This window comes from Schistocerca cancellata, chromosome 1 (assembly GCF_023864275.1).
Source record: "Schistocerca cancellata isolate TAMUIC-IGC-003103 chromosome 1, iqSchCanc2.1, whole genome shotgun sequence".
Lineage (NCBI taxonomy): Eukaryota > Metazoa > Arthropoda > Insecta > Orthoptera > Acrididae > Schistocerca > Schistocerca cancellata.
The window spans coordinates 882,511,101-882,583,189 of record NC_064626.1 but is presented as its reverse complement, the minus strand read 5'-3'; positions in this window follow the sequence as shown (position 1 = coordinate 882,583,189).

The window sequence follows — 72,089 nt, the reverse complement described above, 5'->3', positions numbered from 1 at the left end:
TTATTTAACTTTCAGATAAAATGGATACGAAAATAGCTACCTGTAGTGTCATCAAAATTCATGTACATGTAATTCGATATGCAACGGTGCGTTGTTGTAATCAAGAAAGTGGAGTATGATAAATAAACAAAAAGGCAAATAAATATCTGTCATTCCACACAATTAGTAGGGCACTAGTAGCAAGCGGACTAGAGAATTACCGTCCTATTAGTAGGCTGACGTTAACATCACAACACAAACGGCTGCGTTTGGAGTGTTGATGTGATCGGGAAGCATGGATTGTTGATTAATGACGTCGCACTATGATCAGCGATGAATGACGGTTCTGCAGTATCCTGAAAGAACATCGTCGGTGATTACGGCGGGGAACTGGGGAGAGATACCATTCCTTAAATATCTTGGAGAGGCACAGCGGGGCTACGTCTGGGGCCATGGTGTGCGGGGGGACTGGGTAAGACTCCAGGCAGCACCTGTTTCAGGTCACAATTGGCAGTGATTTCTGAAACTCTGAGGGCACAACCTTATGTCACAGATGTCCTACATCCTCAGGTGCTGCCTCTCATGCCACAGTATCGTTGTGCCAGTTTTCAACAGGACAATGCCCGTCCTCAAAAAGGTCATATCTCTTTGAACGGTCTGCGTGATGCCGAGGTACTCCCGTGGCCAGAAGAAACTTGTCCGGGACCAGATCATACGTAAACTCCCTGTACTAGTATCCAATATTAGTATCCAGTGTATCAAGGACCAGTTACCAAAACTGTGGGTCAGTTCGCCTCAGTAGCGGATGCATCAGCTTTATGACCTCCTTGCCATGCATCCACGCGAGAAGTGTACAACGTCATACTGATAAGTGGGCTCATACTGACAGTGGTTTTGTAAAATTAATTAGATGTTGTAATCTTTGAAATAACAGCACATACTCTCTCAATCCATGACTCTTCTGGGTCTTTCACTTTTCTGTCAGGTGTATGTTTTACTACAAGGGAACACAGCAAGTAGGAAATTCTGATTTAGATGTCATTCTTAACAAGAAAAATAAAAGCAATGTTTCAGATGTGCATTTTCAACTCCTCGCACCGTAATGAATAATCCACCAAATTTCGAGCGTGCAGCCGCGCAAATAAAATTTCTTCCACTGATATTTCGGCCGCGTATAGCCAGAGTGAGTCGCAACACTGACGACAAGGTGCCAAACGTGGGCTTATGTGCTCCACGGTGGCGGTACTGCGCATGTGTGTCACAGACACTTGTCGGGGAGAAAGATACACACCTACACACGCGCTGCCTGTGGCGGAGGCGTACAGACATTCGATTCGCTTATCGATGTATGTTTGGCAGCAGTGACACCATGAAGACTTCTCTGCAGTTTTATTACCCCAAGAGCCGGATTCCACGCTTTGTCCAAAGTAAAACCATTATCTCTATTTACTAAATTATTAGCTAATCTACTCTCTATAGTTTCCTTGAAGACAACCCCAAAAGGAAGAGGTGGATATTAAAATCTTCACATCACTGTAGTTCATTGAATTCCCGGTACCAATACAATGTTCGGCCAAAGCTGACTTGTCTGGCTGTGTTAAACGAGTGTCTCTTCGATGTTCCGCCGCGAGGGATTAGCCGAGCGGTCTGGGGCGCTGCAGTCATGGACTGTGCGGCTGGTTCCGGCGGAGGTTCGAGTCCTCCCTCGGGCATGGTTGTGTGTGTTTGTCGTTAGGATAATTTAGGTTAAGTAGTGTGTAAGCTTAGGGACTGATGACCTTAGCAGTTAAGTCCCGTAAGATTTCACACACAGATTTCTTCGATGTTCCACACATCTCTCACGAACGGTGCGTGTTGTTTGACCTATTTGTGACTTCTCACAATTTACGCAAGGCATCTGATACACACCCGCATTACGAACCAATAAATCGTCCTTCAGAGAGTCGAGTAAAGCTGCAATCTTCGTGGGAGGCCGGAAGATCACCTTAACACTTTTCTCGAGAATACCGCCTATCTTCGAGGAAAGAGTAGCCACTTAGGGCAAAACCGCACTTGATACGAAGGGGTTATTATTTTCTTCCCCATCACATACCTCCATTCCAGGTTTTACATTGAATGCTCTACGGATTTGTTAGGAAGAAAATCCATTCGCTTTAAAAATGCTCTTGAGGTATGTGGGCTCTTCTTGCAAATTATATTTGTCAGATGTACAGTGCGCCGTATGCACTATGGTCTGTGAAGGGTGATGGAAGCTACTGGCATGTAAGTATAGATTTGTATGTGTAGGTTTACGATATACGGCATGTCCTAATCTGCCATCAACGTTACGAAAATAGTGGTTTTAATTTGGACAAAGCATGGGATCAGGCTCTTGAGGTAATTTAACTGCAGAGAATCCGTCATCGTGTCACCACCGCTGAACATACATCGATATGTTGTTGTTGTTGTGGTCTTCAGTCCAGAGACTGGTTTGATGCAGCTCTGCACGCTACTCTATCCTGTGTAAGCTTCTTCATCTCCCAGTACCTAATGCAACCTACATCCTTCAGAATCTGCTTAGTGTATTCATCTCTTGGTCTCCCTCTACGATTTTTACCCTCCACGCTGCCCTCCAATATTAAATTGGTGATCCCTCGATGTCGCAGAACATGTCCTACCAACCGATCCCTTCTTCTAGTCAAGTTGTGCGACAAGCTCCTCTTCTCCCCAATTCTATTCAATACCTCCTCATTAGTTATGTGATCTACCCACCTAATCTTCAGCATTCTTCTGTAGCATCACATTTCGAAAGCTTCTATTCTCTTCTTGTCTAAACTACACTCCTGGAAATTGAAATAAGAACACCGTGAATTCATTGTCCCAGGAAGGGGAAACTTTATTGACACATTCCTGGGGTCAAATACATCACATGATCACACTGACAGAACCACAGGCACATAGACACAGGCAACAGAGCATGCACAATGTCGGCACTAGTACAGTGTATATCCACCTTTCGCAGCAATGCAGGCTGCTATTCTCCCATGGAGACGATCGTAGAGATGCTGGATGTAGTCCTGTGGAACGGCTTGCCATGCCATTTACACCTGGCGCCTCAGTTGGACCAGCGTTCGTGCTGGACGTGCAGACCGCGTGAGACGACGCTTCATCCAGTCCCAAACATGCTCAATGGGGGACAGATCCGGAGATCTTGCTGGCCAGGGTAGTTGACTTACACCTTCTAGAGCACGTTGGGTGGCACGGGATACATGCGGACGTGCATTGTCCTGTTGGAACAGCAAGTTCCCTTGCCGGTCTAGGAATGGTAGAACGATGGGTTCGATAACGGTTTGGATGTGGCCGTGCACTATTCAGTGTCCCCTCGACGATCACCAGTGGTGTACGGCCAGTGTAGGAGATCGCTCCCCACACCATGATGCCGGGTGTTGGCCCTGTGTGCCTCGGTCGTATGCAGTCCTGATTGTGGCGCTCACCTGCACGGCGCCAAACACGCATACGACCATCATTGGCACCAAGGCAGAAGCGACTCTCATCGCTGAAGACGACACGTCTCCATTCGTCCCTCCATTCACGCCTGTCGCGACACCACTGGAGGCGGGCTGCACGATGTTGGGGCGTGAGCGGAAGACGGCCTAACGGTGTGCGGGACCGTAGCCCAGCATCATGGAGACGGTTGCGAATGGTCCTCGCCGATACCCCAGGAGCAACAGTGTCCCTAATTTGCTGGGAAGTGGCGGTGCGGTCCCCTACGGCACTGCGTGGGATCCTACGGTCTTGGCGTGCATCCGTGCGTCGCTGCGGTCCGGTCCCAGGTCGACGGGCACGTGCACCTTCCGCCGACCACTGGCGACAACATCGATGTACTGTGGAGACCTCACGCCCCACGTGTTGAGCAATTCGGCGGTACGTCCACCCGGCCTCCCGCATGCCCACTATACGCCCTCGCTCAAAGTCCGTCAACTGCACATACGGTTCACGTCCACGATGTCGCGGCATGCTACCAGTGTTAAAGACTGCGATGGAGCTCCGTATGCCACGGCAAACTGGCTGACACTGACGGCGGCGGTGCACAAATGCTGCGCAGCTAGCGCCATTCGACGGCCAACACCGCGGTTCCTGGTGTGTCCGCTGTGCCGTGCGTGTGATCATTGCTTGTACAGCCCTCTCGCAGTGTCCGGAGCAAGTATGGTGGGTCTGACACACCGGTGTCAATGTGTTCTTTTTTCCCTTTCCAGGAGTGCATTTATCGTCCACGTTTCACTTCCATACATGGCTACACTCCATACAAAAACTTTCAGAAACGGCTTCCTGGCACTTAAATCTATACTCGATGTTAACAAATTTCTCTTCTTCAGAAACACTTTCCTTGCAATTGCCAGTCTACATTTTATATCCTCTCTACTTCGACCATCATCAGTTATTTTGCTCCTCAAACAGCAAAACTCCTTTACTACTTTAAGTGTCTCATTACCTAACCTAATACCCTCAGCATCATCCGATTTAATTCGACTACATTCCATTATCCTTGTTTTGCTTTTGTTGATGTCCATCTTATATCCTCCTATCAAGACACTGTCCATTCTGTTCAGGTGCTCTTCCAGGTCCTTTGCTGACTCTGACGGAATTACAATATCATCGGCTAACCTCAAAGTTTTTATTTCTTCTCCATGAATTTTAATTCCTACTCCCAATTTTACATCTACAAGCGAACCGAATGTCTATATGCTTCCACCACGGGCGGCGCTTATGTAAGATTATCTCTTTGCCGCCAAGCAGCATCTGTGAGCCGCATGTGCAGTGGAGTATAAAAGGCAGCATTTGGCACCTTGTAGTGTCTTGCGACTCATTCTGAGGATGGCCGGACGATACGCGGCCGAAATATCAGTGGAAGAAATTTTATTTGCGCGGCTGCATACCCGTAATTTGTTCGACTAATGTTTCAGATATTGATGAAAAATGGCTCTGAGCACTATGGGACTTAATATCTGTGGTCATCAGTCCCCTAGAACTTAGAACTAATTAAACCTAACTAACCTAAGGACATCACACACATCCATGCCCGAGATAGGATTTGAACCTGCGACCGTAGCAGTCCCGCGGTTCCGGACTGAGCGCCTAGAACCGCTATTGATGAAATCTCACATATTATCTCAGAAAGTGTTTTTAAATCATGCATTCTGATGAGGACCCAGAAACAAACTACGAAGAACTGCAGAAACTGGTAAATCAAACCAGGCCCCACAACAAGATGATAATGGGAGATTTTAAAGAAACAGTACGGCTAAAACTAACAACCAAGCTTTACAGGAAAACTTGGGTATGATAGCAGAAATGATCGACGTCGTAGTCGACGGAAACTTGAAACGTGTTCCTCCAGAAGAGAGCCAGAAGGAACTAAAATGAAACTGGCTGTATTTTATCAAACGACGAAGAATTTTAGCAGAAATTCCTAAATGTAAATTACAAGGGTTTGTTAAAGAACGGGGTGACGTACAGGATTAAATGAAGCAGCAAGTTGAACATCTTCGGATATCGGTGTTATGTAGTCATATAAAAAGCGGTGAAGTATTTCAACAAATACAAACAGCAAAAGATGTTTCCGTTATGAAGAAGCCCAGAAAAAGAATTTATGCAATGGAGTAAGGCAGCTGTTGAAGAGAAGGAGAGAGTGTAAAGCAAACTTTGTTAGGAGCATGATACATTATAATAAATTAAACTAAGTCGTTAGGAAATGCTTTCGACAGGGTGTGACTAGATACAATGATACTTTGATAAGAGAAGCTATGAAAAAAGTAAGAATATGAAGAATACAAAACAGAACCTAGAGATGACATCACAGTGTATCAGTTGCACTGGCAGGCAGTTGACACAGAAACCAACAAAAAGAGAACATCTACTCGCAGTCTTCAAATACTTCAACAGTTCAAGAAATGAATATCAAAAGCAAGTAGAGAACATTGCAAAAAAAGATAAGCCATTCTGGATACGAAGAAGGGGAAGGTGTTACAGTAAAAGTAGCCAGAGTCAGAGGAAAAGTAATACATAACAATTAATAAAATGAATAGTCTTCCTAGAAAAAGAAACACTCAGATATTGTTTCACTGGCAAGATTGTAAGGTGTCAGACAAATCCAACACCTTCCATGAAAACCCTGACATGATAAGCAAATCCAGTAGTATGTGACATAGCTCCGAATAAATCGTGACATTAAATTAACCAAAGTAATACGAGTAACGAGTGAGCAAATGGAATACCACAGACTAACACGAGAATGCTAAATGCATGTCATACCTTCCCACTGTGAGACAGACGCAGTTCCGAGGGGAGAAACGAGAACAGAAGCCGAGAGCAGAACCGTGTTAAGCTGGAAGGCCCTACGATAAGGGACGGACACCCACGTCGCCAGCTAACCGCTAGGACCACACCACCCGCAAGTTTTAGCGTGAGACTTTTTCGCGTCTCTGTTACGTCAGGACCACCCCCCAGCCCATGTTAAAAGCTAGAGCCCTCCAGAAGAAAAGTATAGATCTTACGATAACACAAAAAAGGGCCACACCACCCGCATGTTTTAGCGTGAGACTTTTTCGCGTCTCTGTTACGTCAGGACCACCCCCCCAACCCATGTTAAAAGATAGGGCCCTCCAGAAGAACAGTATCGATCTTACGATAACGCTAAAAGGACCACACCAGCTGCAAGGTTTGGCGTGAGACTTTTTCGGGTCTCTGTTACGTTGCAAACTTTAAAAACATTGCCCCACCACGAAAAGTATAACGTTTCTCATTGGATAGACAGAATTCTTGTAGGTGGAACTTAAGGTTAACATTGAGACCCTGATTGGTCAGATGAAAACACAGCCAGATAGTTTTTTTAAACCAACTTCGGTACATTGTAGTAAGGATAAGTTAGGAGAGAGTTGCTTCCGAGACGGCGAGGTGAGCGGAGCTGTGCTGCCCGTCGCCCCCTGACGAACACCGACAAGGTAATGAACGCACGCGATGCTGCATAATAGTACATAAAGCTTCACTCAGAACTGCAGAAGTCTCATCTGTTACACCCCCTTTTTGCGTAATACTAGTGTTGATCGTCAATTAAAGCTCATGGTGTTCACATTTGCCACTTGAAGTAAAAATCTGAAACGCGATGATTTTTCTGTTATATAGTTATTGAGAAGCCACATCAGCCACTATAATTTACGACAAGTTAGATAAGTAATTAAAGATAATTGAGGGTCACTGTAGACCATTTTGATAGTTTTCTCTCTTGTGAAACTTAATTTAAACCTAGATTATAGATGTGATATGGCATAGCTCATCCTTCGATCCATTGTAGAAATTGGAAACCCACTCAGGGAATATTCATTCAAATTTTTGTTGAACGCAGTTGGTTTTTATCATCCTGTATTAAAACATTTCCTTTTATCAATAGTGCAATTTATAAACAATGTTTTGTGAGTAGAATAAATTTCCAATGGTAAACTTAACTGCTTTTTCGACGTTATTTTACCAGCTATCTAAAAATAGGAAAGCCTTGAACCCCTTCCGCTAAATTTAGTTAGTATTAAGATTCTTTTACAGGGAGTGCAGTGGATCTGACGCTGAAATCATTAAGTATTTGGTTATATCATCGCTAGTCTCACTGAACTCTTCTGAATTCTACATGTCATGTGTGGTCTGGCGCCTCCTTACCAGCAACAGGTCCCAGGTTCAAACTAGTCAATTCCCTAAAAAACACGCTCAGAGCGTCGTTGCGCGAAAGTGGTAGGGAGACACGATATAGAACAAACAGACACCACGTAGAATGTTAGAAGATTAGGGTCTAACGTATCATCAAGGGGCGAAGTCGTTAGAGACAACGCTCAGTATTGAAAGGTATGAACGAGTAAGAAATTCGGCTATGTTATTTCCAAACGAACAGTTCTTTTGGAGAATTCACAGAAGGCACAGATCTGGTTGGGCAGACTGGGATTTAAATCCTCTTGTACCCTAATGCGAGTGCGGCGTCTGGACCTTACTTACTAGAAAGCTACTAGAACGTTCCAGTGCTGCGTGCTGATAGCAAGCAGGAAGCGACGTTTGACGTAAGTTTCTGATCCTCGCAACTACACGATGTGTTCGATCCAGAGGGCACATCGAGGAAGTGTTGAAATGGGTGAGCTGAGTGTTTTGACGTTTGGCGTCTGTCGAAATCGACAATAACATCCGCCGCCAAGTGATAGCGAGACAGCGCTCTTTATCTTAGAGTTGGCAGAATCGATGTCCCACCGGGGGCAACTGGGTGGGGGGGGGGGGGGCTTGGAGAAAGAGGTCGAAAGCCGCGGTTCCGACCAGCGCCGAGGCGGTTCATGACCGCGCTGGCTCCTAATTTGTTGCGCTCGTCCGCTGGGCGCAGATAAGGCGCCATGGGTGACATCCATCACCGCTAGCTGGTCTGACTTATTTTCAGAGATTCGCTAATGACGATGAACGATTGCCGCAACCACTCTGCCGTAAAGCTGAAGTATTCTGTTTCCTGTAAATATTACAATGTTGACTGTGGCGCGAATTTTAGAACATGAAAGTTACAAGTTACAGGTCATTTCTGATTATAAGACTTCAAAAGCAAAAGGCATCAATACAGATAAGGAAAAAAATCACATTTCTCTACTCTTTTTATCCCATAGAGTGTGATTCAGGTGTCCCTATCGCTGTAGTTTTACACAACCTGCAATATTATAACTGGCCTTCTTAAACAGCGCGCAAGGTTTTCATATTCTCTCGCTCGCTACACGCAAACTATTACCTCTACAGACAAAAAATGAACTGGACACTTTTAATGTCCTTAAATTTTGTACTGCTATACCCTTTCGCAAGAGGGCGTACTTTCGGAGTTATTCAAGCGAAATGTACAAGATTGACCCTAAAACGCAACCCCACTCCCGCACTCGGCCCCCATGGGTCAAGGTTCGTACTAAGTTGTTCATGGCACTCCCTCCTATCACTGACAACAATTTGCGACTGAACAAATCGTTTGCCACATTCGGTCTTTTCGGTCTTCATTGACTCACCTTATTGGGCCACCGGCTTAGTCGAGCACTTACAAATTGTAAAATTTACGTTTGTGTAAATTTTATCTAACAGTGTTATGAATTTTAATAAACGAACAACTGCATCGTTTTATTTGTCAGTCCTTCTGACTACTGTGCTTATATGGGCTGAAACGTCCCCTTAGAAAAATTATTGAATTACTGTGCTGATAAATCTCTTACATTATTTGATGTTCAAACAGCTGAGCAAAACTGAACGTACTCAGACATTTCGCTCTTTACCTATTCTGATCAACACTAAATTGACACACAATATTTTTTAGCGCAACGCAATCTGACTTTCAATAATCCCTACAAAAGAATGGCCCTGACTAACATTAACCTATACCTTTCACAAATCACTTACCTCTCAAACATCTTCGTTACTCGAACTACTGCAATACAGCGAGCGCGAGCGCCACTACTGCCAGCTAAATAAAGATTCAAACTACTGAAGGCACTAACTACTGATAGGCATAGTTAGCAAATGAAAGATTTTGATAGAGAACAAACAATGTATTTACCTTAATAGTGTTCAAAAGTCATAATATATATAGCAGTTCATGACATCCATTCTTACAAATGTACTATTTCTGATGGACACACGTCCAGATCATCCGCTCTCAAAAATCCGCCATCTCACTTCCCCACATCCATCACTGCTGGCGGCTGACCTCCAACTGCGCAACGCTACGCGCTGTTAACATCCAGCTGCCCAACACTACAACAGCCAATAACAATGCAAACACAGCACAGCAAGTGATTTTTATACAGCGCGCTACGTGGCGTTACCAATAAAAAAACCGTACAGCCTACTTACAGGGTTAAGTTTGAATGGAATCGTCAACGTAATTACATTTTGCACAACGTTTAGAAAAGTCATTTTCCCTTCATTAGCCTCACGGGCGCGTTTAATTTATTTACCTTAACGAAGTATCCGACTATACTGCTGGTGTAATAGCTCAATCGATAGAGACCAAAAAACGTTGAATATCGGCACAGTTCGTGTACAGGGAAATTTTTGTACAGTGGCACGAGGAAATGCAACGAACAACAACCCTGAGTGACAGAGGATGAGTGTGGGATGACGTTGCGTTTGATGGTCATTTTCGTGCATTTTTCACGAAAAAATCGAAAACCGTTGCGTCAAGCGAAGACGCATCCCACTGCAAAATTTAACTACATTAAATTTCCCAGAAAAATCTCCTACTCATTTTTTCTGCGGGACTAATAGCTTGCATGTAACAAGAGAGAGAATATGAAACTCTAGCGCGTGGCCAATAAAGGCCAACTGTAGTTTTGCGGGTTGCGAGATTCGACAGAGGTGTAAGGAGTTGAATAACGCTGTATAGTGTCTCCGATTTTGGTACTCATATCAAAAGATCAGAGGGTTCTAAGCGTTGTTGAGTTATCTATGCTTGATAAAGTCCTTCACAATGTAAACTGCAATAATACGTACAGAAATAGTGAGGACGAGGTACAGAAGATCGAGTAAGTCTGAGAATTTTGATAGCTATCCCACACTTGTAATGACAAGAATAATACTGAAATAATGAAAAAATCGTGGAATTTTTCTTTGTTTCGGAACATGCAAAAATAACAAAAAGAAAATCTGACGTTTTTCATAGTAATGGAATGAAGAATAAAGTACAACCAGTTTCTTTCACAGTATCTGAAACCTACATTTATTTATTTTTTTTTTTTTTTGAGAAACTATGAAACGTATAAATCTGGACGACGAGACGAGGATGTGAATCCTACTCCTTAGGATTGTAACATCGTTCCGTATAAAGGCAAAAACAACAGTGAGAACTTTGCAATAACTGTAGAAACCAAATGGAAATAATATTAGTGGAAAATCAAGAGAGAAAAGTTGGCGTTAAGAAATGCGAGGTGTATTTCTCGCTCTGCGCCTCGTTTTAAATATTTGAAAAATATATGCAAGTGTATTGGGAATTGATACTGTCGTAAGTTAAAGGCAAAACTAGTGAATAAAATAGCAGTGTATTTAGAACACAATTTGGGTTTAAGGATAAACTAAGCGCAGGCTAAAGTTATGAAAATTAAAGGAACGCATAGTGACTTCCGAAAATTCAGTACTGAGAAAGGCGCAACATAAGGCAATGAAAGAAGAAAATTGAGATACTATTGGCAATATGAAAACGTGAACTCCGTCCACACGCCCTGGTGGGCCAATCGATACCGACCGACCACCGTGTGGTCTGCCGATGTCGCCATTGAATGCCGTACGAACGGCTGTAGGGTCAAATGTTGTCCATTTTCGTAACTTGGAGTCCCTTCTACTCGGTCAAGTATCTCCTCAGTTGACGTCCTGAGTCTAATTGTATTCTCTTCCAGTCCTCCCACTAAGGAAAAATCCCTGACAGTACCGGGAATCAAACCCGGATTCCCTACATGGTGGTCTGTTGCACTGACCACTCAGCGACGGAGGCGAATCTGATGGCAATAGGATACCAGAAATATGGCGTTCTGAACCGTTACCTAATCAACAATCACTGTACATGCCAACATGCCGCTTGTACTCACATGGCACAAAAACGGAGAAAATATAGTAATTCATTAAAGTACAGTGTGATATAAACATGAAGTACTTTTATGAGGTATTACATTTGAATCCATAAAGGGACACATTTGCAATTTTGGGAAAAGATAATATACAATTGAGAGATTACATAAACACCTAAAAAGTCCTCACAGCAGATGTTGGATGTACCCTCCATCAGCAACGACACACAACTCTACTCGTTTCGGCATATTCCGCGACCTTCTGTGAAGTATATCCTCGCCAGTGTTGCTTATTTCGTCTGCGGTGGGCTCTCGGAGTGCCGTAGTTGTCTGTGGTTTATTCTTGTACACTCGATTTTTAAGATACTTCCACAACAACCAAATCCGGGGAGTTGAGGGAGGAAGCGGCACGAATTTTTTGAGATTTTTTGGTCACCAAAGAAACTGGTTGCAATTTGGTAAGAAGCGTTAGATGTGTGATACGTTGTTCTATCTTGTTGGAAATAACCTCTGCAAGTCCAGTGTCATCCAGCTGCTCCAAAAATGTATGGAGATGCCCGTATAAACTGTACTGTCTACGAACTTGACACCGCGCACCACACTCCAACCTTTCCATCAAGCAGTTGTCTTTCGTGGATGATATGGGAGTTCACAATAGCCGAGTGTCTGCTGTTTTGTGTGCCATGGCCCTTACAGATGGAACCATACCTCATCTGTAAGCCAAGTTACGGAAATAATGTCTGTAAGTTGAATAAGACCCCTGAAACCATCGGCAGTAAAGCATTCTTTTCTTTTGATCTGTTTCTTGGAATGCCACACTCAGTCTGGTCGTTACGCATATTTCTTCGCAGCTCTCTGACCTATGTCATATTAAAAGCTTGTCTCCTGGTCCAGTTGACGCAACGACTTCCTTGGGGAATTCTCCAAGCGTCTTCGAACATTCAGTAACCTCTGCATTCATTGATGGTCTGTATTTAACATGTACCACTGTCACTGTTGAGCACACCAATTGTCTCCAGCTTCCTTACAGTCTACATGATGAAACTGTTTCCTTTGTTATAAAACCGCGAACGTTGAATTCTCCCCGGAATGTGTTGTGACCAATAAGCCTGTTTTCAAATACGGTTTCATAATAAAAATACGCCCACCAAGTCCGTACTGCATGTTTCTGGCAGCTAAAGACTGCGAACGAATCAGTAATATGCTCGTTTCTGTCACGCGGACCGAACTACACACTCAACAGACTTCACAATTCGCGACAGACGAGGTCACGAACGAACTAACACGAGCGGAGCAAGAGCGACGTTATACAGGGCAAGGACCGCGCGCTCAGAAACGAATATCAACTTGCCAACAGGGGGTGGTACTTCTGATTCTCCCCGAGCTTCTGAGGTCATAAAAACAACTTTCCCGTTTCTACGAGCTTTCGGAGAGCAATTATGACCTATTGAAGTACTTCAGGTTTATATTGATCGCCTTTTATATATGAAACACTAAAAGAGAGTGAAATTTGTGGATGTAATGGCAGTTATGGAGCAGTACGAAGTGGAAGACAGAAGAGGAAGATGGCAGATAAAGTAGAGTAAAAGTCGCAGCTGACCAGGAGAAAGTTCTCTTACTGTCTGAAAAACTGTGTAGAGAGAAACAGATTCTTGTAAAAAAGAAGGAATCTGCAATAAAATACTGATTGGTGTTCACGAAGTCGAGCTGAGATTTACTTAAGACATGGGAGGAAGCCTTTCAGAAACGAAGCCATTATTAGGAAGTAGAAACATGAAGTTAAACAGAACGTTGACCGCAGGCTAGTATATCAGGCCTAATTAATAGTATCAGAAAACTGAGTTAGTAACAACATCGTCAGTAGTTCAGCAGAAAGGAAAAAATGTGAAGCAGAGAAAAAAAACGATCAAGGTTGGAGGACATATCCTTTGAATGCTACGGCGAACCTTTAGCCATTCCAATATACTTTGTCTATAGAACTTACGCTGTAACTAAATGTTTGATGAAATTTCATTACTGTAAATATACAGAAAGAAGAGTGCAGATTTTTACAATGAAAACGGCACTTCTCTGTGTAATTTACTTTTTTTATTTAATCGTATGGCTAAGGCCCCCCCTCGGACAGGCCGTACGCCGGGTGCGGTCCTTCAATTTGACACCACTTCGGCGACCTGCAGTCGATGAGGATGATAATGAAGACCGCACAGCACCCAGTCCTTGGGCGGAGAAAATTCCCCTACCCTGACGGGAGTCGAACCCGGACCCAGAGGACTGACAATCCGTCACGCTGACCATTCAGCTACCGGGGGCGGACTATAATCTAGTTTGCTCTCTGTGATAAGAATTAAAGGCCTGAATGAATCTTACACGCAGTCTTAGAAGCAGGTATTGTCAAGTTCCCGCAAAGTTCTGTCTATCACCATTCCAAGAAAAATTATGGGTTGATAAATGTGAATGAGCATTATTGTTACGATAAATTTTCGGTGCAGGCAGACTAGTACCCAAACTTCTCAGCCTCAAAGCAGTACATAGGTTTCAGTCCGAAAGAAGGGTTCCTTCATACACATGCTCCAACGCAACGTTAATCATTTCATTCATGAAAGCAGGCGAACGACTGTAGTTCGATAGCTAAAGCAGAAATTGGTACTGAGTATTGTAAAAATAAATCTTTTGTTGTTGTGAAGACTAGTTTGAAGCAGCTCTCCAACGTTAGTTTATCACGTACAAGACACTTCATTTCCGCATAACTACTGCAACCTACATCCGTTTACCGTATTAAGTCCTTGACCTTCCTCTGCGATTTTTACACCCTCCCACCCACAATTCCCACCCCCCCCCTCCAAAATCATAAAACTGACGGTTCACTGACGCCACAGAATGTGTGCTATTAACCGATTCCTTGTTTTAATCAAGTTCTGCCATAAAATATATTCTCCCCGTGTCACTTTAGAACCTCCTCATTAGTTACCGATCCACTTACCTAATTTTCAGCATTCTCCTATAGCATCAAATTTCTAAAGCTTCTTCTGTCTTTTTGTCCGAACTGTTTATCGTCCACGTTTCACTTCCATACAAGGCTACAACCCAAACTGTTACCTTCAGAGAAGTGTTCCTGACATTTAAATTTACATTTGATGTCAAAATAGTTATCTATTTTCAGAAATTCTTTTCTTGCTGTTGTCAGTCTGCATTTTATATCGTACCTAAATAACAAAACTCATCTAATGCTATTAGTTTCTCATTTCCTAATATAATTACCTCAGCGTCGCTTGACTGGATTCACCCATATTCCATTACCCTTGTTTTACTTTTCCTGATGTTCGTCTTATAGAAAAGAAAATTTTAAAGAATTTCATAGAACCAAATTTCAATATATTCAGATAGTATACATAAAAAATGAAACTCTCTATAAGGAAATCGAAAAACTTTCAGATACAATGAGAAAAAGAAGGATATACTTTTATGGCTATCTTCTCAGAATGAAGTCTAACAGATTAACCAAACAAATCTTTGTTTTTTGTAACAGCAAAGAAAACCCAACTGGTTTAAAGAAACTGAGAAAGACCTAGGAGCACTAAAGTTTTCATAAAAATCACTAATCGATCGAACAGGTAAATCAATTACTAAAGACGAATATACAAGACTCCAAGACAAATATACACAAAATCCAAACACGTCATCTCGGAAGAAAGGAAAATAAGTTCATAAAGAATAAAGTAATACTGGGCACTGAGAAAAGAACAACACACAAAAAAGTGATTGCTCCAACGTACCCCAAAGAGGGTGAAACGAAAGAAGACGAAAGACACTTATCAATACTCTATCCGTTCCGCTCAACTGCTACAAGTCCTCTGCATCCCTAATGGAATTACAGTGTGATCAACACATCATTAGCCCCACAATCTTTACCGTTAAAGAGCGGCCTGCGTTACTTTTTAAGTGCCGATGGCGACGCACTTTGCACGGCACATCATTTCTGTCCCTGTCAGCAAGATTACTAGAACCATTATTACCTATTGTGATTGCTGTGCATAAATGCATAGTGACGGAAAGTCACCTAATTGTTCCTTGTGCATTTATTCGGAAATAACTCTGTACCGTTGAATTACGATGCTGTGTAGAATAAAAATTCAGATAGGCTCGCACATAAAATATAAGGGGCATTGAAATGAAAATGAGACTCATGGAAAAAGTAAGTAAACTGTTTATTGTTTCAGAAGTAATCGCTGTAACTGTTAATACATTTATCCCACTCTTGGACAAGACGGTCAATACCTTCGTGGAAAAATGTGTAAGGGCTTCCGAGCGAAACTCTTGCAATATAGTCGCAACTACCTTGACCACATGTGGGCGGGCCCACACCCATCCACCATACAGTTTCGATCTGTCCTCCACGAGATTTCAAGATCCTTTGAGCCCCGAAGAAAGACATTCGTGGTCGGACGAAGATGTGTATTCCTGGATACAATCAAAGTTCCATAGGCAACCGTAAACAGTTTTCCGTGAAGGTATTAACTGACCTGCCTCACAGTGGAATAAATTTATTAAAAGTTATGTCAATTACTTTTTTCCATCTGTTTCGTTTTCATTTGACTGCCCCTTAGATGGAAAGTCAGTGAAACTGAGAGTCTTATTAATTTCCGATTGCACACATTTGGTTGTCTGTGCCAAAATAAACTGATCATAATTTCCAGATACTGTATACTGCCATTACGAAATTGTGTAGAGATCTAGATAATCGGGTAGAACGAGTTTCTGACTATTTCCGATTTTTCCGCGAGTAGTGAATCACGACTACTATTCAGCGTTGGAAGCTTTTTTCGCAGTGAAGTGGCACTCGTTTAGTTTTTCAAGTGAGCAAAACATCTAAGCCTAGTATCTGAACGAAAGTGACTGTGTTTCTTTACAGAACTCACAACTATCCAGAGTTATATGAAAAAGTGACAAGTGAAAAGAATGATTCACGCAATACATCATGGCTACGTCTGACATAATTGTAACAAGTTTGGCAGTTGCTTAGTAACGGCCTTATTAATGAAGTCGCTATTCAGTTTCGCTGCTCGGCTGGGTGTTGTGTGCTGTCCTTAGGTTAGTTAGGTTTAAGTAGTTCTAAGTTCTAGGGGACTGATGACCGTAGCAGTTAAGTCCCATAGTGCTCAGAGCCATTTGAACCATTTTTTTTTTTTTCGCTGCTCGGAGAGTTCTGATTTGTTTGACGTTTGGACACGCGTTCGAGTGTGCGTCGCCGCTCCGAGCCGGAAAAAGTGTGTGGCCTTATGTTAATAGGAGGCCCGAATTTCTCATACCCACGTTTTAGTGATACCACGTTTTTAAATTATAGTTCGCTGCCCATCACCATCCCATCATGCTTCGTAGGGTCTATAGGACTATGGAAAATTTTGTTACAATTTGCAAAACGGCCTACTCTACTGCGACAGTCAAGGACAAGAACTCTCATACATGCACGAGCAGAAGAATTTGGGGTCAAGAGGAATTTGTGACACTAACCACCGGCTTAACGGTGGTGGCTGTTGTGGCGTCACGAGGTGCGTATTTTAGGTTACTTTTTCTAGCGGCGTTTGTTTCATGCTTTCATTGGTTTCGAAATAAGATACTTGTTTAAAACTCTGCTGTGTGTGAGAAGCTAAATCTGTCTCTTATGTTTTGATGAGAGATATTACTTTCTATTTCTTTAAGCAAGTATTTCTTTTCAGTTTGTAATGTGAATTTTTTTATCCTTACAGTATTAGTTTTGTTCTGACAAATTTTGTTCTTATTCACCTATGACTGAGCATCATAGTTGTAACTCGAGTTATTCTTTTAACAATGAGCTACATTCTTGTAATCAACGCCACCTACTTTATTTATATTTCATAATATGCCCTAGGGTATGACATCACGTCGCTACACCAGCTATGTAGTCTGACGGATGTACACTACGTCCCAAGTCCAAGAAATCACGTAATATCGCAATCTCCACTATGTATACTTAGAGAAGTGTAGCTCATGTACCGTATAAAGGAGACCGTGTATAGAACAATGATGCGACCCACTCTTGCAACTTCTCGACTCTTTGGAATGTCCACCAGGTCGGATTAAACGAATACATCGAAGCAATTCAGACGCGTGCTGGTGGATTTGTTATCGGTGAGTCATATCAACACGGAGTATTACGGAAATTCTACGTGAACTCAGATGGAAATTCTTGGCAGGAAGGCGATATTGATTTCGGAAAATACTGTTGAGTACGGCATATGCGGTGACTGCTGAATGATCTTACTGCAGCCAATCTACCTTTCCATTAGGACCGCGAAGACAAGGTGAAAGAAATTAGGGTTCGTACGGAAGCACCTAGACAATTGTTTACCCTTGCTCCATTTCCGACTGGAACAGGAAAAGAAACGACCAGTAATGATACAAGATACTTCCGCTATGCAACGTGTGATGGCTTTCGGAGTATGTACGTAATTGTACATGTACCAGGTGTAGAAGCATGAAACCGGAATTTTCCTATAGATGGTGCCAGCCGTCAGTGTAGGGCCCGTGAGACCGCGTCTGCAGCGCCGTCTGCTTCCTGTAACGGCTGACGACGAATGTCAACACACAGTAACCCAAGTTCCATACAGAGGTATCTGTTTCAAACCCGTAAACATGTCGAGTTTTGTGCCTACGAACTACTATTTGCGGAGAGCATCGGATTTCTGTCATCATTTGAAGAAATCTGCTACAGAATCGCATCGAATGCTTGTCCAAGCTTTCGGTGAACATGCTCTTGGGAAAACATTGTGTTTCGAATGGTTCAAAAAATTCAAAAGTGCTGATTTTGATGTGAGAAACGACGAGCGCGGGAGACCATCGAAAAAGTTCGAAGACAACGAATTTCAGGACTTATTGGATGAAGATGATACTCAAACTCAGCAGGGACTCGCGGAACAACTGAATGTGACGCAGAAAGCCGTTTCTCTTCGGTTGAAAGCTATGGACCGGCTGATGTGGCCGTGCGGTTATAGGCGCTTCAGTCTGGAACTGCGTGATCGCTACGGTCGCAGGTTCGAATCCTGCCTCGGGCATGGATGTGTGTGATGTCTTTAGGTTAGTTAGGTTTAAGTAGTCCTAAGTTCTAGGGGACCGATGACCACAGTGTTAAGTCCCATAGTGTTCAGAGCCATTTGAACCATTTTGAAAGCTATGGGGAAAGTGCAGACAGTGGGAAAATGAGTTCCGCATGAACTGAATAAAAGACAGCAAGCAAAACGGAAGACCACTTGTGAAATGCTGCTCGCCAGATACAAAAGAAAGTCGTTTCTCCATCGAATAGTGTCAGGTGATGAAACATGGATATATTTTGAGAATCCTAAGTGTCGTAAATCATGGGTGAATCCAGGCAAACCACCGACATCCACTGCAAGACCAAATCGATTTGGAAAGGAGACAATGCTCTGTGTTTGGTGGGATCAGAAGGGTTTCATGTATTATGAACTGCTAAAACCTGGTGAACTCATTAACACTGATCACAATCAACATCAAATGATAAATTGAATAGAGCATTACGTGAAAAACGTCTGCAACGCCTTGCGGCTTATTCTCCAGACTTGGCTTCGACCGATTACCATCTGTTTGCATCACTAGGACACGTTCTCGCTGAACAACTCTTCAATTCGTATGAAAGTGTACGAAAATGGCTCGCTGAGTGATCGCAAAAAAAAAAAAACTTTTTCTTGGTGTGGCATTCATAGCCTGCCGGAGAGGTGGGAGAAATGTATACATAACAATGGAGATTATTTTGAATGAAATATTGTTTATCAGTGTCAAACAACAGACGTGTAATTATTGCAACCAAATTCTGGTTTCATACTTCTAAACCTGGTAGTTCCTAATTATACTAAACCATATATTGGGTTTCGCCGGATAAACCAGTATCATGCCGTTTTACGCCATGGATGTCGGGATGACCATCCCAACACAAGAAGACCAGCACCGAAAAAGACAGAGCGAGCATGTTGTCAACGTAGATGACCCACGAACTGTTTCCAGCAACACTTTACTCAATAAGCGGGACGTGATGACAAACAGCGCGCCTAGTCTCTTAGCAAGTGTTGATTCCGTGGTAGTGTTTCAGAAGCAATGCACCGAATCAAGGGCGCGGGTGATTTCCGATTTTTCTTTAAAGTGCAACTTCTTAGGGAAACTGCCCTTATATTACCGATAAAATACGTGTTGAAAATGCCATTCATAGACTGTATCATTAGTATCAAGGCAAAAAGTACAGTTAAGTGGAGAAAACGACGATAACTGAATTGTATACATGTCCGTTACCAGTCTAATGCCACGCATTTCACAACGAGAACGTGTTTCGTTTAATTACAGAATACCTTAAGACTGATTAAAAGTTAAGTGAATGCCAAATGTTAATGTAGCTATTGTTTCAGTAAATATACACTATAAAATAAAGCAGTGTATAGGGTACGACAACAGTTTCATACGAGCCAGTCAGTTTCATGAGCTGAATATATACACAGAACAGATATACACAATAAAATGGTATGGTTTACAAACGAGTGGAGGAACATACTCTACGAAGAAATTAGAAGGTGTCATCTACTATCTAACGTCCATCAGGATTCCAAAGTCGTTATGTCTAAAACATAACAGGTATTGAGATAAAATTACAAGACAAGAGAATTTTGCACTATTTCAGTCTGCATGTTGAGCGTGCTTCCTAATTCTGATATTACTCCAGTGAGTGTCTTTTCCATGGCAGTGTATTAGGCACTGACGCTGTTACACTTCACGACTAACGGACATGTTTATGTTGTTCACAGTCCAAATTTTGAGCTCCTACTTGTTAAGAATTTAACAAGACTTCGGAGGATTTTTGAAATTAATCATTGTTTTTGTTTTGGAAAACAATGCACACTTCACAATACTAACGGCCATTCAACATGACCAATCGCTAATACCCACTTCGTACTACATCAACCTACTTCCCAAACGTCAAGCATTAGACATTAACAACACATTTACGGCAACCGTGCAAATGGAGTAACAGATGCGACTAAGATCTTCCCTGATATGTCAAAAATAGCTGATGAACCGTGTGTGGTTAGCACAAGTAAGAGACAGCAACCATCATGCAAGTTCTACAGTAGTCTGACCGCTTCAGATGAGGCATATGTTGTTTGTATCCAACACGTGGAGCGTACAATCGGGTATCAACATGCCAGCAATAAGGAGGACAGCAGCATTGTCCTAATGTAGAGAATGCAAAAGATGGATGAACTACAGCAGTGCTTGACAAGTGTGACTTTCTGTCGATACGCTCACACTGAGGCATCCTACTAGACAAGTACGTAGACAGCATTGCAAAGGACAAAACGAACAAAAGTCACTTAGTCTGTCCCATTTTAATGCGTTTGACTCAAATCCCTGAACTGAAATCGAAAGCATAAAACGAGATGGAAAGCAGACTTAGTACAGATACAGCAACAGAAAATCATGATTTTCGGATTTGACATATGATAGTTATATACACAATTGCGAATTTCCTACCTCATGAAAGCCATTGTATGACCAGAAAAGAAAGTTATAATTTCATTTAAGAGAAAATTAATTTCTTGGTACTAGTTTTTCTCTCTCAATAACATAAAGAATTGTATTGTTGTTAGTTACCATGATGTGCTTACAAGTTTTTGATCATCAAATATACGATTTATGTAGAGAGTTGCTGGTTGCATGTCATGTACACCAAAGCAAAAAAAAAAAAAAAAATTAAATGTTGTAAACAGAGCTCTCACTGATATTAGTAATATGAGAAATGATTTATGGACATTGATTTAACATTGTTTTTATTTACAAGTTGTTTTGAACATCGTTCCCTGTACGCAATCACTGTCAACTACTACTACTTAATTGAAAAATGTCGTCCAATGTGGTTAAATCAAGCAAGTTCAACCTATGTACAAAACCACTAATCTAGTGCAAGGTTACAGTAATAACAACTTAAATTGATCGTTCTTTTGTATGTGCTGGATTAGTATTAATTAACAATATTCAAAGCATCATCATCGACAAATATTGATACTGTTCAAGGTAAGGAACAGGGTCGACGATGTGGAAAAAATGGTTCAAATGGCTTTGAGCACTATGGGACTTAACATCTGTGGTCATCAGTCCCCTAGAACTTAGAACTACTTAAACCTAACTAACCTAAGGACATCACACACATCCATGCCCGAGGCAGGATTCGAACCTGCGACCGGAGCGGTCACGCGGTTCCAGACTGAAGCGCCCAGACCGCACGGCCACACCGGCCGGCGACGATGTGGACACACATTAGTAAAGTTCATGTCAATCTATTAGTAATTCAAATGTGGGTGTAAGTTAAACGTTGAAACCAATACAGTTTCATGGACTAGGCGTATAACTTCAGTGACAACAATGTTGTATTCTTCCTTAGTACCTAATATGCGCAACGATGCCAGGTCTCTGAATTTGTACAAAGTAAATACGCCCTTCCCATCTTAACGCTACTGATACAACCTGACAGGCCGTTTACCATTATCCAGTGGTTAATAGACTCAGTGAAATGAAACAACAGCAGCTTTCATGTATCAGCCCAACGAGAACCACAAGTCAGTCACTTTGGCTGCAGATTTCTATCGACTCCAGCTATGTGCGAGAGTAAACATTGATTTCGTGTAATTCACGACAATTCCTGCTCCCACTGATATTTTTACATGAATATAGAACAAATTTAACATAAAAATAGTTTAAAGGTATTATTTTCATTATATAAAACTATTTATGTGAGAATGAAGGCTTTCACGACAGATGTTGTCATCACTTAACACTTCCGGGCTGAGATGCCGTGGTCCATACATAAAACTCTGTCCTGACGTTTCGCCTTCGTCTGCGGAAGGCATCCTCCCAGGACAAGCGGCGAACTGCAACGACAGCGCGAGTGAGCGCCGTATATATAAGCCATCCAGAGGGCGCCGCTGTCAATCACGTGACGTCGGCTGTGCTATAATCTCTGATATTGTCAACTTTCTCACTTGAAATTAATCGATTGTCACACTGTTGCTGCAATGTTGACATCCATATCTTATCCAGCTTAATGCCTTCATCTTTTCTATTAAAATTATTGCAGTGTGTGGTAATCTCAATTGCATCTCTGTACATTCGCGCATAATAATGCGACTTCTATGCTATGACGGTCGTCTCATTAAACTTTATTTCGTGATCACCTTCCTGAAACACATGTTCCGCTACAGCCGATTTATCAGTATATCCCAGGCGGCAGTTCCTTTTATGTTCATCCAGACGGGTGTTGACGCTTCTTTTTGTTTTACCTATATAAACCTTTCCACAACTGCACGGAATTGGGTCATAAGGTTTTCAGAAAAGACACACACACTGATCGTTATCTGCAGAAAGATTCTAACCACCACTCAAGACATAAAAGAGGGGCGATTAAAACATTAATAGACAGGGCGCACAAAATATGTTAACCAGCTCACTTAGATGATGAGACTGAACACCTTAGAGCGACCTTCAAGAAGAATGGATATTCCAACAGAGAGACAGATCGTGCACTACGCCCTAGACTGACAACCAGGACGGACGAGGTTCGACACCAACCCAAATGGAGCCGCGCGGGATTAGCCGAGCGGTCTCGTGCGCTGCAGTCATGGACTGTGCGGGTGTTCCCGGCGGAGGTTCGAGTCCTCCCTCGGGCACGGGTGTGTGTGTTTGTCCATAGGATAGTTTAGATTAAGTAGTGTGTAAGCTTAGGGGCTGATGACCTTAGCAGTTAAGTCCCGTAAGATTTCACACACATTTTTTGAACAACCCAAGGGGAAAGTGTTCTTACCATTTATCAGTAAGGTCACTGATCGCATTGGAAAAATTTTAAGCAAGTACGATGTGGAAACTGTTTTCATACCCACAACGAAAATAAAAGAACGTTTAAGATCCGATAAACGACATCCTCTAGCTACACCAGGTGTCTATAAAATTCCGTGCAGTTGTGGAAAGGTCTATATAGTTGCAACAAATAGAAGCGTCAACACCCGTCTGGGTGAACACAAAAGGAACTGCCGCCTCGGACATATTGATAAATCGGCTATAGCGGATCATGTGTCTGAGGAAGGTGATCATGAAATAAAGTTTAGTGAGATGACCGTCATAGTAGCAAAGACGTCGCATTGTTATGCGCGAATGTACAGAGAGGCTATTGAGATTGCCAAACACTGCAATAATTTTAATAGAGGAGATGAAGGCATTAAGCTGGGTAAGATATGGTTATCAACATTGCAGGAACAGCGTGACAATCGATTAATTTCAATTGAGAAAGTTGGAAATATCAGAGATTATAGCACAGCCGACGTCACGTGATTGACAGCGGCGCCCTCTGGATGGCTATATATATATATATATATATATATATATATATATATATATATATATACACTCCTGGAAATTGAAATAAGAACACCGTGAATTCATTGTCCCAGGAAGGGGAAACTTTATTGACACATTCCTGGGGTCAGATACATCACATGATCACACTGACAGAACCACAGGCACATAGACACAGGCAACAGAGCATGCACAATGTCGGCACTAGTACAGTGTATATCCACCTTTCGCAGCAATGCAGGCTGCTATTCTCCCATGGAGACGATCGTAGAGATGCTGGATGTAGTCCTGTGGAACGGCTTGCCATGCCATTTCCACCTGGCGCCTCAGTTGGACCAGCGTTCGTGCTGGACGTGCAGACCGCGTGAGACGACGCTTCATCCAGTCCCAAAGATGCTCAATGGGGGACAGATCCGGAGATCTTGCTGGCCAGGGTAGTTGACTTACACCTTCTAGAGCACGTTGGGTGGCACGGGATACATGCGGACGTGCATTGTCCTGTTGGAACAGCAAGTTCCCTTGCCGGTCTAGGAATGGTAGAACGATGGGTTCGATGACGGTTTGGATGTACCGTGCACTATTCAGTGTCCCCTCGACGATCACCAGTGGTGTACGGCCAGTGTAGGAGATCGCTCCCCACACCATGATGCCGGGTGTTGGCCCTGTGTGCCTCGGTCGTATGCAGTCCTGATTGTGGCGCTCACCTGCACGGCGCCAAACACGCATACGACCATCATTGGCACCAAGGCAGAAGCGACTCTCATCGCTGAAGACGACACGTCTCCATTCGTCCCTCCATTCACGCCTGTCGCGACACCACTGGAGGCGGGCTGCACGATGTTGGGGCGTGAGCGGAAGACGGCCTAACGGTGTGCGGGACCGTAGCCCAGCTTCATGGAGACGGTTGCGAATGGTCCTCGCCGATACCCCAGGAGCAACAGTGTCCCTAATTTGCTGGGAAGTGGCGGTGCGGTCCCCTACGGCACTGCGTGGGATCCTACGGTCTTGGCGTGCATCCGTGCGTCGCTGCGGTCCGGTCCCAGGTCGACGGGCACGTGCACCTTCCGCCGACCACTGGCGACAACATCGATGTACTGTGGAGACCTCACGCCCCACGTGTTGAGCAATTCGGCGGTACGTCCACCCGGCCTCCCGCATACCCACTATTCGCCCTCGCTCAAAGTCCGTCAACTGCACATAAGGTTCACGTCCACGCTGTCGCGGCATGCTACCAATGTTAAAGACTGCGATGGAGCTCCGTATGCCACGGCAAACTGGCTGACACTGACGGCGGCGGTGCACAAATGCTGCGCAGCTAGCGCCATTCGACGGCCAACACCGCGGTTCCTGGTGTGTCCGCTGTGCCGTGCGTGTGATCATTGCTTGTACAGCCCTCTCGCAGTGTCCGGAGCAAGTATGGTGGGTCTGACACACCGGTGTCAATGTGTTCTTTCTTCCATTTCCAGGAGTATATATATATATATATATATATATATATATATATATATATATATATATATATATATATATATATATATATATATACGACGCTCACTTGCGCTGTCGTTGCAGTTCACCGCTTGTCCTGGGAGGATGCCTTCCGCAGTTGAAGGCGAAACGTCAGGGGAGAGTTTTATGTATGGACCACGGCATCTCGGCCCGGAAGTGTTAAGTGATGATATTTATGTGAGGTTATTTTCATTAAGTAAAGCTATTTATGTATTACGGATTTCATCATTGCACAATATATAATTGCTCTCTTGTTTCATAAGTGCTTACCATTTTACATAAATTCTGCGCTATAAAATGGCGCTAAACGGCACTGGATTTTGAACTGCTTCCAACCAGAAGATTACTGCAAGCTGCCAATGAAATAAAAAGAAGAAAGAAATGAAAAGCACCAGTTTGCTTTTGTTCTACAGTATCATTTTTTATGTTAACCGGTTTTCGGCTTACAAGGCCATCTTCAGACATTTACTGAGTATTGTCACCAAAGAAGTTATAATGTTTGTAAACTACATTGGAAGGGAAGTTACACATCTGGATTGAAGCAGAGACATACAGTAAGTAACACAGTGGTGTAGTAACAGAGTGGCTCTAATGCATTGAAAAAGTAAAAAATTGAACAGAAAATAAAATGGAGTAGACAGGAAAAAGTTTAACACAAAATAGGAACAGCATGCCTACATTACAATTTCTATTAATGAACAGAATTAATAAAATGAAATAAAATTAGTGCTTGACATGGCTACTTCAGGAGGTATAAAACATGGAGAGTGATACACACACCAATTAAAAGAAGAAACAATTATCAGTGCAGCTACAGAATACATAAGGAGCTTAAGCAATATCAATAAGTTAAACAGAAATAAATAAATAAATGCAGAAAGCTGGAGGAATTTGGGGGGATATATAGTAAATGCAATCTTTGAGGGTTTGGTGGTACTGCACTTTTAAAAGGTAAAAAGGCTGAACAATACACACATACAAAAGGAGCAAACAGGAAAAACATTAACATTATAGTCAAAACTGTGGCTATGTAACACTTTGCATTAAATAAGTAAAATATAAGCAGTATTTGATGAGACAATTACAAGAGGTATTAAACATGGACAGTAATACATGCATCAGTTAAAAGAAAGCCTTAATAATTGAAACTACAGTTTATATGGAATATATAGACAAAGATTGCATTTACTGTATGTTCCCTCAAACTCCTCCATTTTCCTGCATTTATTTATTTATTTCTGTTTAATTTATTGATATTGCTTAAGTTCCTTGTGTGTTCTGTAGTTACATTGATAATTATTTCTTCTTTTAATTGGTTTGTGTATCACTCTCCATGTTTTATCCCTCCTGAAGTAGCCTTGTCGAGCACTAATTTTATTTTATTTTATTAATTCTGTTTATTAATAGAAACAGTTATGTAGGCATGCTGTTCCTATTTTATTTTAAAGTTTTTCCTGTCTACTCCATTTTTGTTTTCTGTTCAATTTTTTACTTTTTCAATGCATTACCACCACTATTTCAAAGATGTTACTTACTGTATGTCTCTGCTTCAATCTAGATATGTAACTTCTCTTCCAATGTAGTTTACAAACATTGTAACTTCTCTGGTGACAATACTCAGTAAATGTCTGAAGATGACTTCGTAGGCCGAAACTCGGTTAAAATTAAAATAAATAATACTGTAGAACAAAATCAAACTGGTGCTTTTCATTTATCATAATGTTGTTCTACCAAGAACCACCGGAAGATTCAGTTAACATAAAAGAAAGTTTGTCGTACAGCTACATCATATATAACCGCTGTGGAAAAATAGTGTTAGATGGTGTTCGGAGTCTTGTCGACGTGGAAGTCAGAGATACAGATTTAGCTGAGCTGATATGAATGGGGATGTTGAGAGGGATCAGTCGGGTCTTTTTATAAGCATAATCCAAGAATTAACATGAAGCTGAAGTCCAAATCGAGAAGTGATGAACTGCGAGTGGACCAAGCTCATGTAGACTATGAGTCCAAACGACGGTGTCAACTCGCTGGCTGCGTAATTCGTTACTGCCACACACACTATATGAGTTTGGAGCGCTACGGCGCGGCCCATTTTTCTAGTTCCACCTGTTGCAACATGCATGAATGAAGATATTCCTGCGCAAATCAATTACAGTAGCAGATTTATGGAAAAACTCTATTAACAAACATGTATTTGCGAATGTACCTCTTGGATGAAGTTATATGCTTGAAAACGATGCAGCAAAAAAACTTATGCCGTTACTAAAACGTTAAAAACACTTTTCTTGGATTATTTGGTAAGTTTACGCTGTTCATCTTTTCCACTATTTCGCACATATTTTCCGCATCTGATTTATGAAATTCGTAACCTAACATCAAACCTCTTCGCGACAGGAATATGCATTTCATCTTATTCAAGAGAACAAATAAAGCATGTATTAAGACGAATTACACCTGAAGATGGACCCACAGGGTACGAAATGCATCATGAACTGAATAAAACACGAAAAATTGTGACTGAAGGCGTTTTTTAATTCATATCTCGCGTGTATTGAGTACTGTCACGTTTGAAGCTGCAAAATATGGATAAAATTAAACTCTGTCCGACTACGCTGTCCGGACTCGAAGGTACGAGAGTGTGCTGAAAAGTAATGTAAGCGAATTTTTTCCTGTTCTCAGTATCGATTGAGGTGTTACACGTAAAGCATATTAGTCACTCGACTTTCCCGCTACGCTGACTGACGTCGCAAGGCTCTTCCGGTAGAGGGCTCCGAATTGTGGAGTACATCGTTTCGGTGTGTAACGTAACTATGTCGATGCTTGAGAAACAGCATGCTATAATTGAATTTCTAACCGCGGAAAACGTGCCTCCAACTGAAATCCATAGAAGAGTGAAGTTGTTTACGGGCCGTGTACGGTGATCATTATATCGACTTCAGTAATGAACAAGTTTGGGTAGTTCATGTTTGTAATGAAGGAAACGGTGGTGCTAACTTCATCGTGTGTGACAGAGGATCACCGACGCCAAAAAAGTTCTGGGATAATCAAGGTGTGGTGCATTCAGAATCCATACCTAAAGGCGCCACCATAAAGTTTGTAAAGTACTGTGAGACGCTCAGAAACTGTAAGAAAGAACTCGAAGAATTCGTCCGCAAATGGAGCACCCTCTCCTTCAGCATGACAACGCCAGACTACACGCAAGTGCTGTGACATCTGCAACAATCCGACGCCTTGGGTTCACACTCATGATCACCTCCCACACCTTCCCGACTTGGCCCCATCCTATTTGTATCTGTTTCCGAAGCTTAAAGATCATCTTCGAGGATTTCACTTTGGTACTGTTGAAGTAGTGCAATCAGAGATGAGGTTGTGGCTGCGTCAACAAATTCAAACATTCTATAGTGGCGATATCAACAATTGGTCTCTCGTTTGGAGAAATTTATTCGTAGCCAAGGTGAGTAAATGGGAGACATAAATGTGTAGAAATGAAGAATAAAAGTATAGAACTTTAATAAAGTTTGTTTTATTTAAAAAGATTTAAGAGTTTTCACGTAAAAATTTCAGAGAAATTACTTTCCAGCACGCCTTCGAAACGATCCATACGCACAATGTCAGGCGCTGTAAACTGTTTGCGGTTAATGCAAAGCCTGTCGACAACGCTGAAGGGAATACTCTCTTCGATCACCTGTAGGTATAAGGGATAAAATACAGGGAGCGAATTGTTATTTACAGAAAGCAGAGTGCAGTTGTAAGAGTCGAATGAGGTACTGTACAGGGTAACTTCTTCCACTGTGTACAAACTCTAGGGTTTGATCTATGAGAGGATACGGAACAAAAAAGGACTGGAGATCCATGGTTTCCATATTAGAGACCATTTATTCAATCATACATTGTTACAGAAACTGCGGTTCTAGTACGTGCTGCACCATGCAGTTATAGTATGTGTCGAAAGTAGTTTCCAGGTGCCTCAACGCATGCATGTACGTGCCGTAGCATGTTCTGCCTCACATGTGAACATCGGCCAGGCTGCATCCGAACAATGTCAAAGGCAGCATGAATGCGCTGCTCCTATGTCTCCACATCTGGAATGGGCTCAGCATGCACGATACTTTTGAGATGGCCCCATTACCGGAAATCGAAGGGGTGAGATCCGGTGAACGAACAGGCCATGCAACTGGATCTCCTCATCCGATCCATCGATCAGGGAAGAAACCATTGAGATGCTTCCGGACGTTAATGGAGACGTGGGCTGGAGCATCATCTTTTAGCAGCCACGTAACCCTTCGAATAGTCAATGGCACTTCTTCCAGCAGGGTAGGCAAAATCACCCTCAAGAAAACGCCAATAGTTCCGGCCTGTTACGTGACGTGGAAGGAAGACTGGTCCCAAAATACGGTCGCCAATTATCCCGGTCCACACATTCAGGCTGTTGGTGATTCGCTGTCTCCATACCATGGGGATTCTGCGTACTATCCCACAGATGACTGTTATGGAAGTTGAAGATACCACTCCGCGCAAAGGTGGCCTCATCGGTGAATAACACGGAAGACACAACCCCGGATTCGTGGTTGTCTGGTTAAGAAACCCGTCACAAAACTGCTCCCGATGTGGAAAGTGTCGCTAGTAAGCCCTGCACACGCTGTAAGTGATAAGGGTAGTAACAGTTGTCATGGAGACTGTTCCACACGGACGTCTGGCTTACTCTGTACTGGCGGGCCAACTGCCTGGTACGGACGTGGCGGTCGCCTTCCACAATGTTCATCACATTTTCCTTCACGTCAGGTTTCCGAACATTTCGGGCACGTCCTCCATGATTTTCTGCTCCCTAAAGCGACCCTGTCTCAGACAAACTGAGAAACACTGTTGCAAACATTGAATGCTGTGGTTCTTGTTGGTGGGGATAGGTCTCCTGATACAACCTTGCTGCTCGCTGCCCATTGCTATTTGCCGTACCGTAGGTAGACGCCATGTCGGAAAGTTGTCGATTCGAATACGGAACCATTGTGTAGAACGTTGTATTACATCCACTAGAAGGTGAGTCAGCAAGATAAGTAAATCTCACACGACGTCAAGATCGCAGTCTCTGTAACAAAGTATGGTTGAATAAATGGTCTCTAGCATGGAAACCATGCATTTCCGGATATAAATTCATTAGACCTTTTTTGTTCCGTATCCTCTCATCGATCAAACCGTTGAATTTGAATACGGTGGAAAAAAATCACCCCATAGATTGGGTTGTAGCCTATTCCCCTTGTCATTCAACCTCTACATAAAGCAATCAGTAAAGGAAACGATGAAGGAAACTGGAAATAAAGAAAACATGGAGAAGAAATACAAACCACTAAATTAGTCGTGATATTGTAAGTCTGTCAAAGACGGGAAAGGACATGGGAAATCAGTTGAACGAAGTGGATAATGCCTTCAAAAGGGGTCATATGGTATTGATGGAACTAGATTAGGAAATGAGACGCAACAGTCAATAGACGAATTTTGGTGTCTGGGCAGAGAAGTTACCGGTGATAGCAGATGTAAAAAGGACGTATTATCGATACAGGGAATCTGTTAACATCGATATAAATTTTATAATCCCACAGTCATTTTTAAAAGTATTTGTCTCAAGTGTAGCTTTATATCGAAATTAATAGTAATACAAGAAGAAAAGTAGCTTTCTAAATATGGTGCTACGGGCGAATAGTGAAGATTATGTTGGTGGACTGAATAACAAATGAAGAGGCTCCGAATCGAATATAGAGAAACGAAATTTGTGGTATAAGTTGACTAAAAGAAGCAAGTCGTTGATGAATCAAACCTTGAATCACCAAGGAATAGCCTACGTTAATTAATGAAGGAAGTGTGGGTGGTAAAATATTTAAGACTGAATTTTGCATCTAATAGCACGGAAACACTAGTATGATAAAAACAGAAGCTTCATTAACATGAGAACAGTCCAAGCGTATGTGCTCTACTAAATATTCAGAGTGGCCTGTGCCATGGAAATACGACGAGTAATACACATTGTTACAGGAGTATGCTTAAATGAAATTCGTTGCATCGATGTTGGTTACTAGATGGTATTGCATCTTTACTAGCATATGACACGTTTGTATGTCGGCATCTGTTGCGTGCAAGGATAAACTACCTTTATTTTGCAAAAGGTGACATTCTGTAATCATCGTCTCACAGTCTGGAGAATATACATTTCACTATAACTGTAAGGAGTTATCGATAAGAAGAGATGGGGCCCGGATGCAGAATGTTGCTGTGAAGCTATAAGTTATCTATGAACATCAATGTGGAACCTCAAAATGAATTACATATTCATCAACAATGTATTAGTTAGGTGGAAAACGACACAACCGTTTCCGGATGACCTATTACTCTGCTGACGGTTTACATTTCAACACTTCACATAATGCACTATACTCTTTGGAAACCGCACAGCATAAAAGAAGAGCTATGATTTTTCAACCAAAAACTGATCAGATTCGACAAATTGAAGCAGGAAAGCTAAAGTTTGCTGTAATCGACGTATAACATAAAATTAAAAGCTGTATGTAGAAAATAGTTTGCCGGTATCAGGTTGCGCTTGCTTGCTAACAGGAGAGTATTTTATAGACTTGCTTTCTAATAGCAGGGTACCTTACCAGCTTACCGGGTGCTGTGTGTAGTAATTGGGTCATTGTTTACCGCTAGTGGGCGCCGTGGAGTGGGCTTAGTAGGTCGACTGCAGCGACAAATGCCTCGGATTTTCTGAGCTCGCAGCTTCGTCCCAGAGAAGGTCGAGTGAAAGCACTTTCTCACTTTGGAAGGTGCTTGGGACAAAACTCAAACTGGCGGTAGCTAGCGTTAACATGAGACTATTTTATAAGGTTTCCGTGTGGATGAACTGTCACGTACTAAAACGATAAATATAAAGATTCTATAAAGTGCCATTTATCTTCATTCCTGTCGCTACATCTAATAGCTATGTCATATGTATTAACAGTCAAATGCCTCATGGATTTATTATACAGGAAAGTTTTCTCACTCGATTATGGATAGGGCCACTCACCATGTGTCCACGAAGTTTTGGTACGGAGTCTGTAGGCTAATTTCAACAGGGAAGTGACCGTTGTAAGATGCATGATATCAGTTTTGGGTTTCTGATACTTGCATTTCCCATAGCTCTGTCTTCACTGACACAATGTTTTCTAGAGGCACGTTATGCTTAGTTGTCATTCTCTCGCATTGTTGATTCAAATGGTTCAAATGCCTCTAAGCACTATGGGGCTTAACATCTGAATTCATCAGTCAGACTTAGAACTACTTAAAACTAACTAACTTAAGGACATCACACACATCCATGTCAGAGGCAGGATTCGAACCTGCGACCGTAGCAGCAGCGCGGTTTCGGACTGAAGCGTCTAGAGCCGCTTGGCCACAGCGGCCAGCCATCGTTGACTTACACATAAAAAATTCGTCGCAGTACGATACTTATTGTGGCTGATCCTTGTGGCTTAAATTATTCACTGTTTACTACCAGCATTCGCAATATTATTTTGTTTTAATTTATCACACTGCTGCGTGTTTTGACCATGATTTGTTTATCATCAGGTGTCTGTTCGTTATTGCATCGACATTAAAACAAAAAGTTATTGAATAATCTAAAATTACTTATTTGAAAAATGAAAATGAAATTTTTAGCTTAGTACCCGCTATATTGTGCACTCCAACGAAATGTAACCCAAAAACACAACAACGATTAACACCAGTGAACTGCGCTTTCGACACTCCTCGCTCCACCCCCATTCCCTCACCACAGACTTTCTCACATGAACCGAGTGTGGACATAGTTTCCCAGTTATCAAATAGTTTAACAGCTAAAACAAATATTTTATTTAATTGTGTTACGTCAGACAAAAATAACAATATACACAATGCGATCAAAAGTACCCGGACACCCGCAATAACACACGGTTTTCATATTAGGTGCATTGTGCCACCTACTGCCAGTTACTCCATATCAGCGACCTCAGTAGTCATTAGACACCGTGAGAGAACAAAATGGGGCGTCCGCGGAAATGACGGACTTCGAACGTGGCCAGGTGATTAGGTGTCACTTGTGTCATACGTCTGTACGCAACATCCCTAGGTCCACTGTTTCCGATGCGATAGTGAAGTGGAAAAGCGAAGGGGCACGTACAGCACAAAAGCGTACACGCCGGCGTCGGCTGTTGACTGACAGACACCGCCGACTATTGGAAAGGGTCGTAATGTGTAATAGGCAGACATCTACCCAGACCATCACACAGGAATTCCAAACTGCATCAGGATCCACGGCAAGTTCCATGACAGTCAGACGGGAAGTGAGAAAACTTGCATTTCACGGTCGAGCGGCTGATCACAAGCCACACATCACGCCGGTAAATGTCAAACGATGGCTCGCTTGGTGTAAGGAGCGTAAACATTGGACGATTGAAAAGTGGAAAAATGTTGTGTGGAGTGACGAATCATGGTACACAATGTGGCGAACCGATGGCAGGGTGTGGGTATGGCGAATGCCCGGCGAACGTCATCTGCCAGCGTGTGTAGTGCCAACAGTAAAATTCGGAGGTGGTGGTGTTATGGTGTGGTCGTGTTTTACACGGAGGGGGCATGTACCCCTTGTTGTTTTGCGTGGCACTATCACAGCACAGGCCTACATTGATGTTTTAAGCACCTTCTTGCTTCCCACTGTGGAAGAGCAATTCGGGGATGGTGGTTGCATCTTTCAATAGCATCGAGCACTTGTTCATTATGCACGACCTGTGTCGGAGTGTTTACACGACAATAACGTCTCTGTAATAGACTGGCCAACACACAGTCCTGACCTGAATCCTATAGAACACCTTCATGATGTTTTGGTATGCTGACATTGTGTCAGGCTTCACCGACCGACTCCGGTACCTCTCAGTGGAGGACTCCGTGAAGAATGGACTGCCATTCCCCAAGAAACCTTCCAGCACCTGATTGAACGTATGCCTGCGAGAGTGGAAGCTGTCATCAAGGGTGAGGGTGGGCTTACACCACATTGAATTCCAGCATTACCGATGGAGGGCGCCACGAACTTGTATGTCATTTTCAGCCAGGTGTCCGGATTATTTTGATCACATAGTGTATGAATATTTACGTAAGTACACACAGGTGTTAAAATACAGTAGCTATATTCTTGGCATGTGCCGTGGACTGCTCTGTTCATCTAAAACTATTACATACTACAAAGAATACCTGAAAAACGAACATATTCATCCTTAGCGAAAGTGGTAAATTGAAATCCTGAACTAAATGGATAATTTCAGTGACTCACAGTGCTTCATCAACATTAAGTAGACATTGTTAAATTAGAAAAACTGCAAAATCAGTCTGTTTGCTCGTAGCTTTGCAATTTATTAAAGTAAGTCTTTGATGTAGAAAACAGCCAAAGTTGCGAAATTCAGTTCTTTTTATTTACGTGCTGACAGGTTTGCGGTATCAGACCCTATTGTCAAATCGTCCGAACAGAAAAAAAGATGTATTCTGTAATAGCACGCAGATCAAGTAAATACTTGTGTCTAAGTCAAATTTTTCAGTGACCATTAGCAGGACTAACATTTATGTTCTGTACAGAACAATTAACTAGCAGCTTAGTTTTCTCCCAACTAACAAACCGGCAATGAACCCGCGTAATGTACATGATCACTGAAAACGTCAGTTAGACGCAAGTCTGTGCAATATTAACGGGGTTTACGTGCCATCACAGAACGCACGATTTTTCTGTCTGGGTGTTTTGAGAATGGATTCTGATACTTGAAAGCTCCCACGCGACTAGCGCCCGACAGGAGGGACATATTGTTTGCTCGGTCGTGGAGGATCGTACAGCTCCGTCACGTACTTTGAGTCAGAAAAACGAGACAACTATAAACATGTACATTTTTTCCTTTTTCAGTTTCAATTTATTGCCACGAATTTTCGTTCTGTGATCTGTAAACTGTAACAGGTCTTACATATTCAATAATCATGGTGATATACAATGATTCATATTTTGCACATAGTAACAAATTATGTTAACAGCTACCATATGTAATATTAATTTAATTAAAAACATAAAATAAAAGGAATTAACCTAAGTTCTAAGAGAATATATACATTGTAAATGCAATTTCGTTATTTGCTATCCTTGCTGGTGTTGCAATTATAACAGTTGGCAGTGTAATGGTCTAAACTGCGCCACAATATTTACCAACAACACAGCTGCAGTTGAGCTTAATAACGGATGGCAGATGGCAGCTATTTGTTGAGCAAGGTCACCGGCCGGAGTGTGAGTGACAGCGGCGGCCTCGCTGTGTGTTGCCATCCGGCGCCGGAGACGCCCGCGCACGGCTGCCCTGCGGAAGGCGGCGCTTCCGCGTCCTCCACAGTCTCGAGGCCGGTGCATATCGCCAGCCACAGGCCCGCGCTCGACTGGACCAATGCGGAAGGCGGCTCCCAGCAGATACGGCAGACAATGCGCGAGGAGGCGCCACGTCTCTGCTCACCAGTCTGCCCTATAGTTAACACTGACAGAGAGCTCTTTCGATACGTGGCAGCCACACTTCCTACAGAGAACAACATCGTATGCAGAATGACATTTTCACTCTGCAGCGGAGTGTGTGCTGATATGAAACTTCCTGGCAGATTAAAACAGGAGACGAGGTACTGGCAGAAGTAAAGCTGTGAGGACGCGGCGTGAGTCGTGTTTGGGTAGCTCAGTTGGTAGAGCACTTGCCCGCGAAAGGCAAAGGTCCCGAATTCGAGTCTCGGTCCGTCACACAGTTTTAATCTGCCAGGAAGTTTCATATCAGCGCACACTCCGCTGCAGAATGAAAATCTCATTCTGGAAACAATCCCCAGGCTGTGGCTAAGCCATGTCTCCGCAATATCCTTTCTTTCAGCAGTGCTAGTTCTGCAAGGTTCGCAGGAGAGCTTCTGTAAAGTTTGGAAAGTAGGAGACGAGGTACTGGCAGAAGTAAAGCTGTGAGGACGGGGCGTGAGTCGTGCTTGGGCAGCTCAGTTGGTAGAGCACTTGCCCGCGAAAGGCAAAGGTCCTAATTTCGAGTCTCGGTCCGGCACGCAGTTTTAATCTGCCAGGAAACTTAATATCGTATGCTTCACTCTAGGTAGACCGTCTTCATCTTCCGCATCTAAGACGTACTGAACTGCAGGAAGGCAAGAGGAGTCTACAAGTCTCTTCACGTATGCCATATGCAGCGGAAGCCACTCACTGACGATTAGATCCCTTTGTGCGACCAAATTACGGGGAAATTTGAGATTAAACCTTCTTTAGCCGTCTAGATCTCAAGTTTTATTTTATTCATGCAACCAGTTTCAGCCCTACACCAAGCCCTCTTCAGCCCCTGATCTTACCTCTGGTCCAGTCAAACTAGGGGACAAATTCCCGTGATTGTTATCGGTAGATTTTTAACACAGCGATCCCTTCTATTATCACTTGTTGGCAAAAATAAACAAATGAAAATAACTGGAAATGTAGACGGCTGAGGATGGTTTGATTAGACGTTTTATACTGAACAGCCGAGGTCCGGCAACCATCTGGTATAAAGGTGGATTTACAGGGAAATTACGTGGATGTTGGTTACTGCGTTTCACATGCTCTTTCAAAGAGCCCCAGATATCTTCTACGGAACTAAGATCGGCCGATTTAAAGCCAGTCGAGGAGCGACGAATTGCCTGAGTGTTAGTCAAACCAGGTACAGACGCGTGCAGCTCGATAAATAGGGCAGTCGCGTCTTGAGATACGGGAATCTCCACAGCTTACTCGTGATGCTGATCACTGAGAATGTTGAAATAAACAGCCCGGTTCATGTGCGTGGTAATCTGGATGTTTTGCGGAAATCACCCCCAGGTCATTACACAATTACTCCTGGACTGAAGCGTCCATCGCGGGTTGAACGACTCACTGTAGTGTCGATGCTTTCGACGCCTTGCATCATGTCCAAAGAGGCAAAATTGCGAATCGTCGGACCATATTACACGCCTCCAATAAGCTACTGTGCCCGACTCCAAAGTTTCATTGCATGCAGTTCGCCTCGCAATTTGCACTCGTCAACTGACAAAGAAGAATCTTTTTCACTGCACTTACCAATGTCTTCATTTGTCTTCAGATGAAAAGACAGTTCTGGATGAATAAACACTGAATTTGTCCTTGAGAGAAATTCGAACTTGGAGATCCACTTTTCGCAAGCAGTAGCTTTTAAGTGCTAAGTCACCCGAGGTCAGCTGTTGGTGATACTTGTAACATTTCTGTTTCGTCACATACAACAATACTGGCCCAGTCAGTACCCGCCAAATCGTGTTAACTTTAGGTAAATATTTGCTTTTGGTTTTCTATCCTGACCTTTGCGTTGTCAAACCTCGCCATGGTAGCATTCCACGCTAAATCTATACATAAAAAAGGAACTATTATCTTTCAACTATAATGAGCCAACTACTTCTAATCAGACCAAATATCTTAAGAATGTTTGCGATTAATCTTTATTAAACTTCCTTTTCAACAAAGATTTTCGGAATCACAAGTACCATGTCATATGTTTCCAAGATGAGGTTTGCTTCTTCAGTTGTGCAGGGAGAATTATGGTTCCATTTCGCTAAGTGTGTCCACGTCTCAGTCAATGAGTGACAATGTAGATTTGACAGTGTTGCACTCTGTACGCTGAAGAACAAAGTCGGTACAGTCAGTTACAGAAGACAAATAAATGGCTCTGAGCACTATGGGACTTAACATCTGAGGTCATCAGTCGCTTAGAACTTAGAACGACTTAAACCAGTCTAACCTAAGGACGTCACACACATCCATGCCCGAGGCAGGATTCGAACTTGCGACCGTAGCAGGTATGCGGTTCCTGACTGAAGCGCCTAGAACCGCACGGCCACCGCAGCCGGCTACAGAAGACATATAGAATTCATATGAAAATATTCCGGGTGAAAATCAAACTCATTTGATACCTCTTATTTCTTAGTTTAGCTTCTTGCGTGTACCGAGTAGAATAGTGCACTAGACTCACATTCTGGAGGACGACGGTTCAAACCCGCGTCCTTCCATCGTGATTTAGGTTTTCGCTATTTCCCTAATTCGCTTAAGGCAAATGCCGGGATGGTTTCTTCGAAAGGGCACGGCCGCTTTCCTTCTCCATCCTTCCTTAATTCGAGCTTGTGCTCTAATAACCGCTTTGTCGACGGGAGGTTAAACCCTAATGCCCACTCCTCCTCCCTCTGGAATATGGCGTCGTTGCTGTTGGTAAGTATGTATAAACCAATGAATAACATAAATCAGGAAGTTTCAGTTTGTATGAGGACGCTATCCATGCGTGAAGACTTCATACTACACATCTTATCCAACATGGTAATTGCTTTGAACAGAAAAACTATCAGTTCCATACAAATTATCGCAATAACTTACTTCTGCAACACGTCCAGAAGGAGTCACATTCGGGTGGGTGAGTGGGTGGATGGGTCGGGGGGTGGCGGGGATTTATAAAGTTCTGATAATCAGCTCGAAAAATTAAGCTGTGACAATGAAAGCTGATGGTGGTGTCAGTCCCCTCTATACATTTACCCTTCAATGCGACACTTTTCTTTGTACCGGTAAATAACCTCGGTTGTAGAACTCTTTTGGCTGTCCAGGGGAATTTCCACCTCGAAAATCGTTTTGGAAGTAGCAGTCACGTAATGATTTCTGCATCCGAGGAAAGAGGAAGAAGTCAATGGATCCCATTTCAGGAGAATGCGGGGATAACGAAATGTACGATAGTGCAAAGAAGCGACATGTGTGTCAGAGCCCTGTGCAGAATGGCCGTGGACAGCTTGCAGCATCGCTTTGTTTTGACAGCCTCAGGTTAACCTCGTCACATCCCTGTGGTGTTTCTGGTGTTGTGCTGTGATGATTTACCCTTATGAACATAATCCGTTCTCCCGGGTTCCCATAGAAGGGGGTCCGTACTCGGGGGCAAGCAGGGGCCGTGGTCTCCCCCTAGCTCTCAGGAAAAGGAAAAAATATAGTATAAGCAGGTGGTTTTCTTGCAAGAAAATTATTTAAAAGACTGTATTAAGCAGGTTTGAACAGGGACACAACTAAAGCCTTCTTATGTCTGCTTACAATTTGCCATTCGTCTTCCAAAGAATTAAAAATACTTCATATACCCGGTTTGTTGCCCCCCCCCCCCCCCACTCCCTCTTTACGAACTATCTTACGGCCGTCCCTGGGTTTTAGTGAATCCCCGGCGCTGGTCCACGGTGATTAGACAGATAAACAATTTTCCGCTAACGCGTCGGTTCAAAAAAATGGCTCTGAGCACTATGGGACTTAACATCTGAGGTCATCAGGCCCCTAGAACTTAGAACTACTTAAACCTAACTAACCTAAGGACATCACACACGTCCATGTCCGAGGTAGTATTCGAACCTGCGACCGTAGTGGTCGCGCCGTTTCAGACTGTAGCGCCTAGAGCCGTTCGGCCACCCTGGCCGGCGCGTCGGTTCAGCGAGCTTTTTGAATTGGTGTGAGGAGCCGCAGGACCCAGTGAACGGCAAACTTTCCCACGTCCAAAATGTCGTGCAGCGTGTTGAAAACGGTTCCATGACTGATTTTCACTTTTTCTACTATCATCTTGACTGTGATACGCTGATGTTCGAACACCAGGCCCTCCGCTTCTCTTAGTTCTTCGTCATCCAGACTCGTTCGACCACACTGGAAGCGACTGCGACACCTAACCACTATTTTATGTGACGATGAATTGTACACTGCTACCAACTCACCAAGGACTGTTGCATCGCTGCTGCTCCTCTAATGAAGAAAAGGAATTATCTCGCATTACTCACTTCATCAATGGGTTGCGCCACTTCGCTTTCGCTCCTGTAGCGGTGTGCTACGATACTGAGGTGCTGGGATTTCAGAAGTGCAAAGATGTTCCTGCCAAATAAACAGTAAAATTAGTTACGGATAGTTATAGTTCGACGTGACTATTGAAACTTTCTGGCTATTCCTTGTACATTCATCTTTTTTTAATTGTTAAGTTCTAAATGAGCGAACAAGTAACCTAAGACTTCGAACTTTAAGTGATTACTGCAATGCATCAAGTACCGGCTGGCTATAATTACTACACAGCTACTCCCGGAGGTACAGTGTAGGCTGTAATGGTCATTTGTCAGCGGAAATTGATAGATATGGTAATGCGTTTTTGTAAACTTTTTTATAGTGTATAAGGAGGAAACATTTGTAAAACAGAGAACAATTAGGAATTTCAACAAGTTTCCTGTCACTGAGAATACCGTTGTATATTTACTTGATGTCGATGTTTAACAGTAAGTGAAATCATATTACGAACCGTCTCAAAATCTCCCAAATTGCTGCGTCTTACAGCCCATTTGTAGCAAGAATTTAATTTGAGAGACACTCAACAGACAATTTTTTGAAAACAGTCCACTTTCATTTTTGACGCCACGTCGTAGGAACCGTGATCTCAGTGACATTAATAAACGAAAAACCACTGTCTCGATCAAAATTTCTTGTTTCATATAGATGACTATCGATCTGTCCAGCAGATCACCTTCAGGTCCGATTCGGACAGGAAAAGCACTGGTGAAATTAAGAAGATGTAACGGTACGAACAATAGTATAAAAAGTGACATAAACATCAAGAAAGCACATAACACACACATGCCTGGCGCCGAAAGGTGCAGTTTGTCAACAGTGGTACGAATGCCACAAGCCCAAAGTGCAAATACAAACGATGCAGTGAGGAAAAAATTTGTAGTCACGTGACATGTGCACAGTCATCGACTAGTACATTAATACAGCATCAAGGAGTTTTTTCCAACATAAAATAAATATAATTAATAAAATTAAAAATTAAATTTTTTTAAAAATATTGTAAAACATGTTAACCTAATATAGTTCAATATGTATGTGTTGTAAAAGATGAAACAGAAACGTGTGAAGCAACCTACAATAACTTTTACATCATACTTTTTTCTTCTTCTTTATACGGACATAATGTTCTCAGAGTTAATAAACACATCTAGTTGAATCGAGTCCCCCCGGTGTTAAAACAGCTTTAAGAATTTTTAGTCATTTAATAAAAAAAGTAAATTATTGCACTCGATGTACAGCATACAACAAAATAATACAACACAACAAATTTGTTCTATTCAAATATGAGCTTTCAAATTTATAAAAATGAGAGCGTTTGTAGTGCAGTAAGTAAGGTAATTAAATAAATAGTCTCTGCCAAACTGGTTAAGCTACAACAGCTGTGCGTTTTTACAAACTTCAAGACTCATATTTGAATGAGAAATGGAAACAAGTTTGTGTTGGAATGTTATTTTATTATACGTCATCACTGGGTGCATTACATCATCTTTTACCGATCCTTTTTTTATTGCATCAAGAGCTGTACAGTATTTTCTAAACATTTGTCCGCTGTGTGGCACGCAGACATATAGGAACAACAAAAAACTTTAGTGTTCCATCTGTAAATTCAGCACATATCGTGTTAATATTTGTGGGACTAACACTACTTGACTTCGGCACTGCTCCAAATCTTTCACATGCACTCTTTGCTCATGCAGATAGAACACATCATCATTCAATACAGCTTTAACATACTAATGTCTCCCATTCTATCTGTTGTATGAAGCCCATAATGTACCCCCCTAGGTCATAAAAGTTCGTAACACTTGAATGATGTAGATAAATGGAAGAGTCTGTAACGCCGGAAATGCATATCCTCCTATTTCCATCTATTGCACTGCAAATTTTTTTCCTTATTTTGTTACCTGAAGATATAACATTTCTGTGTCTTTGTATATTTTAATTGTTTTACTATTTGTGTATATATATATATATATATATATATATATATGCATTTATGTCGATTTATAATTGGTTTGTTTTGTGAATATTATTTGTATTTATACGCTGGGTCTGGCCTAGGGAAAACTATGCTATCGAACGAATACATCGATAGGTCGGGTGGAGAACCAAAGTGTTTAGGATCTTTGGTAGTGTTAACTCGGTCGCGTGGAGCGCGGGCAGAGGGAGAGTCTGGCTGGGGTGGTGCAGTGGAGCAGGTGTGTTGTGTGACGCTCCCGCGAGTTGCCGCGCTTTCGGGGTTGGGCAGCATGTAATTACGCTCAACTTGCTATGATAGTTTCTGACACGGTGTCGCGGAAGGGAAGCGTTACCTGGCACATATCAAGAGCCCGTTTCGGCTGGAGACCGTGTCGAGAAGAAGGCGCGCCAACATCCAGCTTCTGCAACAGCGACGGCCGACAATGAGTGACTGTCGCCACCTCCTCGATCGACGACTTCAAACTTTCAATCAACCAACAAGGAAGACTGGAAGCACGTAAAGTTTTAGAACTGTATGGCAGACCTCAGCTTTGCAAACTGTTCCATTTTCATAACTAAATTACAGCAACGTAGCATGAACCTTTGTTGCTCATTGTCCCAATTGCATTACCAAGCAGGGCCCCTTCCTTTTCCAGAATGAACCCGAGTCTCATTGAAATTCAAACGCCAGCATCATTCGATTTCACTGCTTTAATTTCAAAGTTCAGTTAAGGTATTCATAGCTGGCTACAATATTTAGATTACACAAGCACAATTTAAGAGTGCGAGTTTTGTTACCGTATTTTAGCTTACCTGTGACTGCAACTCAGCTTCGTAAGTACTAAATTTTACTATTGTTAATTGTTCAGAATCATTTAATTAAAGTTCAAAGTTAAATCTCTTATTTCTAAATTGCGTAGATTCAAGTAGCTTTTGAAATGATTGTTGAGGTAGTCCAAGACTAACCGTATTTTACTGAATTTCGATGTGCTTCAGAAAGAAAGCTCACTATTAACTTCAGTCACTAAATTAACTTTCGATTTTCCGATTTTATTAATTCTTTTGCTAAATTAAGTCAGAGTGTAGCGAAATTTATTACTTCTGACGAACTTTCATTTTTCACACTACACGTGTCAACCTTCAGTTGCCACGCTTCTAGTGCTAAATATATGTGTAATAACCTTTCTTTTTCAGTTACTATAGTAATTGTCCTTAGGACTGGCGACCGTAATTTCCCCCAAATCTCAAATATCTAATTACCGCTAGTTAATTGTTAACGTAACGGCCGCACATTTACTTTCTTTATTAACTTTACCCCTTTTCAAAATTAATTTCCACCAGTTTCATTTGCATTTTTCCTTTCATTTAGATGTAACCCTTTCCTCCCTCTTTACTGACAAATTAACTTCGGTGACGATTGCTTTTCCCAAATTTCCATTATGTAAACGCGGTTTAATTTTTCACTGTCATTAAGGTCGATAAGCGAGGAGGAGGTTACACGTCTCTAGACGCTATCTTGAGTGCTGCATCCCCATTGCATCTCTGTGATGCACAGCTTCAAACGAAAGCAGCAGATGTCTGGAGGAGGAGATTGGGATGGGTCAGCATTGCATGACGTACCTCATTCCAGCCCAGCTGACTAAATTACACTTTAACACCCTTCCTGACATTCTCAATTTTCATTACGGTACTGCGTGGCATTCAGTGTCGGATTTTATACCAATATTGACACCCTTAGATCCACAGGCACACAAAATATATGTTGTTAACAGTAATAAAAAACTTAACAGTGTCATAATTCATTACGAAATATCGTATTCATGATCCATGGAACGAGTATTAATCTAATCTGATCTAACATACCTGGTAGCCTGTATGTGTGTAGTCCACTTAACTGTGGCTCGACAAGTGGCGGTGCAGATGCTTGAACAGATGTGTGCCCACCTCAAGGCTAGCCACTACACCACGAGCTGCAGACTGGCTGATCTCTGCTGACACTTCATAGCCCTTCCACTGCGGTAAACCGAATTGGTTGACAGCCGACTGCACCAACTTAATGACATAGTTCACTAACTTATAGTGTCATAGCCTACCACAGTCTGCAACACTTCATTATTTTGTCTGCCATCTTGTCTGCCACAGTTCGCTATCTTATCCGCCATCTCGTCTGCTGCCATCTGGCGTGACATAGTCAGCCATTATTTCCGGCGCCATCTTGTATAACACCATCCTGTGTGACATCGTAATATTTCACCTTGGATCTGCCATCTTGTAACCTTGAACTTGACAAAAGTTTGCAATACTGAAAAAATGCGCCAGCTCTCTCCTTGCTCCAGTTTTACTACATTACTACACCATCCCTGATGCTAATGCTGCTGTTTCCGAAATATATATTTAAAAGTAAGTCGATCAACCACGTCTTTCATGCTCAAATCTCCAATCTTGTTTTTGCTGCTTTTGCTGGATTTTGTAGCTATTGAATCTGTCACCTCCAAAAAAAAAAAAAAAAAAAAAAAAAAAGGGGGGGGGGCAAGTTCGGTAGTTTCCGTCTCGACGTAGACTCAGTGTGCCTTCATCTTGAATAGCAACCACTGCAGCTGTTGATAATCCTTTATTAAAGGTAATACCAGTTTCATAGTTTTAAATTACATCGTCAGGTGCAAAACCGAGTAAAAACAAGGAAGACCATAAACAATTTGACGCAAGGGCCATGTGACAGTAACCAAAAGTGTCCAGAAGACTGAGCAATTATATTAAGTGGTCAGGCCATGTATACAGTCAAATCCCAATCCTTTCTTTAAAATGGTGGGAAATTTCACAAATGTTGGTCAATTTTGATTAGTTAAGTGAATCGCCTGGTTCATCCGTGCTATTCCTCTTACCTTCTCTTCCTCGTTGCCAGTACTATGGCTATTCCCCCTTTTAAATTTTCTTTTCAAAATTTTTCTTAAATTAAAAAAATTAAATTGTAATAGTTTTTAATATTTTTCAGCTGTAAATGTTATGTTATAAATGGTACATAACAGGTTCTAGGCTTTTATCTTTAATAGATATAAGTTATTTACTTGGTAATTGCTATTTATAGTATGCTCAGTTCTGTACGCCCCTTTCCCAACGATTTCCGTAAAGTTTATCGGAGGTTACTCTTGCTTCCACGCATGCGCCGCTACCCCGTGGGTCTATGTTTTGATATCCACTTAGTCCGTGTGTGGCTGTCGCAGCGTTCCGACCCGGCGCGGTTTCAGCTGAGGTACTGGTTTCCTCTATACTTGTCCCCCGCCCCTCATTCCCCCCACCCTCCACCGCCGTCTTTTCTCACGTCCCATTTACTCATGGTTTCCAGTTTCAAGCCATGTTTTATAATCCATGACTATTGCTTTTTGCGAAATTTTCCAAAATATTAAAGGAAAGGTTGAGGATAGCACTGTAAATGTGGCCTGACCACGTTACGTAAGTACTCGATCTTCCGGACACGTTTTATCACTGTCCAGTGGTAATCGCATAAAATTCTTTATGATTTTTCTTGTTTTTGTTCAGATTTGCACCTGATGATCTAATTTAAAATTACGAAACCGCTCGTGTCTGTAATAAAGGATTACCAACAACTGCAGCGATTTTTATTAAACATGAAAATTTTGGTTGTAGATCCCATCCAGTAAACTGTTATGTTCAGTGTTCTTACTTCCTTGTAACCTGCTGTAATTTATGCATAACACACACCACAAGATGACAAAAAAGAAAGAAAAGCGCACTTCAGATTCCTGTTGCTGACTGCAGATATATTCCACGAAGACAGAACGGGAGTTATAGTTAGTACGGAAGCATAGGGACAGTTGTATATTCCTCACTCCCTTTGCCAGATGAGCAGAAAATGTAATGCTAGTGGTAAATAAGATACGAGGTAATATACTTTGACAATACAGTATATGACTGAATTACTGTAAAATAAAGATTTAGTGATGTTTTCTATAAGCAAAACTACCTCCAAATGATATTTGCTATAAGTTTACCATGTTTCCCCAAATAACCAAGTCTTCAGTCTAAGAGAATATAAGCGTCCGCTGCACTGTTTTTCCCTCGTTACTTCCGTGAACTAACATATGCCCAGCTAACATAAACACTTCACAGAAGAGTGTCAGAGAGTTGCTGTAGGCAATTGAGAATTTGTTTTGCTTACAGACATTTAGGAACCAGATTTTAAATTGTATGACATTTCCAGGAGCAGTGTGTATTCTGACCACAATTTATTGGTTATGAACTGCAGCTTAAAATTGAAGAAACTACAAAAGGGTAGGAAATTAACGAGATTGGACCTGGATAATTTGAAAGAAGCAGAGGTTGTAGAGGATTTCAGAGGAAGCGTTAGAGAACGATTGACAAGAACAGGCGAAAGGAATACAGTAGAAGGGAAATGGGTAGCTTTGAGAGATGAGATAGTGAAAACAGCAGAGGATCAAGTGGGTAAAAAGACGTGAGCTATTTGAAATTCGTGGGTAACACAAGAGATACTGAATTTAATCGATGGAAGGGAAAAATATAAAAATGCAATAAACGAAGCAGGTGAAAGGGACTACAGACATCTAAAAAATGAGACCGACAGGAAGTGTAAAATGGATAAGTAGGAATGGCTAGAGAACAAATGTAAGGATGTAGAAGCATATACACTCCTGGAAATGGAAAAAAGAACACATTGACACCGGTGTGTCAGACCCACCATACTTGCTCCGGACACTGCGAGAGGGCTGTACAAGCAATGATCACACGCACGGCACAGCGGACACACCAGGAACCGCGGTGTTGGCCGTCGAATGGCGCTAGCTGCGCAGCATTTGTGCACCGCCGCCGTCAGTGTCAGCCAGTTTGCCGTGCCATACGGAGCTCCATCGCAGTCTTTAACACTGGTAGCATGCCGCGACAGCGTGGACGTGAACCGTATGTGCAGTTGACGGACTTTGAGCGAGGGCGTATAGTGGGCATGCGGGAGGCCGGGTGGACGTACCGCCGAATTGCTCAACACGTGGGGCGTGAGGTCTCCACAGTACATCGATGTTGTCGCCAGTGGTCGGCGGAAGGTGCACGTGCCCGTCGACCTGGGACCGGACCGCAGCGACGCACGGATGCACGCCAAGACCGTAGGATCCTACGCAGTGCCGTAGGGGACCGCACCGCCACTTCCCAGCAAATTAGGGACACTGTTGCTCCTGGGGTATCGGCGAGGACCATTCGCAACCGTCTCCATGATGCTGGGCTACGGTCCCGCACACCGTTAGGCCGTCTTCCGCTCACGCCCCAACATCGTGCAGCCCGCCTCCAGTGGTGTCGCGACAGGCGTGAATGGAGGGACGAATGGAGACGTGTCGTCTTCAGCGATGAGAGTCGCTTCTGCCTTGGTGCCAATGATGGTCGTATGCGTGTTTGGCGCCGTGCAGGTGAGTGCCACAATCAGGACTGCATACGACCGAGGCACACAGGGCCAACACCCAGCATCATGGTGTGGGGAGCGATCTCCTACACTGGCCGTACACCACTGGTGATCGTCGAGGGGACACTGAATAGTGCACAGTACATCCAAACCGTCATCGAACCCATCGTTCTACCATTCCTAGACCGGCAAGGGAACTTGCTGTTCCAACAGGACAATGCACGTCCGCATGTATCCCGTGCCACCCAACGTGCTCTAGAAGGTGTAAGTCAACTACCCTGGCCAGCAAGATCTCCGGATCTGTCCCCCATTGAGCATGTTTTGGGCTGGATGAAGCGTCGTCTCACGCGGTCTGCACGTCCAGCACGAACGCTGGTCCAACTGAGGCGCCAGGTGGAAATGGCATGGCAAGCCGTTCCACAGGACTACATCCAGCATCTCTACGATCGTCTCCATGGGAGAATAGCAGCCTGCATTGCTGCGAAAGGTGGATATACACTGTACTAGTGCCGACATTGTGCATGCTCTGTTGCCTGTGTCTATGTGCCTGTGGTTCTGTCAGTGTGATCATGTGATGTATCTGACCCCAGGAATGTGTCAATAAAGTTTCCCCTTCCTGGGACAATGAATTCACGGTGTTCTTATTTCAATTTCCAGGAGTGTATCACTAGGGGTGAGATAGATGTCGCCTACAGACCTTTGGAGAAAAGAGGACCACCTGTAGTAATATCAAGAGCTCAGATGGAAAGCCAGTCCTAAACAAAGAAGAGAAAGCAGCAAGGTGGAAGGGATATATAGAGGGTTTATACAAGGACGATGCACTTGAAGGCAATGTTAAGGAAACGGAAGAGGACGTAGATCAAGATGAGATTGGAGATATGATACTGCTGAAGAATTTGGCAGAGCACTGAAAAACCTAAGTCTAAACGAGGCCTCTGGAGTAGACAACATTCCGTTAGAATTACTGAAAGCCTAGGGAGAGCCAGCCATGACAAAACTCTTTCATCTAGGGAGCAAGACGTATGAGACAGGCGAAATGCCCTCAGACTTCAAGAAGAAGAATAATTCCAATTCCAAAGAAAGCAGGTGCTGACAAGTGTGAAAATTACGGAATTATCAGTTTTATAGGTCACGGCTACAAAATACTAACACCAATCCTTTACAGAAGAATGGAAAAACTGGAAGAAGTCGACCTCGGGGAAGCTCAGTTCCGATTCCGTAGAAATGTTGGAACACGTGATGCAATACTTACCCTACAAAGTATCTTAGAAGATAGATTAAGGAAAGGCAAACCTACATTTCTAGAATTTGTAGACTTAGAGAAAGCTTTTGACAATGTTGACTGGAATACTGTCTTTCAAATTCTGAAGGTGTCAGGGGTCAAATACAGGGAGCGAAGGCTATTTACAATTTGTACAGAAACCAGATGGCAGTTATAAGAGTCGAGGGGCATGAGAGGGATACAGTGGTTGAGAAAGGAATGAGACAGGGTTGTAGCCCATCTCCGATGTTATTCAATCTGTATACTGAGCAATCAGTAAAGGAAACAAAAGAAAAATTTGGAGTAGGAGGAAAAATAAAAACTTTGAGGTATGCCGATTACATTGTAATTCTGTCAGAGACAGCAAATGATCTGGAAGAGCAGTTGAACGGATTGGACAATATCTTGAAAGGAGGTTATGAGATGAACATCAGCAGAAGTAAAAAGAGGATAATAGAATGAAGTCGAATTAAATCAGGCGGTGCTAATAGAATTAGATTAGGAAATGAGACACCAGTTTTTCTGTTCGAAAAGCAAAGTAAGTGATTATGGTCGAAGCAGAGAGAATATAAAATGTAGACTGGCAATGGCAAGAAAAGCGTTCCTGTAGAAGAGAAATTTGTTAACATCGAATATAGATTTAAGTGCCCGGAAGTGCTTTCTCAAAGTATTTGTATGGAGTGTAGCCATGTATGGAAGTGAAACATGGACGATAAACTGTTTAGACAAGAAGGGAATAGAAGTTTTTGAAATGTGATGCTATAGAAGTACGCAGAAGATTAGATGGGTAGATCACGTAACTAATGAGAAGGTACTGAATAGAACAGGGGAGAAGAGAAATTTGTAGTACAAGCTGACTAAAAGAAGCGATCGGTTGCTAGGACACATTCTGAGGCATCAAGGGATCACCAGTTTAGTGCTAGAAGGAAGCATCGGGGATAATAATAGTAAAGAGAGACCAGGAGATGAATACAGTAAGCAGATGCAGAGAGATGTAGGTTGCAGTAGTTACTTGGAGATGAGGCTTGCACAGGATAGTGTAGCATGGAGAACCCTATCGAATCAGTCTTTGGACTGAAGACCCAAACAACAACAAAAATGTTGCTTACATCTATTTGTAACATACTAGATGCTTTACAGCAACAATAACAGACCAGAAATTGTACCACGTATGATAGAACGTCAGACCGCAATAAATTGTTTTTATTACTGGACGTCTGGTACTGATTTTTTTAAAGATTATCTCAAACATGGTTCTGCATGAAAACCCATGCGTTTCTGTCTCTCCTCTCATCTGTAGATAAAGCACTGTGGTAATGAAATGTTACGTGAACCCTGTGCTGGCCGGCAGTTAAGCGATCTCACAGGCAACACCCACAGCACAGAAGCTGATCACAATATGGTGATCACCATTACAGCTAGCAGCCTGGACATGTCTGGCAGCAGATAATTTTTTTGTGGAATAATCGGCTGCAACTCACGTCTCCGTAGACGTGTCCTGGAAATAATACATGATCGTATACATCCTGTAAAGATAGCACTCCCCACCTTATAAGATGGGCATAGTGGCAGAAACGTTTCAGATCGCGAGCATGCAGCTGTGATGACTCCGGCTACCAACCACATCAATCACATGACTATTGTAGGTAACAACAATAATGCAGTGTATATGCTTTACTATCGATCGCCTGTGTGTGTGTGTGTGTGTGTGTGTGTGTGTGTGTGTGTGTGTGTGTGTTTCTGTGTGTATGTGTTTTTCCTCGCTTCCATCTTCATGCTACTGCTAGCACGTATTTCCTCGCACAGTGTAAAGTTTCGCAGTCAGCTTGTTGCTTCAGGTGTTCATACATCCTTGCAGTAATTGGCCATAATCGCGAATTATTCTCAGAGCTATGCCATCCATGTGTCAAAGTCCGTTTGTTACAGAATAGATTACAGAACCATCTTACTCACTGTCGCTTGCATCACCTGCTGTGCTAGAACAGAATTCCTGCTTTACCTGTCACCGGTGCAAACAAAACGCAAATTCGAAAAGCACCACATTCATTTAATGAAAGCTACAGTCTTACTGGTACACTTTTTTTTCAGAAGCGATAATAGTTGGTTTAAATTCAAAGATTGTTCTCTCTTCGAAGCGGCTCAGGTGTATTTGCTCATTCCTGTGAAAGTAGACACACTGATGCAGAATTAAAGAATGTATTTTTACGGAATGTTCCCTCTAAGCGATTTCCCTATTGGCCTTTGTGTAAGACCCTGAAAATGTGCTCTAGATGTCACTGCATATTTCTTAACTTTAAATGCAAGTGAGGACTGTCAATAAAATGTTCGAAACAACATGGATGACTACAAAACGCACAGCAAGTTGGTCACATGTCATAACTGCGCATCCTGTAATATCCGTGCTGACTGCCATATCAGTGACGCTTTTGAAGTTGTCCACAAGTTCGCCAGAATCGTAGCCAGCGTTCTGCCTTGCGTAACGACGCATTGGTCTATTTAGTTCCACAGATAATTCATTGTAAATGACAGAAGGCATTTTAATGATAGTGAATCTGTCATGCAATTTTGGCTATTGTGTTATCCTGGAATGTATTTTCACTTCAACCCAGCTCTGTATTAAATTTTCCAATCCCCATGTAAATTTTGTAAATCAGCAGAGCTTTTTGGATAATGCAATTCAATCACTTATCGTGTCAATTGTGTTTATGGTCCATTTTAACGTTCCTTGACAGGTTCATATTACACTACTTAAATAGAACCCATTTTTCTACACCTAAATTACTACTCTTTAATTCACATTTCAGAGCATGGCAGGCTAATTTCCGAACAACACGTGGGGAAAAATGAACACTTAAATCTTTCCAATTTCTCTTATTTTTATTATTATTAAATTCCTTTCGTCATAGGTTCAAAATATTTTAACATTCTAAAGTACACTTTTGTTTTAATGATTACCGCCCGGACTCGCTTATCATATCCGTGAGACTCCCTCCCCTATATCATGATAATACGAGCTTCTCTCCTTCCAGTACCATCAATCTTATCTGACGCCGCACAGCAGTACTCTAGCAGAGGATTACCAGGCGCCGTGTAGTCAGTCCCTCTAATACGCCTTAGGCATCTATATCTACAACCCACTGTACGATGCATGGCGGAGGGTACCGCTACGTCATTTCCTTTCTTGTTCTGTTCGCTAACAGAGAGAGGGAAAAACGACTGTCTATAAGCTTCCGTACGAGCCCTAATTTTTGCTCACCCTTTCCGTGAGATCATTCATGTGTATAGCGAACAAGAGCATCCTATAACACACTCCTCATGAACACCCATCGTTCCGCTGTAGTCTTTAGTTTGTGTTCCTCCACATTATCGATACTCATGTAGATGATCTGACACTTTAACTTATTTAGAGTCAATTGCCACCATATAGATACAGTGTGTAAGTCGATAGCCCTCGTATTCTTATATTACAGATTTTTTTGTGTCCATTACCAGGCCCAGTGTTCCACATAATGAAATACATTCGCAATCACTGTGGTAGTCAGTCGTATATGGATCTTCAAACACATGTAATGTGTCGTTTTTATTAAATTTTGACTTGACCATCGCTATGGTGAAACTGCTGTGTACCATACTCTGGCTGATATGTCTGGCTAGTATCGCTCTCCACATTCTACTGGTTGCTCTCTGTATTCAGTGTGCTTTGCTCACACTGCTGCTCGTATGCACTTGGCCCGTTTATACCTCGCCTATACGTATGAAGGTCGTCTTGTCGGTTTCTAATATTATGTTATTTTTCGACTTGAAACCTGTCTGCCATATTTTTGTCAATGAGTGTGTCAGTAGCTGCATTCCAATGTTTCCGTTTTCGTAATATAGAAGGTGTGTAGGTTCGAATTTCCTAAGTACTACAGTCTATTGTATTTGTCATTTACAATACAAGAACCCAATACAGCTTTGAGACATGAATTTTGTGTAACAGTAGCTTCAGGTGTTTCAACAGGGTGTGCACACTCCCACTCTTTTAATCTGATTTGCATTGTATTAAAGGGTGTTTTATTTTTTTTTTTTAATGACATCTGACAAGACCACGGTACTATGTCCCTTAAATACAGTTGCAGTGTGCTGACATAATCTCATGGCCTGAGGGAACACCTTCAGAGTATATAACAACCCTTGTAGAAAAGTCTTTGAAATAGATGTATGTGAGGTGAGGCTAGAATCTTTTTATGGCTGGTTATTAGCTATTATACAGTGTCCTGTAAAACTTAACGACTCCCACTAGTTTTGTGTGCGTGGGGAACCAGTATGCGGTATACACCACTTCTAACAAACACCGAACAACGCGCTCCAGTACGCGGCCGCCAAATACATCGCTGGCCGCACTTCTCTGGGCGGCCCGCTGCTTCCATCGCTGGCCGTCTTCACGCGCACGCTCCCTTACGTGGCCGAGAAATACATCGTTGGCCGCACTTCTCCGGGCGGCTCGCGGCTACCATCGCTGGCCGCCTTAGCGCGCGCGCTTTTGTCAGCACACAGCAATTGGCTACGCCAGGAAACATTGCGATTGGTTTTCCCTGGAAAACAGCGACCCCAGCCGACGGCTCCATTAACTAGCAAGCCTTATATAAACCCGGCCGCCGCCGCAAACGACAGTTCTCATCGGGAAGTGCAGTACACCGTGTTCCAGCTGCTTGTGGAGATGACTCGCCGCTCCACTCGAGGTTACCTGGCTGCCTCGGCGGAAATCTTGCGACTTCACTTGGAGAGACTGAACTTCACTGGACTTGGGAATAATTACCGGACGTGCACCCCACCATGCACATTTGGACATTGGTATAACCAAACTTTAATTATGCATTACTACTGAGTGTGAGCCTGGGTAGACGCTTGGCTAACATAATTGTTAAAAAGTGATTTGTGATTTAATAAACCAGACTGAAGAGGTTATTGTGTTATTCCTGGTTATAACACAGTTATGTAATTATTTATTTGGATTGTAATATTCTCCATCAACACAGGCGAGTCGCAAATCATTTCTAACTGCAATCGTATAAGTATTTGGATGCAATGAATGTCGTATGATTCTAGAAACGCAAAGCGCCAGATGTACCACGGAAGCAGACCGTAGAGGAAAACAAGTTCACACCAGCACCATAGATATATAAATCGCCCTATGTTTTTAGATCGTATAAAAATGATAATTTTACTGTTTTTTAAACCTGACAAGTACAGATTTTAACTTTGACATCTACATATTTTAGCCAAATATTTTTAATATAAAAAGATCTACTGAATACAGTATGTACAAATGGAATGTAACAAATGTACCATACGCCACCTGTCGGTAATAGTGCTGTAATTAATATAAATGACGTGCACGCTGCAAACCAATTTTATGTGACGTAGCATGTGAAAGTTGCTGGATTTGGACGGGTTACTCCAGTAACTGAAATATCAGGTACGTTCTGGTACATTTGATGTTGATTAGATAGGATGAAAAACATTTGCTTCCGTGAAATGGTAAATTAGTATAATTATTTTTACAGATCTGAAGATGGTTCTGAATGAACCGAAACCGGTCATATGAATAATTAAAAAAATTTTTTTTTGCAATCAAGACGGATTTTAAGCAACATTATAAAAATCACTGATTGCTGTTATCCCATAAGACATTATGTCTGTTTTTGCAAACATTTCCTTGTGTTTGTGATTTTGTCTGGTAGGTGGTAAATATAGACCATGTTTCAGGGTCTCTTGCAGCCATGTACAGATAGGCTGCAAATGGAATATTCTGTCTACAAGGGATACGTAATGGGCGTTGGTAGACAGCGTGTTCTGATTCTTTCTCTTCTCCGCATTCGCGGATGCCTCACTGCCTAAACTTGAGCCGTTCAAATTTTGTAGGGCAAGGATTATGTCGTGTCAAAGATTAGAACCCACTTATCACAAGCCGAGCACCATCTCACTAGTGGTGCTCTCGAATACATAGGTGCTTCACAATGCGTGAATGTCGAATGCCTCACAACGTTCATCCCTCCCGTGGTAGATGTGCCATCGTACCGCCACCGTTGGCTGCTTTAATAAACAGCAGTGCCCCTTCTGCCACACAAGCTGGAGAGCTGGGGGCCTCGGCGAAAATAAATTCAAACCCACTTCCCTCGTCCCCTTCGGAGAGAGAACAAACACCAGGCGAGTACTTTGCAGGCAACTAATTATGAGAAAAGTTCTCCTCCTTCAAGTGAAGAACTCAGTATCTTGCTATTTTCATCATTTTCACGTTCTATAATAAGGATTAAAACTTTTATGTGAATGAAACGTAGGGCATTTGAGCTACCATACTGACCCGTAAATAAGCCACCACCTCGTGTAAGCCAGACCCCTAAATTTCGAGGAAAAAAAAAGATTTTGCGCAAAAATGAGCTACACATTGGCCGAGAGGATAAAAATTACCAAAAATTTATTTGTACACACATCAAAAAAAAGTTTTGCATCACCCCGGTTCGGAGAGTTTCGGAACTTGTACAGGAAATTGGAATAGAGATCAACATAAACATCATTCCGGCCCATTTTATTGCTCATGAAAAGCACACATTGCATGTTGTATCACTATACAGCGGGACCTTCAGAGGTGGTGGTCCAGATTGCTGTACACACCGGTACCTGATACCCAGAATCACGCCCTCTTGCATTGATGCATGCCTGTACTCGTCGTGGCGTACTATCCACAACTTCATCAAGGCACTGTTGGTCTAGATTGCCCCACTCCTCAACGGAGATTCGGCGTAGATTCTTCAGAGTGGTTGGTGGGCCACGTAGTCCATAAACTACACTTTTCCATCTATCCCAGACACGTTCGATAGGGTTCATGTCTGGAGAACATGCTAGCCACTCCAGTCGAGCGATGTCGTTATCCTGAAGGAAGTGACTCACACGATGTGCACCATGGGGTCGCGAATTGTCGTCCATGAAAATGAATTCCTCGCCAATATGCTGCCGATGTTGTTGCACTATCGGTTGGAGGATGGCATTCACGTATCTTACAGCCGTTACAGCGCCTTCCATGACCACCAGCGTCGTACATCTGCCCCAAATAATGCCACCTCAAAACAGCAGGGAACCTCCACCTTGCTGCATTCGCTGGACAGTGTGTCTAAGGCGTTCAGCCTGACCGGTTTGCCTCCAAACAAGTCTCTGTCAGTTGTCTGGTTGAAGGCATATGCGACACTCATCGGTGAAGAGATTGTGATGCAAATCCTGAGTGGTCCATTCGGCCTGTTGTTGCCCATCTGTACCGCGCCGCATGGTGTCGTCGTTGCAAAGATGGACCTCGCCATGGACGTCGGGAGTGAAATGGTTCAAATGGCTCTAAGCACTATGGGACTTAACGTCTGAGGTCATCAGTCCCCTAGACTTAGAACGACTTAAACCTAACTTATAAGGACATCACACACATCCATGTCCAAGGCAGGATTCGAACGTGTGACCGTAGCTGCAGCGCGGTTCCTGACTGCAGCGCCTAGAACCGCGCGGTCACAAAGACCGGCTCGGAAGTGAAGCTGCGCATAGTTAAGCCTATTGCGCACAGTTTGAGTCGTAACACGACGTCCTGTGGCTGCACGAAAAGCATTATTCAACATGGTGGCGTTGCTGTCAGGGTTCCTCCGAGCCATAATCTGTTGGTAGCGGTTATCCACAGCAGTAGGAGCCATTGGGTGGCCTAAGTCAGGCATGTCATCGACAGTTCCTGTCTTTCTGGATCGCTTCCGTGTCCGAAAAACATCGCTTTGGTTCACTCCGAGACGCCTGGACGCTTCCCTTGTTGAGAGCTCTTCCTGGCACGAAGTAACAATGCGGACGCGATCGAACCGCGGTGTTGACCGTCTAGGGGTGTTTGAACTACAGACAACACGAGCCGTGTACTTCCTGCCTGGTGGAATAACTGGAACTGTCGGCTGTCGGACCCCCTCCGTCTAATAGGCGCTGCTCATGCATGGTTGTTTACGTCTTTGGGTAGGCTTTATGACATCTCTGAACACTCTAAGGAACTGTGTGTGTATTACAATATCCACAGTCAACGTCTATCTTCAGGAGTTCTGGGAACTGGGGTGATGCAAAACTTTTTTGATGTGTAGGACGATGGTGTGTACTATATACATTTGTTCATTTGTTTGACACAACAGACTGGCAGTATACTTTGTCTTATTTACTCTCATCACTATCAGTACCGGTATTCACTTCATCACTCTCATTCTCACTCCTGTCATTTTCTTCATTCTCTTCCGAACAGTACGTCATCTTCAGTGCCATCCAGCGCATCCAATGCAGAATTTCTTGAATTTCTTGATGAGGAACTCTGGTGATATTGAGGACCATAAAGCAAGAATCCACTGGCACTAAAGGGTGACTAGCGACTTCTTAATCTTACCAGACGGTGTGAGGTCATAGTCTTCTTCCGGGTGCCAAACTGAACACATTTTTCAAAGGTTGTCCCTGAACGATTTGTTATGTCTATACCAAAGTATCAACGCGAGAAGATAGAAAGAATTTGCAGAACGACTTGCAGAGAATTAAAGAATGGTGCAGGCTCTGGCAGTTGACCCTGAACGTAAATAAATGGAACATATTGCGCATACATACTAAAAGAAATCCACTACTATACAGCTAAACTATTAATGACAAACTTCTGGAGACAGCGTCTGCCGTAAAACATCTAGGCGTAACTATCCAGAGAGACCTTTAGTGGAATGTCCATATAAAACAGATAGTGGGAAAAGCAAACACCAAACCCAGATTCATCGGAAGAATCTTAAGGAAATGTAACTCATCCACGAAGGAAGTGGCTTATAAGGCTCTTGTCGCCCGATTCTTGAGTATTGTTCATCTATCTGCGATCCCTATCAGATAGGACTCATAGAGGAAATAGAGAAGATCCAACTAGGAGCGGCGCGATTCGTCACGGGATCGTTTAGCTGGCGAGAGAGCGTTACGGAGATGCTGAACAAATTCCACTGGCAGACGTTACAAGAGAGGTGTTGTGCATCACAGAGAGATTTACTATTGAAATTTCGGGACAGCACTTTTCAGGAGCAGTCGGACCTCTTACATACATCTCACGTATTGACCACGAGGAGAAAATTCGAGAAAGTAGAGCCAATACAGAGGCTTACTGACAATCATTCTTCCCACGCACTATTCGCGAGTATAACAGGGTTGGAGGGATCAGATAGTGGTACTAAAAGTATCCTCTGCCACACACCATTAGGTGGCTTGCGGAGTATGATCTAGATGTAGCATGTAGTACCTTTAGTTTTGAAGCCATTCCTCTAGGTTTTACGTCAAGATCTGACTTTTGTGCAGCACGTTAATCTTTTACTTCAGCAGTTAGATATATCCTAATAGCGACCAAAGCTAGCGTGGCTCTCTTAGCAATCAGTCCTCAGGTCTGCGAGTCCAAATAGCAGACAACCAGTCAACCATCAGTTGCGTTGCCATCCAGCTCTTTTATTGCCAGCGAATAACTAAGCCCATAGGAAAGTTTTCTTTGGGCATGGATTTTCTCTTCAGAATGGCGTAAGCAGATAGCTTCCCCACATGGGCTGCGGCATCTAGCATCACAGTTATTCTATTTTTTCATTCCCGTATTCTTTTAGTGAGATATTGTTTGCCCCTTTTATGTTTACTGTCGTATTTAGCTACGTGTCAAAAAATATTGGCGCTCCGAGAGCATTGCCAGTCTGATGAAAAGGCTATGAGTGTCACATACGCAACTGAATGACGTAACGCTGGAAGTTGATCTGCTTCCCCTCTAAATCTGCTGGCATTCTCCTTGCTAGTGTAGTACTTCGTCCAAAAGCAAGGCCATTTCTCTGCATAAACCGACGACACCAATCATACTAACACGTAATTGTCGTTGTGGTACGCTTAAGACTTTTCCGATTTGCAAGGCCTTCAGCTGGATAATTTCTCCTGAGATAAGCATCCTATTTTTTCTCTGATCTTGGACATAGGAAAGAACCTCACCTTCAAGTTCTGGATGATTACCACATTTCGGTCCTCTGAACGACTTTCTCGTTGAAACAACCTTCTTCCATCTTTCTTCTGAAGCAACCCAATATACCGACTTTAGATTCGTCCAGTCCACGCTTTCTTCTGGCCTCTCTGTTGGTAGTGGTTTTAGCATATCGCATAACTGTGAGTCTGAAACTTACAATGTAACTACGCCGCGTTCCTTGGCCTGATGACGCTTTTAGCTCTAAATGATCATTCATATCATCATAAATCAGACTTTATTACCAGTATCCAACTAAAACTGAAGTATAAGCTAACGAAACAATACTGGTAGACTTATACAAACTCAATGAAAATAAAGCACCGGTAAAAGTTTGCACTGTTGCATAACAAAATGTCTTGTCGCCAGTTTCAGCTACAGACGCTAGTTGTGTTGTTAAAAATGAGCTTAATTTTCGTACACCAACTGTTTGTAAAAAGAGAAGCTAGCGGATATAAGCTGCATCCTGCCTTTTAGAGAATGAAATTTTGATAAAATGCTGCTCATTTTCGGGTCAGTACGGTATGTAACCCGGCACCGTGTCAGAGGTCGACTGGTATCTGTCACAGTCGTCTATGTGAGGAAAGAAGTTGAGGAAGATGGAAATAAGGAAGATTACTGTTTAACTTTTAACCGACGACACGGCCATTTGAGATGGAACACATGCTTAGATTGGCGAAGTATGGAGAAAGAAATCAGCAGCACCCTTAAAAAAAAAGATAACAATAAAAATAAAAAAATAAAACATACCGCCATTGATTTTAAATGATTTGGGCCAGTCAAACCGCTGTCACACAATCAAAATTGAAGTTTTTTTCGCTTAGTGGCTAGCGCACCTGCCTAGTGAGCAGGAGACCTGTGTTCGATTCCCGACCTTGGTACAAATTTTCACTCGCCACTTCAATCTCTACACATAAAATGAGATCTGTATCATACCAGCAAAGTCTCAAAAACTGTATCATTTCATTTGTTCAAGTACCTGCACCTGAGTTTCAGACTGGATCTCCTATTTACGATCAATGCTGGGGTGCTATTCCAGAACATGGAGAGCCTTGGCAATTCTTTTCATGTGTGCAAAGCGCTGTGCCACAGCTGGTACGGCCGAGCAGCAGCCTCATCAGCAGAAGAGAGCCAGTATGCACTAGACCTGTGGTTTCGCCACCACAGTGAAGCGTTGGGTGGCAGCTGTTACGTCACTGGGCAACCTTCGACCTGTGGACGCTGGCGGCCTTCGGCTCTATGTGTCGATCTCCAAAGTTCTGTCGTTGATGTTGAAGATTTTCACTCGCAAGTCACTTGAAGAACTCGGTGGCTCACAGGGGTCGGCTTTAAGCAAACATTTAGGAGACAGGAATCGGCAGCATCAGTTACAATGACTGCCAAATGTGTCACAACAATTTGGAAATGCCTAGTGACAGTAATTCCAGTGATGCAAAGGAGAAGTCTACCTATCACGCTAGTAATGATACAGGCGTCCAAAGGAGGCACTGTGTCAAGCACATGTATATCAGGTAGTTGCAAGAGTAGCGATCCCCTTTTCGAACCTACGTGACCAAAAGTGGTGTCATCCAGTAAGAATAATGGTCATCCAGTGTTTACCACATACATAAAAAGAAGACATTTGATGGCTACAAATACTAAGCTAGGCTGACGAGCCGGCCGAAGGGGCCGAGCGGTTCTAGGCGCTACAGTCTGGAACCGCGAGGCCGCTATGGTTGCAGGTTCGAAACCTGCCTCGGGCATGGATGTGTGTGATGTCCTTAGGTTAGTTAGGTTTACGTAGTTCTAAGTTCTAGGGGACTGATGACCTTAGAAGTTAAGTCCCATAGTACTCAGAGCCATTTGAACCATTTGAACAGGCTGACGGCGCCACATTCTTGGAACTGAAGTTGATATAGATGACTTGTGATGTGTTCCTGGCAATCAGGTTCAATATCTACTATAGAACTATACTCTGTATGAGGTATCTCAAAATTACCACAAGATAACACAGTCGATCTGTTGGTGGAAACTACCAAGCCCATGTACCCTGAAATAAATATAAAGGATTTTAGCTCAGACACCTTCATGACGCTCCCCGATCCTTTAAATATACTCGCTATATCATCCTAGACAACAAGCAAGAGCTTTCTGCTCTGTAGAAAAAAAGAAGCACGAGACTCTCGCTCTAATAAAATGAGAAGCAAATAGCTAGGCCTTCACTGAATATTGTCTGTGAGATTGATCAAAGGGGTAAGTATAACAAAATGAAATATGTTACCTGACAGTTTTGGGGGAGATTCCATCGTGGTGAGGGCCAGGAAGGAAGCGTATTTCCATGGGTTGAACATGTGTTTGTTAGGTCTTCTTGCGAAGGTTAGAAATTATATAGATGATATTAAAACATCCATGAAACACCATGTGACTATATGTTATATTTTGGGTAGTTGAACAAAGTGGGAACTCTGCCATCTTTTCTGCATTACATAAATTGACTGTCACGTACATTTTTATATACTGTGCATATTTTAGACTTTATTAATTGTGAACAAATATGCTAAGTAATGAAATATTTTTTCACGTAAGTGTTTGTTAAACCCTGCTGCGATGGGTATAGAGTGATCCAATAAAATCATTTTTCTCAAGGTATGTGTTTTTCTTAAAATGCACAGTCACTCTAGCTTAACTAGTTTGGTAATGATTCTGTTTCCATATATACACTGGTGGAAAAAATGTCACGAAATTACACGAATACATTTTTCTAGGTAACATATTTAAGTGATTAACTTTGCAAGATCACAGGTTAATGTGCATGCGAGATAAGCCATTGGAAACGTGACACGATGGTGCAATAATAACTGGTGTGACGGCCAGAAAGTTAAATGTAAGCATCCAAACAAACATGCATTGTGTTGTACAGGTACTGAATTTCAGTTTGTGCCTGTTGCAGGTGGTCAGTCAATGTACAAACGCTTAATGCTGTTTATGGATGACACTGGAGTTGTCGTCTGATGGCGTCCCGTGTGTGCTTGACTGGAGACAGACCTGGTGATGAGTGTGTCAAGGCAACGTGTCGAGCCGCGCGCAGTGGCCGCGCGGTTTGAGGCGTCATGCCACGGGCTGAGAGGCTCCTCCCGCCGGAGGTTCGAGTCCTCCCTCGGGCTTGGGTGTGTGTGTTGCTCTTAGCATAAGTCAGCTTGTGTGCAAGTCTAGGAACCGATGACCTAAGCAACGTGTCGACACGCTGTAGAGCACGTTGTGTTACAACAGCGGTATGTGGGCGAGCGTTATCCTGCTGGAAAACGTTCCCTTGAATGTTTTTCATGAATGAGAGCACAATAGGTCGAATCACCATATTTACGCACAAAGTTGTAGTCTGGGTGCATGACATAACCTTTGAGTGCGCCCACTATCGTATGAAATCGCACCTCAGACCATAGGTCCAGGTGTATGTGCAGTGTATCTAAGGTGCAGACAGGTTGATTGCAGGCCCTCAACTGACCTCCACCTAATCAAAATTATTTCTTTGGTCTCCATATCCATTTATTTCGAGACGTTAGTAATAAGAAGTTCTTCTTCTTCACATGCTCTCAGGTTTCAGGTGCTGATAAGGTAGCGCTAGAGATGCTTTTTCAGTGACTGCTGATGTCACGTGGGGTAATCTCACAAACACTGCTATTTAGTTTGCATGTCAACCTTTATAAATCAACAATCTACTGAGTAGTTCATTCCATGCTGTCGATCGTAGTATTTTTTATGTATAATATTAAACCTGATGACAGTGCAAATGATGTCACACTGCCTTAAAAGGGATACACACAGGTCCTGGAGTTGGTGATGTACTGCGTGTATTGCATGTGCAGTTTCATTTCTTTCATTATCTTTCGTATCTTTATCTTACATTTGAATGAGAAAATAAAAGAAAGTGATGTTGTACATCATACATCTGGTGCAGTAATTTATCTTTCACTGATACAATATTTTCCAAAAAACTGTTTTTATATGCTCTAAAATTCAGCTTTTAGAGCGTTCAGGCCAATGGGATCAACAAGATAGTTCGGCATTCCATTTGTAAATTCAACGTGTATGGATTTAATACTTATAGGAGCAACAGGTGCACACTTAGGTACTGTGTGGATGCATGAATATATACACTGCTCTAAGTGGTTCATATGTACACTGTGCTAATGCAGAAAACACACATCATTGAATACAACTCTAACATATGGCTGCCATCAACTCAGTATGTCTAACACAAGTGATAGCACAGTCCCTCTATCACATAAGTTTCTAACACTTGCACGATGTAGGTAAGTGGAGGAGTCTCCAGATCCTACCTGGAGTCTTTCAATCCAATAGATCTCTATATGAAAACCTTAAGGCCTAGTAGGGCGATGTCTAGAGGTGGAGAATGAGATGGGTCATACTCTGTTGTCATCTGAGCATCGATGTACAGCGTCACACGACATAGATCATCCCACTCAGCCTGTGTAAACTTCACTTTACCACTGTGTTTGTTTGCCATTCTCGGTTTCTAATGCTACTTGATAGCCAGTCTTTGCTTTTATATCTTTGTTCACAGGATTTCATCCACTGACAGCCAAATTATATATTGCTTCAAACAGTAGTACACTAAACTGTGACTCATTGAATGTTTATGTGTTCTCATCAGATATATCTGGTAGCCCATAACACGTCAGACTTTAACTCTGGGCAGAATACAAGTGCGTCTGAACCCACAGTGCACCGGACACTCTCAACGATGGGCTTGCACAGCCGACGACCCATGCGTGAGCCAAAGTTAGCACCAGGACGTCGGCAAGTACAACTGAAATGAGCAAGTGACCATTGGCACTGGACGTTTGTGCATGGTCTGACGAACCCTGATATCTCCTTCCTCATGCCGCTGGGAGGACACGAATCCGTTGTCTTCCAGGGCAACAGCTTCTTGTCGCCTCTGCTACGGAAGGAAACAGTCTAGCGGCGCCTCCATTATGCTCTGGGGAACATTCACGTGGGCATCCATGTGTCCAGAGGAGCGCGTGCAAGGCACCATGACGGCCAAGGAGTATCGTACATTGCTTGCAGACCACGTACACCCCTTCATGACGATCATGTTCCCCGAAGGCAGCAACATTTTTCAGGAAGATAACACGCCATGTCACAAGGGAAGAAGTGTGACAGAGTGGTTCGACGAATGCAGTGGCGAGTTCCAATTGACGTGCTGAACACAATGGAACACGTCTGGTATCCGACTGAACGTGGCGTCAGAGTTCATGGCCCCCTCCCCGGAGCTTACGGAAATTAAGTAACTTCTACATCTAAATGGATACTCTGCAAATCACATTTAAGTGCCTGGAAGAGGGTTCATCGAACCACCTTCACAATTCTGTATTATTCCCATCTCGTATAGCACGCAGAAAGAAAGAACACCTATAGCTTTCCGTACGAGCTCTGATTTCCCTTATTTTATCGTGGTGATCGTTCCTCCCTATGTAGGTCGGTGTCACAAAATATTTTCACATTCGGAGGAGAAAGTTGGTGATTGGAATTTCGTGTGAAGATTCCGTCGCAACGAAAAACGCCTTTCTTTTAATCATTTCCAACCCAAATCCTGTATAATTTCTGTGACACTCTCCCCCATATTTCGCGATAATACAAAACGCTGCCTTTCTTTGAACTTTTTCGATGTACTCCGTCAGTCCTATCTGGTAAGGGTCTCACACCGCGCAACAGTATTCTAAAAGAGGAAGGACAAACGTAGTGTAGGCAGTCTCCCTAGTGGTCCGTTACATTTTCTACGTGTCCTGCCAATAAAACGCAGTCTTTGGTTAGCCTTCTCCACAACATTTTCTATGTGTTCCTTCCAATTTAAGATGTTCGTAATTGTAATACCTAGGTATTTAGTTAAATTTACGGCTTTTAGATTAGACTGATTTAGCCTGTAACCGAAGTTTAACGAGTTCCTTTTAGCACTCATCTGGATGACCTCACACTTTTCGTTATTTAGGGTCAACTGCCAATATTCGCACCATTCAGATATCGTTTCTAAATCGTTTTGGAATTTCTTTCGATTTTCTGATGACCTTATTAGTCGATAAACGACAGCGTCATCTGCAAACAACCGAAGACGGCTGCTCAGATTGTCTCCCAACTCGTTTATATAGATAAGGAACAGCAAAGGGCCTATAACAGTACCTTGGTGAACGTCAGACGTCACTTCTGTTTTATTCAATTACTACGAACTGTGACCTCTCTGACAGGAGATCACAAATCCATACCCATAACTGAGACGATATTCCATAAGCCCGGAATGTTCCTACGAGCCGCTTGTGTAGTACAGTGTCAAAAGCCTTCCGGAAATCCAGAAACACGGAATCAATCTGAAATCCCTTGTCAATAGCACTCAACACTACACGCGAATAAAGAACTAGTTGTGTTTCACAGGGACGATGTTTTCTAAACCCATGCTGACTGTGTGTCAATAGACAGTTTTCTTCGAGGTAATTCATAATGTTTGAATACAATATAAAAAATGGTTCAAATGGCTTTGAGCACTATGGGACTTAACATCTATGGTCATCAGTCCCCTAGAACTTAGAACTACTTAAACCTAACTAACCTAAGGACATCACACAACACCCAGTCATCACGAAGCAGAGAAAATCCCTGCCCCCGCCGGGAATCGAACCCGGGAACCCGGGCGCGGGAAGCGAGAACGTTACCGCACGACCACGAGCTGCGGACGAACACAATATTTATTCCAAAATACTGCTGCATATCGACGTTAACTTGTGCCGGCAGATGTGGTACCAGCTGCCTCCGGCGACATACCAGGGCCTTATTGCTTGCATTTCACGGCGCGTCGCCGCTGTTATCCGTGCCAAAGGTGGACATACTGACCATTAGTTAGGCGGTCATAATATTCTGGCTGATCGGTGTATACTGGGCGTGAGGACTGCGAAGATAAGAGACGAGGAATTAATGGTTATAGAGAGGCATTTAGACAGTCGTTCCTCGCTTCGGGTGGAGCAGGAAAGGAAATGACTAGTAGGGGTGCAGGGTACCCTCCGCCATGCGCCGTTTGGTGGCCTGCGGTGTATCTATGTTGATGTAGATACTGACCCAAACCACCGTGCCTAAACCAATTAACTACTTGTTGAATTCGTAAAACATAATTCGCGAAACATGTATCACTATATGTCGTATAGCAAAGACAGAGTATGCGGAACAATCCTCTATGATATTTAACGTCCTGCTAGGAACATAGAAGTTAACAAACCTCAAAGAAGGAAACAAACGAGAAAGAAATAGTGCTCGGTTGTTGGCGATCTGTCAACTAGAGCAAGGGGAACAAGTAAGACGGAGCAGAGGCGCCAGCGCCTGTTGCCGTTACCTAGAGGCGAGCTGGGCCGTGTATGTCGGCAGCAGCTCCCAGCTCCCACGCAGATAGGTTGCGGGGTGCAGAGTCACGTACGCATTGTTTTGGGGGAGGGCCAAGGTGTGCGGTGCAGCGGGCACGTACGCTAACCGGGTCAACGGCCAGCGACCGGAAGGCGGCGCACGCCACCCTATCTGCGTCCGGGAAGCGACTATCTGGGGCCGCGCGCAGCCGAGAAAACTGGAAGACCCAAACTTACAGCGGGCCGCCGGCTGCTCCACTGGCGCTAGTACCGGGAACGGCGCAAATGTTTCTGAGGCTGTCTAGGAAACTTGCGCTGCAATACCAAATATGGGCAACTCCCGTCCACGGCTTATCTTTCATATTGCACTCCTCAGTATTTCAGCTGCTTTGTGGTTCCGCTCCATTTTTTTGTACTGTGCCTTTTTACACTTCGCACATATTCCTACAGTTTGTTGTTGTGCTGTTCAGTCCGAAGATCGGTTGATGCAGGCCTCCATGCAAGTAGAACTTGTGTAAACCTCTTCATCTCTTTCCCCTGCACGCACACACACACACACACACACACACACACACACACACACACACACACACTTCTTCCTATTGATAAAGAGTGGTTTACAGTACTAGTAGTTGGTTTTCAGCAGTTATGTAGTAAACAAGCGGAAACCGATATAAACAACATGGCGACGGCAATGACATACCATTGAAATATTTTGAAAAATAAACAGAACACCCCTTGATAACGTGAATTTACTCCATTGGGAAAAAATATTTCGAATTATGGCATGTATGATGAATCACATGTTAATTAGGGAAACATTTGTTTGCAAGAAAACGAATCGAGTACCGTAAAAGGGAGCTCTGCAGCTCTGCAGCATAACGACACACAGTAACAACTAAGAAATTATTTATCGTAAATAAATAGGGGCCAGTATTGGAAAATATAAGTTAGCTTTGAAATTCAAGTGGAATTTACGACACACGATAACGCAAATTTGTGGGTATTAGTAGGAAGTTGAAAAGCTTGTCACACAAGAACTTTAACTGTTTACCGGAAAAAAAACGCAAATCGAATTCCGTAAGAAAAGCCCTACACCAGTGTCTGGGAACAGGATAAACAGCTGAAAGAAGGAAAAATTATCATAAAGAAGAATGTTAAATCGACAGAATATTATAATTGCCTCCGAAACAGAGGAGATAGTGTTCCTCAAACACAGCAGACATTAAACATTTAATTTCTCTCGAAACCAACGAAAATATGACACAAACAGCGCTAGAAAGTAATGCAACTCACGAGTGCGATAAGAAGTGACGTCAAGCAATCATTACCATTACATCGCTAGTCAAAGACGAAAGCTAGCATCGTATATTCCTCTCGACTTCCTTCCACTACCAGACTGATGCCTCAGAACGTGTAGCATCATCCGATCCCTTCGTTTAGTTTACTTGTGCCACACATTTTTTTCCAATTCTATTCGTACCTTCTCAAGAGCTATTCGATCTAGCCATTTATCTTCAGAGTGCTGTTTTATGATAAAAGTTTCTTTTCGCTTCTTGCCTTAACTTTAGCGACAACATTTCGCTACTGTACAGGGTTACATTCCATACAAACATTCTCAGAAAAGACTTCGTAACACTTAAATTTACATTCGATATTAAAATTAATTTTTTTTTTTAGAAATTCATTTATTCCCAAATAGCAAAATTCATTTAGAGCTTACTACTTTTATTATTCCATTTACTAATCTAAATTGGTACCCTCTGATTTAATCTGACAACCTTACTTTTAGTTTTATCGGTACTCATCTAACAACCTTTTTAAAGACACTATAAACTTGTTCAGCTGATCTCCTTAGTCATCTGCCGTCTCTGAAGGAATTACAACGTCATAGGCAAACTTCAAAGTTATTAATCATTACCTCTAAGTTATAATTTGCTTTTTAAGCTTCACCTTGTTTTCCCTTTCCGCTTCTTCCGTATGCAGATTGAATAACAGCGAGGATAGGCTACACGTACTTATCTTACGACCTTCTCAGTTGTTGCTTCCTTTTCAAGTCCTGTGGCTCCTTTTGCTTAAGTCTTGTCTCTGTACAAGCTACAGAGAGCCTTTCGCTCCCTCTATTTTATTCCTGCTATCTTCATAATTTCCATGAATATAATAAATTCAGTATTGTCAAACGCTTTCTCTAAATTTATAAATGCTATAAATGTAGGTATGTCTTCCTTCAGCCTATCTTCTAAGGTAAGTCCTTACGTCATTACTGCCTCGCACTGGAATACAGAATGATTTAAAAGCTTACTAACCCAATAATTTAAGCTATGTTACAAATCGTAACAGTTCGCAGTTTCACTATCAACCAAATTGGATCTCTTGGGCCGAGAAAATATTCTTGCGTGACTGGGGATAATCAAAGGTCACTAAAATTTAACAAAAAAGTAAAAGAACGGATCCTCGAATTACAAACTAATATCACACACGTTACATGATCGTGTAACGTACAGCAGGTTCTAATATCATGACATTCCTGGAGAAACGGAAACTTCTTTCTTAGAATCAGCGCGGCTTCAAGAGAAACCTCGTATGCAAAACACAGCTTGGTATAGTCATTCATGATATTCTGCAAACAGTAGGTGCAAGGGAACAGGTAGATTGAAGTCTTTCTGAAAGGCGTTTGGCACAGTAATCGCATCTTCGACTAATAACAAAGATGCAATCCTACGGGGTGTCTACGCAAGCATGCGACTGCTTTCATGAATTTTTGACTGTGCAAATTTATTTTTTATTGGATAACAGATGTTCAACGGAAGTGGAAGTAACATCAGCTAATGCGATAAATTCTCTAGAGTACGTGGTTATGACAGCAGACATTAAACGATTACAAAGGCGAGCGGTGTAGTCTATTCGAAAGGGTAACAGAGCTGCTCGGGGAACTTAAATGGAAATCTCTGCAAGAAAGGCAATGTTGTTCTCGTGAATCTCTGTTGGTTAAATATAAAGAATTAGTATTCGAGGAAGACGTCCGATAATTCTGTTATCACCATCGTATATCACGGGTGGAAATCATGAGAATAGCGTGTAAGTTGTCGGACACGTGCAGAGGTACACAGACATACATTTCTTCCTCGCTGAGTATGCAAATGGAATAGGAAGGAAAGTCGCTGATATTACTACCATGTATCGGTCACTACACAGTGGCTTCCGGAGTATCTGTGAGATGTGGTATGAAATAAGCGAACTCATGCTGTCAGAGAGTAAGTGCGATGCGTCAAAGATGAACGACCAGTAACTGTGATGGGTGAAGCCTTCACAGTCGAATGTGGAATCTCTGGTGTATGTAGAGAAATCAGTTTGTCCATGGCCTTCGATTGTGTAAGAGCCTTATTTTGTCTTACCGGAAAAAAATGAGAAGTGTGATAACAGATCAAAGAATTGTCCTGAAATTTCACGTAAAAATTGGAAAAAATGCTACTGAAACCTATCTTTTACTAAGAGAAGTGTACGGTTTATCACGTACGCGTATTTTTGAGTGATTCACGCGTTCCCACCGTGGCCGAGAAGTCGCTGAATATGATTTATCCCCGAGACGCCCATCACCTTCAAAAACGGGTGGAAATTTCGAAAAAGTAGGTAATCTGACTCTTTTTGACAGTCGGTTGAGTATTAAATCGCTCCTTTGAAACTGTCGCAATTGACAAAGAATGCGTAATGCAAATTTACATAACCAGTTTAAGGTGAGAAATGTCTGTGTGAAACTGGTGCCGAAAATTCCCACGATCGCCCAAAAAGAAGCTCGTGAAAATGTTTGTACTGACACTTTCAGTACCACTGAGAATCATCCTGTTACTGAAATATGATTCTTGGTGTCTCACTTATGATCCAAAAACTAAGCGCCAGTCCATGCACTGGAAGGGCCCGACTTCACCGATAACGAAAAAAGCTTGAATGAGCAAATCAAGATTCAAAGCAACGGTGATACCTTTTTTTGTTTTTTCCTTCGATATTCATGGAACTTTGTACATTCAGTGGGTTCCTGAACGTTAGACTATGAATCAACATTATTACCTTAAGGTTCTTTCTCAACTCCATGTGAAAATAAGAAAAAAAGGGACATGAATTGTGGAAGAACAAGACATGGACTCCGCTTCAAGACAACGTACCGACTCATGCAGTGTTGTCTGTTAAGAGGTTCCTAGCGAAGTACAGTATGGCAGTGTTAGAACACCCACATTGCTCGTCTGGCGTAGCAACACGTGACTTTTGTCTGTTCTCCAAGGTCAAATGTGCATTAAAAGGAACCAGATTTCAGTCTGTTGAAGCAGTAAAAGAAAAATCGGTACGCATCATCAAGGAGCTCACGAAGGAAGACTTCTGGTTCTGTCTCCATCAATGGAAAATTCGCATGGAGCGTTCTGGGGACAGAGTAACGAAGTATGTTGAGGGAGACAATAACTGAATATACATGGTTTTGAAATGAAATGTTCTACAGCAGTAGTCCCCTTATTTTATAGCCACGCCTGTTATATAGATGTTTCAGCAAGTCTCACAGCAAGCTTCTTCAGCTGGTAAAATATTTGCCCCACCTATTATAATATTCTTTCTATTCAGATATTACTGTTCTCTTAACTTAGCGTGACTCCAAACTATTGGACGAATTCGTAAGGCTATACCCTCTCTGAGACTACATAAATGCGTAATATCACGGGTATCTTAATAACGGGAATTCTAAATTCGACATATCTTACACTGTCTCAACATGAAACCCATGTTTAATAAGACAGACATCCTGTGTAGGTAGTCTAATTCATGTCCAACCCTCTTAAGTTCTCATTATCTGAGACACTATGTCTTTTCAAGTCTGGCATTGTCTTTTCAATCGGGAACATGCGAATGTTGCTCTTGATGAAACTCCGCAGGAAGAAATAACTCAAAGACAAACCCGACAATAGAGCTGAAGATGTTGTGGTTCAAATGACTCTGAGCACTATGGGGCTTAACATCTGAGGTCATCAGTCCCCTAGAACTTAGAACTACTTAAACCTAACTAACCTAAGGACATCACACATATCCATGTCCGAGGCAGGATTCGAACCTACGACCGTAGCCTAGAACCGCTCGGCCACACCGGCCGGCGAAGATGTTGTGTGCAGCCGATGTTGGACTAGGTAGTAATCGATACAGCTTCTTCCAAATGTTCGCATGACATTTTAGTAGTGCCTTGTATTGAAAAAGCGACACGTTTTGATCTTACATCAATATAGGCTGTAGCAATAATATTCACCATGCTCCAACCCAAGTGCCGTGCAAAATTTCTCCGGGAGATAACAAATGCTCGCAACATGTTTAGAATGACATAAAATTCAGTTCTTAACAGGCAGCCTATGTCAATGGGGATATGTGATTGTATATCTTATTTTATATCGTTACAACAGACCATAAAAGCATGTCATAATGCGAATTGATCTCAAGGCAAATCTCTATATGCGAGGATTCAGTTTGCACAATATCCACCGTGAACGCTTTTGTGAAATGACATTCGTTCTTGATATTGGTAACTGCACCTGTTGACTGTCTCTCCGAATAATTTATAATTGTTCTACA